A 72,089-nucleotide genomic window follows, 5' to 3' on the forward strand; every position below is an offset into this window, starting at 1 on the left:
TGCCCCCTCTGTTTCGTTTTTGTAATGAAATTAGAATGTTTAGTGACATGACATTACTGCCAGATTCAAACGTCTTTCGCGTTGGTTGGTTCCAGACGGACGAGCTCAGCGCTGTCATATATCAACACTATGCAGTGTTTTCAACCTCATAATGTTTATTTTAGATTTCAAACATTTAAATACACATAAGCACTGGTAAAACAATGGTCTACATTTACTTTGTAAAATACACAATGATGTCTGTGGAAGCAGCAATAAAAATCTATTCAAATAAGATAATAATTTGCAAATAATAAATAAATATTATTTTCAAATAATAATAATTTGCCGACGTGTGGTATTCATATCAAACAAACACAGAGGAAGTAACTATAAAGTTTACTCTATTGTTATAAAGGTTATAATGATACCTGTTTGAAAGACGGAGACGCGCACCTGTCAATCAGCTATTACAAAACAGAGCAAGCGAGGCCAGAGACGAACGTGCTCTTAAACAGAAAATACTATATGGAATAATTTGTGCATCTTTGAATAACTGTAAGAATACATTTCCTTTAAATATAATTTTGTCAAGAGATAATAATGTTTTTTCCACTTTTATTGCTTATTTAGACTGCGGTTAAAAGCGTGTTTGGCGCATTTAGCCTACCTCAGAGTTTATTTCAGTAATATTGCTGTTTTCCCGGTAATAATAATAATAATACAATTTACATGTCAATCCTGCTTCCTTGTCTGCTTATTAATTTTATTATGCTGTTATGTTAAGTTATTCTACGTGGATATTTATTGCCATACACTCAAAAAAATTATTCAAGCCCTTCTTAGAAATGACACATTAAAATTGTGTTCAATTAATTTAAAATACCTCATTAAGAGCAATAAGTATATATATATATTTAATTAGTCTAACACAAAATGAATATGTACTATAATTTATTGATTTATTTTTAATTGCGTTACCACAATTAGTTTGAGTTTGGGTTCTGGAAAAAGAATTTCCCAGCATGCTTTGCATGCAACTGCTTTTGGAGAGTAATTTCTTTAATTAAGTGTTATTTTATGCATTTTTAGGTAAAGAGAAAGACTTAATAGTGTTTAATGTCCATATATCTTATTGATTTAGAAGCGTTTGTGTTATATTTTTTCAAATTGTTGCATCGTGCAGAAGAGTGGCGCTTGTTATTACGTTTTGGATGTGACATATTTCTGTCAATGAGCACTAACTGTGTTAATGCCTGTTTGGAGATCAGTCTCTTTTCACATGCTCATCCAAAGTATCATACACTGAAAAAAATGATTCATTGGATTAAATCAATTTTTTAAGGTAAGTGGTTGCAATCAATTTATTTAAGCTACATTAAAACAAAAAAGATTAGTAACGTAAAATGAAATATAATTTTTTTGTTTAAATGTAGCTTAAATAAATTGATTGCAACCACTTACCTTAAAAAAATTGATTAAATTCAATGAATCATTTTTTTCAGTGTATGTTATTATTCTTAGCATGCTAACATGTGCTTATGCTAATTAGTATGATACAAAAACGTTTTATATAAAATAACAGAATTTAGTTATTCAGACTACACTACATTGAGTTATTCAAACTACGCTAAATTGAGTTATTCAGACTAAACTAAATTGAGTTGAGGCAACTAATTGAGTATTGCCATTTAATTTAAATTGAGTTGGACTAACTCAATTTATTTTAATTGTGTAAAGCAATTTTTTATGAGTTAGGGGTACACATTCACATTGGATGGAAATCCTGCCCACAATTTTATTGAGTTTATCCAATGAATCATTTTTTTGAGTGTATGAGACGTTCATTGCGTTATATAAATACTCTTGTCTAATATATTTAAATCATATGCGGAATAATGCGTGCATCTTTGAATAACTGTAAGAATACAGTTCCTTTGAAAATAATTTTTGTCAAAGTTTTGAGAAATAATATTGTTGTGAGGATATTTATTGCAGACGTTTAATGCCGTTCGTCTATAATATGGAAATCATATAGCCAATATATAATGTTACCCTTCTCCTAACCACCAGGCTAGAGATTTTGAACATCCTTAATCCACATTTACTAGTCTATCAAATGATATCTCATGATCTATCATCATTACGCTGTTTAAATTTTGCTAGTCAGTTTCTGGTTACCTGTGCAGTTGCATAGGCTATTGAGTGTTTTATGGAGCGCTGCATTTAAAAATCTGTCGTTCCAAAGCGAGATCTCAGTGTGTATTATTCATTGATGGTATAAAGTTAAGCCCCCTCAACAATTTCACATGCCCCTCAGTCACTTCATCCTGCAGCCGGGCCTGAGTAGCATTTAAAAAAACATTTAAAAATAGATGCATTTGTTTAAAGCAAAGCATTGATTTACTTAGCTACAGATGAAGCAGCTCTTTATGCCTTCTAAGGGGCCAGTCACACCAAAAGCATTTATGGCAGTTGCATGCGCCTTTTTTGAATGATATTCTATGGGCAGGGCGCGTTTGCGCGCTGTTCATGCGCGCCGAGCGCCTTGCGGTTTTTTGCCGCCTGCCGCGCACGCGTTTTTGATGGAGCGCTGAGAGCGGAGAAGCGCCAGACGTCATTCTTGTCTTTCCATTGTCCAATCGCATGAGGGGAGAGGCGGGCCTTACGTTGTGGTGAGGGAAGTTTACAGTTGCTTTGAAGAACCAGACTCCACTCGCTCACTCTCTCCTGCGTGTTTGTGCACCTCTCACCCTCAAATAAGGTCAGAGCAAGCGTCCTCTTTTTAAAGTTTCTGCTAATATGACAGTTAACAGCAAAAGAGCGCTCACGCTTCAATATTTGATTGACAAGACAGCTGACTCGGTGGTTGCTTAGCAATATGAAAAGCCGCGTCGCACTGCTCTTTTTTTAAAAAGACAGTGCGTCGCGCCGTGCGTTTGCAAGCGTTTAAAGCGCTTTTGGTGTGACTGGCCCCTAACGCCTTATAAATGAACGTCGGTCATCATTTATGTCCAAGAGACTCAATAATAATCTTTTACATTTTAATCCTTTAATTTTTCATATTAAAAAGCGTTTTTGTGCTACTGCACATTCATGTATGTGATAAGCAAATTATATACATATTATCAACGCGCTCCTTAGCCCACTCTAGCAAAAGACACTCGCGTTGCGCCGGTTGTATAATAGAGTCCACAGTCTCTCATGAGTTAGGGGACGAATGACCAGGGATTTCAGAATTTCTGTGTGGGCATGCATCAGCGAAAGGTGTGTGAGTCTTTTCTGGGTCATGGTGCTGCGTACCCATGTCACCAATAGACGCAAGGTGGAGAAAGTGCGCTCGGATGAGGCCACGGAGATGGGTAGGCACAGACAGTAATGAAATTAAAATCCAAAATACACGTAATAACCTACGTGTGTCACAAATAATTTCCTAAAATAAAAAAGTAATATATAAATTGTGCAAAATATTTTTACTTAAAAAAATCTCCCTCTCGCCAACAGGGGGTGCTGCAGCACCCGCAGCACCCCCACTTCCCACGGCCATGGCTCATTTGCATGTGAAAGGACACACCCAAAAAACGGCACATTTTTCCTCATGCCCACAAAGTGACAACTTTAACATGTAATAATACATTTTCTGTGGGGTATTTTGAGATAAAACTTGACATACACACTCTGGGGACACCAAATACTTATGTACATGTTTAAAAAAAATCATAATATGACCTCTTTAAGATCAATCGCTTGTGGATTCATCAACAGCATATATAAATATTAAATATTATGAAAATGCATAAGCTAATGTTACCCACAAAGAATGTTCTTAAAAAGAAACTTCTTCAGAGTTCAAACTGTCAAAATAGTCTGGTCTAAAACAGATACAAAAATCTAACCAGCTCTAGTGTTTTGTATCCATTCACAACAGACAATTGCGTTTCTGACCGTTCTTTATCTTTCCCAATTAATCTCTCATAATGCTTGATTCGATCATTGTCAGTGTCATTTGGTCGCATCTCCTCCGCCTCTTTTAAAACACTTCAGCTTCACTTCAGTGGGAGTCAGAAGAAGCGCAACCGCACTGAAGAACTCCAACAAGAATTCCTGCACAAAAGCTTCAGGATTTACCCACACAAGAACTGGAATCACACAGCTCCTCGCGAGTTATGGGATGTGCTACTAATGCCATTTGACAAGGGAACAGCGCGCGTAAAGCATGGCTTGGTTATTATGCACGTGCTTTCTGCTGTCTTGGTAAGTAGAAAAGAGTTTTTATCTGACTTTGGATGTATAGTTTGTTTCATTTTCTGCTTGTTTGTGTGTTTATTTCAGCGTATTAGTGTGTGAAAGCGGTAATAAAGTTGTGAGTTTGTTTACAGTGCTGGACAGGTGTTAGCAAATCCACCGGCTGAAAAGGGAATCTATTTGGATAACATTACGCGCATTTTGGATAGATTATTAAATGGATATGACAACAGACTGCGACCTGGATTTGGAGGTACTGTAAATCGCTCGTGTTGAATTACTTAATATATTAAATTATTAATAACGTCTTAAAGTTTGACGTTTACTGAAAAAATGACTTCTTTTGGACATCAATTGCAATTTGTAGCATTTTGTCTGGCAGAACAAGTTTAAACGGATTATATAAATACACATAGGTTTTATATATATATATTGAAAGTGCATTATTACTTTATCATTTTAGTTTGTTAAAATATATATATTTTATATTTATTATATTCTTTTTGGTAAATGAAACGCTGTAGGTCCTGTCACAGAGGTTAAAACTGACATCTTTGTCACCAGCTTTGGTCCTGTCTCTGATGTTGAAATGGTATGTGAGTAAAAACATTATTTGTATTTACATGCATATGAACACACATCCACTGTAATTGCATGGTTTGGGTGCCCACAGCCTCTAGTAAAGTCAGTCCGAGGCTTCATTATTCTGACATTTGGGCAGGATGTCATTACAGCAGCTTAGGGATTTTAATCTGGTTGACAATCCCTGACAGTCAAGGTCCCATCTGAGCTTTCTTTCCTCTGTTACACCATTCTTTCACTGTGTCCAAAGCCACCTCATCTGCCATGTGATATACTGTGACAATCTGAAAGACAGTATAGATAAGACTCTGCTAAGATTAGTGGAGAAAATGATAAAAATACTATTCCTGAGTGAATGCATAACAGCCTGTTTTAAACCAGATAACACATTTCTGATGTGTCTACTTTCAAATAATATACGTAATATTAAAATATAAATGATTTTGGGGTTTTGCTACTATCACATGTTGAATGTTGCGTGATAAGTCAGATTATACAGTTATAAAGGATATACATTGAGGTAAATATGTTTTTTTAGGAATACACAATGGATGTGTTTTTTCGGCAAACCTGGATAGACGACAGGCTGAAATTTGAGGGCCCGATTGAGATCCTACGTCTCAACAACCTAATGGTCAGCAAGATCTGGACGCCGGACACGTTTTTCCGAAATGGCAAGCGCTCTATTTCACACAACATGACCACTCCCAACAAGCTGTTTCGCATCATGCAGAACGGAACTGTCCTGTACACTATGAGGTGAGCTGCGTGCCAAACCATTTGCTCTCCAAGTCAAAAATGGATTGCATATTAAAATGGCAGTAGATTTGAAAACATTTCCATATAAAGCTACTAAAATTTTATTGTACACTTGTAAGCATATTGTGCTGGTTAGCTGCTAAAACGTAGACGAAAATCCAAAAACATTAGGTTTAAATTCCAGTGTTGGTCCTTTGCTTATTTTTCAGGTTAACCATCAATGCTGAATGTCCCATGCAACTGATAAACTTTCCAATGGATGGCCATACTTGCCCTTTGAAATTTGGCAGCTGTAAGTCTCTTCAGGCACTATGTATTCAGACACTTAAATTATCCTTAAAAATGGCAACATTTCATTGCATTAAAGGTGCAGTGTGTACATTTTAGCAGCATCTAGTGGTGGGGTTACAAATTGCAACCAACTTCTTAGTCCACTGCTCACCCCTCACTTTTGAAACGCATAGAGAAGCTGCGGTAGCCATAACCAAAAAAACATGTAATCGTCGAAAACAACTTAGTACAAAAAGTTTGTCCGTTAAGGGCATCTGTAGAACCATGGCGGCACAAAATGGCGACTTCCACGTAAAGGGACCCTCGGTGTATGTAGATAAAAACGTCTCATTCTAAGGTAGGGGTGTAACGATTAACCGTGCAAATGCGCGTTTTCTCAATGAATGAATTTGAATGAATTACGGTGAAATCCAGGCACACCCGAACGCCAGGGGGTGCTCCCGTGCAGAAACTCCCTTTGAGGCTGTTTACACTTGGCATTAACATGTGTTTTCGTCGATCGGATCACAAGTGGACGACGTTAATGCCAGGTGTAAACGGTGTTCAAAACGTTTTGAGCTCGTCCACTTTCGACCACTTTCAACCACATCCAGAGGTGGTCGAAACCACTTTCGATCGGATCGCTTTGGAGTTGCGGAACGCACATGTGGTTGAATGCGTTCGAACAGCCACACGCGACCGACCGCCTTCTCTCCGCCCATTTATCTATCTGAGGTATTAAACACAAGTTTTACGTCTTTTTTTACTTCTGGCGTGAACATTCGGTGAACAGCGCTATTTTTAGCCTTTCATTGATAAAACTAAGCGGCTGATCTCCGTAGTTGCGTTTTGAAAGCGTATGAAAGTTGCGCGATCCTATTTCATCAATTGCGCTGAAAATTCAAAGAAAGCTCTTACATACGCATGTACAAAACACTGTGCAGCATGTTTACTTGCTAAACAAGCAGTGCACTCCGACATAATATTAGTTTGCGTCCATATAAACTCATCATTACTCCCGCTCGGGTTTGAATGACAGCAGAGAGACTCGCCCACCGTCTCATAGACCACCCCCTCATAGTATTCAGCACAGAAGTGGTCGAAAGTGGACAAAAGAGACGGATTTAAATACCAGGTGTAAACGTAATGTGTCTCTCTCGTCCACTTGTGATCCGATCGATGGAAACACATCTTAATACCAAGTGTAAACAGCCCCTTTGTGCCACAGAAGAAGTAGCATTACGAATGCTAATCCAGGAATTGTCTACAGGAATATTTATATCGCTGTTATTCAAATTGTTTCAGGTATTTTCATGATAATAAAGAATATTTTAAATGATTTTGTTTAAAGCAACACTATGTAGTTTCCATGTAAAAATGACTTACAGCTCCCCCATGTGCCTGGTATCAGACACTCTTCTGCAGGCAGTGGGAGGGGCGGGGCTGTGTGCTCTACCCTCCACCGCCACTTTCAGAGTGTGCTTGTAGCAGCTAGGAGGCTGCTCAGGTTGCAGCAACAGTACAATTTGTCCAATTCAAAGTTGTTCTATCACTGAAATAATTTACATAGTGTTGCTTTAACGAGTGTTGCTTTTTAAATGCACTTTATAAATGAGTCAGACTCATAATGATTTTAGATTGATAACGACTTCCTACTGACCAGATGCCGTAGTACACGCACAAGCTGTGCATGAAACAAAGAATCGCAGCCTTGCGATTCAGAATCGTTTTTTAATGGGACACACGGTTGAATCGTTACATCCCTATTCTAAGGTAATAAACACATAATGGTTCATTATAAAAAGGTCTTTATACACCCCTGATTAAATAGTTTTGAATATTATTTTGCATTTCTGTCAAGAGATCCTTCTAAAAATTACACACTGCACCTTTAAATAAGAAAATAATAAACCAACGGGGCATTGTGTCATAAACTCAAGATTAAGATATAAATGCATTTTAAGTGTGACTCAGGTGTCAAAACACAGTATTTCTTCAGGTTTCCCTTGAAATGGATTTAATATCAACTATTGTATCCCATACTGTAGATGCATACCCTATGAGTGAGATTGTATATACATGGAAGAAAGGGCCGTTGTTTTCCGTGGAAGTACCTCAAGAGAGCTCCAGTCTGCTACAGGAAGATCTCGTTGGTCAGACAGTGTCAAGCGAGAGGCTGAAGTCAAATACAGGTATAGGGCTTTATTTTGCATTCAATTCTTACTACACAAATTCCCGAAATGTTTTTAACGCCAGTCTCATTTTTTTTTTCAGTTGAATTACAACTTTTGTGTTATCTCGGTTTGAATTTTGTGTAACATCTTTTATTCGTTTCTATAGCATCCCTACACTTTCTAGACCACCACAGGCTTGTTTGAATATGTCACAAGATCTCCTGTGTCCTTCACTTGCAGGTGAATACATTGTTATGACTGTCTTCTTCCACCTGCATTGGAAGATGTGTTTATTATTGATCCAAACATACATCACATGCTTTTTGACTGTTATTCTTTCACTAGTCTCCTTCTGGATTAACATAGAGTCAGTACCTGCCTGAACTGTATTTGGTAAGCAACTGTTTTAATTATTTTAGTGCTTTATACGGTAGCTTTCTCATAACACAATCATATAAGGGGCGGAGTGTTTGAAAATCCCGCTTTTAACCAGCATTTACCATTTTAAGAGTTATTTGATGCAGAAAGTGGCATGTGAATCACAAACTCCGATCTGTTGTGCTAGCTTTGTGTGTAACAAGATAATTGAATAACACAATCAATGTAAAAAAATGTGGCGCATAACATACTGCCCTCCAAAGGCTAAGTGCAGTATCTACGCAAACACTGAAACTGAGAAAATTGGCTTTAAAGTTTTTTACACCAGCCAGTCAAACATGTTACTGCAATTTTGGCACACACATTTCTCTGAAATGGGACAAAATTTAACCAGGAGACTTTGTCACAAGACACAACAGATCTCACAAAGCCCATTTTAACCCTTAACTCAATTTTGACCAAATGCGTAGTTACTGCACTTTCGCTTTGTAGGGCAGCATAGTCTGCATAAAAAGTGAATTTTAATGAGATCTTTTATTTTACAGTATTAAAATTGCAAACCTGCAGTCTAAAAAACTTTTTAAAAGTTTAAATTATACGCAAATCTACAGTAATGAAGAATGAGGTAGCCACATTTTCCTCTAACTGTGCATTCACACCAGACGTGGTAGTTTGTATAGTTTGTTACTCTGCTCCTGTTTAGATCAGTGGTAGAGCATTGCGTTAGCAGCGCAGAAGGTTGTAGGTTTGATCCGGAAACACACATACTGATAAAAATATACCTTGTAATGCACAGTAAGTTGCTTGGGATAAAGCCTCTGCCAAATAAATGTAAATATACTATGGTGAAACCGTTAATTCAGGAGATGAGCTGCTACTTATACATGAATATCAGCTGACATCACTCACATCTCAAACTTGTCTTCCGCCATTTTGAGTACCTGAAGTGGTCGCAAAAGAACTAGAAGCTATGCCTTCAATATGTTGTAAATATCAAAATTGCTACTTTTTACAACACTAAGAAGGCTCGACACAACATGATACTCTGCTCGAAGTATCATCTGTGTCTCTGCACGTGAACTCAAGCATTGAGAACATTGTTTGTGTACACAGAGTTTACTAAAAAAAGACGCTGAATAACTGACTTTGGTTGTTTTGGCGTCCGCTCACATCTGTGTCCATTGACAAGTCATGTGACTCAAGTCCCCCACCTCTGGAATAAGCTATGAAGCACAAACACCAAATATTTACCCAAATATCTTTAAATGTCTTGCTAGACTGACACTAAAAATGTGTCAGCATAAATATTAACCTAAGCGTGTTTTTATCTAAACAAGAGAAACCCAGATGAACTGGCTAAGCATTCATTTAGAACTGGTGAGATGATGCAGATTTCTGTGAGCTTTTTTATGAAGATCTTCATTCTGCTTCATTATCTTAATGCATGCTTCTTGGCAGTTATTGGTAAAGGTCTTAAATCACGTAAAGTGTTTTGGAGCCTGTTCTGTGGTGGTGCTTGATAAAAGCATATATACTGAGAGTCTCTTCCCTGCTTTTCTAAGTTTGTCATTGATTCTGTGGGTATCACACACACATGGCCAGAGTAAAGTTCCTTCAGGAAGAAAAATTCATGCAGAAGTTGCTCTTTCATGGCCCAGAAGATTTAATTAAGAAATTAGACAATGTTGCAGAACAATAAAATGCATTTTGTGCAATAATAATGATTTTGTGTAATTTGATGAGTTTCTATTGAACTCTTCAATAATAATGACATCTGATGATTGTATTGGCAAATCTGGGCTCTGTGTGTGGCTTTGTTGAGATTACTTCAGACATACAGTATGTGCGATTTTTGTTTCTTTTCGTTTTTCAGGAAAAATATTTGAGCTCCTTTATTTGTTATTAAATCTCATTGCTGTAAAAACATGAGACATCAAAGAGATCTTATCTGTGATTTTTCATTTTAATGAGTGGGCAGGATTGAAAATTAACTTTCAGTAGATTAATGTCTCAAGTTTAGGCTTTACTGCTTAAAGGTGCCATAGAATAAAAAATATATTTATCTAAGCATCGCCCCCTCACTGGCACTATCCCACCCCCTCAGATCACCATTAAGGTTAAATGGGATTTTAATGATAAAATGCGCTATTTAAAAATCAGTGTATTGTCTTCCTAAAATGAATAAAAAGCTAAAATTGCAGTGATTTAGTTAAAGGGCCATTTCACTGATAGGAACATTAATCTTTATGGAAAGTGGGTCATATTTGTAGTCAAAATGTAACATAAATGTAGAATTTTGTGCCTATTTGACAGAGAAAAGTCAGAATGTGACTTTAGAGCACATTTGTATGAAAAACTACAACTCCCACTATGCACCACAATGAACAGCACTGCAAGCCACTCCCATTAATCGGAACACGCTCAGATATGATATTGTGTACATAAATGCCACGTTAGTAAAACAAAGAAAATAGCCACCACCACTGTGTCTGACAGACACCAATCATGACTTACTTTTAAACGTGATGTTACATTGTGTTACACACAATAACACTCTGGTCTGGTGTGTAGCAAAGTCTTATTCAAACAGTAACGTGAGGTGTCAGATCCGCAGTACAAATGTCTTTCCAACTTAAAAAAGGGTATGCATTCTAAATGTTTATTTAGTTTTACCAATTTTCTTTTTTTCTCTTGTTTACTGTAATTACATCTGTGTAATATCAGCCTCATTGCTTTCACATAGACATATAAAACACCGCTCAGATATGCTATTGTGTACATAAATGCCACGTTAGTATAACAAAGAAAATAGAAACACTCACTGTACAGTCAGATGTCCGTTTATCCCTGCATCCTCCACACAAACGCGTCCCCTGCACAATATCTCCACAGACGCGCTGCCTCAGCTCTTGGAGCTTGTGCTCGTAAGCCGAAACACGTCTTTTAAATAAGCACGCGCCCAGAAACATTAACAAAACAAACGTTCATATCCTTATCTGATCCAGAAATCTTAAACCGAAAGCACACAACGTGAGTCTGTCCAAGCTCATATACTCCACAGCGCGTTTGCTTGTAAGCCGAAACGCGTCTGTGAAATAAACATGTCCAAACGCGCCCAAAGTTGCTCGCCTGGAAACCTTTACCAAACGAACGTCTATATCCTTATCTGATGCAGAAATGTTATAAAGAGGGCACACAGCGAGAGAACAGGCAAGCTTCTCTACGCAGCAGAGGCCGATGGTTGCTGCGTCTTCCCCGGGCTCCTCTGCTCAGCCGAAGCCCAGGCTCCGGCTTCTCCTCGGGCTTCTGATCTGCCTCAGCTCTTTGCTTGTATTGTGGCTCATAAAGGTGCAATGTACAGCGGATTAGAGCATCACGCTTGTAAAATCACCCTCTTCTATATCATTTTGATTAACTTCCACTGTTATTGTAACATGAATTCTGACTCGCTCCACAACTTCTGTTTAGCTTAGCTTAGCATAAAGATGGCGGCTGATCGTTTTTTTCCGTCTGTGTTCGTATATTTTCGTAAGTCCCACCCACTGATCTGCAATTGGTCTGAAGTGTGAGTGGGTCCCACCCATAGCCCCCACCTTGGAAAAATGAGAAATGAGTGTCTGTAGTCTTTCACACTCAACAGAGATACAGGATTTCCTTCTTTCAATGACGCAAAATGACGATTTTTACATCATTGAAAGAAGGAAGTGCCTCACTGAAATCAGTATTTCTCCCCTCTCAGGGGAAACTGAGGGAATGATGCACGACCATTCAAAAACATGACTGGGGTTCTAACGGTACAAAGCTTAATGCACATGGGTGAAGTTTCCCTTTAAGCACGGTCTGTGAGGCAAGGTCGAATTTTGATTGGTCGCTTGACTAAGCGTGCTCCCCCACCCTAATAACATTACTTAAATTTCTTGCACTACGGAAAGCAAACACGAAGAACTTTACAGAATTTCAAGTTTTTATATTGCATTAACTTATTTCACCATGGACTTTCGAAAATGGATTAAAAAGAAAGAAACTACAGCAACTGCCACTACCTCTGGGTCTGAGCTCCCAATAAGCAGTGTTGTGCTAATATTTTCTAATGTGCGTTTTTGTTGTATATAGCGAGATTGTTCAGAGCTCTGTATGCTGCTCACTATAGCTGCAGTTTTTGTGGTTGTATAACCGAGTTAAAACTTAAGGAAAGTACCAAAGCTATATGTATTTTCTAGCTGGGAGAATTATGTGATCTGTATTTCAGACGCCTCCTCATCAGCGCTCGGCTGGCACTGGCACTGCTGGTGACTTGACAGGAAATGTGTTTATTGCACTTACAATGTATATGTTTACTTATTTTAACTGTAGTTGAAACAGCATAGATTTTTCTTTTACGAGTTTAGTTTGTAATTTAGATATGTTTTGGTTGCATGATTGATGCATTTTAAATAATGTTAAAATTGTTGTAAATATATAGTTTTTTTTTTTAAAGGGGCCATGGCATGAAAATCTGACTTTTTCCATGTTTAAGTGCTATGATTGGGTCCCCAGTGCATCTATCATCCTAGAAAATGTGAAGAAGATCAACCCAGTAACTTAGTTTTGGTAAACCATTCTCTACAAGCACATGAAAAAATAGGTCGTTGAAATTTGGCTCTCCTTATGATGTCATAAGGAGCACTTATTATAATAATACCACCCCTTAATCTGCATTATCCAACCACAGCACTGCCATTTTGTGCAGAGAAAAGCACAATTGAGTTTTAATTGCAACAAACCACTATCATTGTGATTATTGTTCGTATTTCAAGCTCATTTGCATTTTAAAGGACACACCCAAAACGGCACATTTTTGCACACACCTACAAAGTGGCAATTTTAACATGCTATAATTAATTATTTATATGGTATTTTGAGCCAAAACTTCACATATGGGCTCTGGGGATATCAAAGATTTATTTGACATCTTAAAAAAGTCTTGTGCCATGTCCTCTAGTAAAAACTACTTGGTTGTTGAAACAAAAATTTCATAGTGTAGTTTTAAAGAAGCATGTACGACAATTAACAAGCTTGGATCTAATGATAGGGTTTTCTTTGACAGGTTTATAGATTAATGATAAAAAAAAAAATTCTCTGTGGAGGAAATAAATGGGAATTTTAGAAGCATGCTGCTTTGTTTCATAGGAAACAATGAGCTGCTAGCTTTTATTTTGTCCTCATCATGGTATTGTGTCGTTTTGCTTGATTAATTTGGTGAGCCTGAATGAAGCATCTGTCTTTGTGGACTCCCGCTTGTGTTTCGATGGGCCCATGAATGAGCTCATTGGGCAATAAGGAGTGTATCAATCCATAATCTACAGCTAAAGTTTTTCCCTTTATGAAAAACACATTAGCAGAAAACAATTAAAGCCCCTACCAGCTGCCATGGGCCATTTGCATAAGAGAGCGAAACGTTTTTGGAATCATGATTGATATTTTACATCCTGTATTATGTCTTGTTTGAGGCATTAGCCCGACTTTCCTTATAAAATAAGTTATACTGTATATGAGTTTAGCTTGTCAAGCTGGTCTTGACTTGACAGATCTGAGCTCATTGCTGAGATTTCTTCTGAAACCTCATACATACTGTTGCTGTCAGGCAAGTTTTTTTCATAAATCATTATTATTGGTCACCCTTTACATCTGCCTGTGGTTTTTTGGAAATATTTAACAAATGAAAAGTATTACAAAAAAGCTTGTTCATATTCTGGGCGCATCTGCTTGCCTGTAGTAAGATTTATAATGCGTGTGTTCTAGTCATATTTTCTTTTAAAATGACTGTCTTAATGCGTTTTGCATGCAGCCCTTATAGTGACAGACAAAATGTCATATATAAAAAATGTGCTATTTGAGTTAGATTTTGGATGAAATGATAATAAAATGCATAACTGGAAACTAGTTGCTTTTTGGCATAATAATAGCATGTAGTATCTGTGACGTTACCCATAGGTTTCTGAAGATCGTTTTTGAAGCTTAAAGTAGGCAGTGCCTGCCGTCGCCATCTTGGCCGCGCATCACTCACAGATATCCAAAAATGGGTAAAAAGGCGGGGTGTGGGTGAAGCTGAGGTGGCTGGTTGCTGAAACCACGCCCCCTAGCTTGATTCTAGTGACCGCAGTGGCAGTTCACCCTTCACTCAAGTGGCCACGGCCTTAATTATGCAGAACTTTAAGGCCTAATATAATTTAAACGGGTGAGTTACAAAAAAATTTACCCCCCCTCACAGTTGTCATGAAGGGCAGAATTAGCCATACAGACCAAAAACAATTTTTGTACCAGGCTGTAAACATATTATTTTCTACTGTAAAGTAGTGGGGGTCTATGGGAATTGACTCCCTTTTGGAGAGAGCCTCAAGCGGCCAGATGATGAATTGCAGTTTAAATCCATATTGGCTTCATCAGAGAGATCGAAGGTTGCCCCTCGGAAATAACGCAATATTTGTCAGCTCTGTCAAGAGTTGCTTGCTAAAGATGCTGCTATAGTTTGGAATGTAGATGTAGTCAGGGCTCTGAGAAAATCACTTTGTTACTTTCGTCCCGCGTTTTCGTTCTTTCTCACATTTTGCCCTAGCATTACGAACTAATGCCTAACCTATTAAAATGCCTGAATTTTAATCCAACTAAGTAACACACATCCCTTTTACAAATGTACACTTAAAGTTAGTTTCTAGAACTAACTATTCTCATACAATTGACCTATGGCTAAGACACGCCCCCCAAACGCGATGAGCCAATCACAGTGTGCATAGCAACCCAATACACTTGGACATTCTTTCCTTCCGCGTCCATTGAAAATTCATTGCACAGTCCTTCCAGAAAAACGCTGAGTTTTTTTGTGATTGTTGCGGGCAAAAATCCTCGATTTTGCGGCACGTTTTCTTAAAAAATGCGATGGAATAAGCGGGATATTTATGCAATTTATGCAATGGAATTGCGGGAATTTGCGAAAATTGCGGAACTTGCAAAAACTGCGGAAACTTGCAAAAGCTGCAATGATGTTCACGTCACATAATCACGTCACTTCATAACGTTCCCATGGCAATAGAGGACACGGCTGCGCTTTTGGGAAGTAAATGCAACATTTTTCAACTTTCTGCTAATATATATGTGACTTTTTGCTACGAAAATGCGGAGATTATGAAATCATGCAAGCCCCGCATATTTTGTGCGCGGAAATATGTAATTAATGCGGTGAAAGTGCGTCGTATTTGGAAAAAATGCAGCCCCGCATAAATATGCGGACTTTGGCTGATTATGCAATATATCGCGCGATCGCACAATCGCGTTTTTCTGGAGGGATTGATTGCAGTTAGTCAGTTTTCATTCGTTTTTATATGTTTTTTCTTGTCACTTTAAGTTTAACATGGTCAAACGGTGTGCATGGGGTACATGCAACTCCGACACTAGGTATCCCGAAAGGCTCTGCGACGGTGTGTATTTTTAACAATTCCCAAGCCACATCTCAACTAAGATAAGTGTCTGCTTAATCCAGATTAAGTTATGCTGTAGACCACTAGACCCACTAAACGTGGATAAATTAAACAAGGATGTCTACAACCCGAATTCCAGAAAAGTTGGGACGTTTTTTAAACTTTAATAAAATAACTAAAAGACTTTCAAATCACATGAGCCAATATTTTGTTCACAGTGGAGCATAGAGAACATAGCAAATGTTTGGACTGAGAAAATTTACAATTGTATGCACAAAATGAGCTAATTTCAAATTTGATTTCTGCTACAGGTCTCAAAATAGTTGGGACAGGGCATGTGTACCATGTTGTAGCATCTCCTTTTCTTTTCAAAACAGTTTGAAGACGTCTGGGAATTGAGGCTATGAGTTGCTGGAGTTTTGTTGTTGGAATTTGGTCCCATTCTTGCCTTATATAGATTTCCAGCTGCTGAAGAGTTTGTGGTCGTCTTTGACGTATTTTTCGTTTAATGATGCGCCAAATGTTCTCTATAGGTGAAAGATCTGGACTGCAGATCTTCTACGACGAAGCCATGCTGTTGTAATAGCGGCAGTATGTGGTTTTGCATTGTCCAGCTGAAATATACAAGGCCTTCCCTGAAATAGACGTCGTTTGGAGGGCAGCATATATTGCTCTAAAACCTTTATATACCTTTCAGCATTCACACAGCCTTTCAAAACATGCAAGCTGCCCATACTGTATGCACTTATGCACCCCCATACCATCAGAGATGCTGGCTTTTGAACTGAACGCTGATAACATGCTGGAAGGTCTCCCTCCTCTTTAGCCCGGAGGACACGGCGTCCGTGATTTCCAACAAGAATGTCAAATTTGGACTCGACTGACCATAGAACACTATTCCACTTTGAAATAGTCAATTTTAAATGAGCTCACAGGACACGACGGTGCTTCTGGACCATGTTCACATATGGCTTCCTTTTTGCATGATAGAGCTTTAGTTGGCATCTGCTGATGGCACGGCGGATTGTGTTTATCGACAGTGCTTTCTGGAAGTATTCCAGTATGTCATTGATACAATCATGCCGATGAGTGATGCAGTGTCGTCTGAGGGCCCGAAAACCACGAGCATCCAATAAAGGTCTCCGGCCTTGTCCCTTACGCACAGAGATTTCTCCAGTTTCTCTGAATCTTTTGATGATGTTATGCACTGTAGATGATGAGATTTGCAAAGCCTTTGCAATTTGACGTTGAGGAACATTGTTTTTAAAGTATTCCACAATCTTTTTACGCAGTCTTTCACAGATTGGAGAGCCTCTGCCCATCTTTACTTCTGAAAGACTCTGCTTCTCTAAGACATACCTTTTATAGCTAATCATGTTACAGACTTAATATCAATTAACTTGATGTTCTCCCAGCTGAATCTTTTTCAAAACTGCTTGCTTTTTTAGCTATTTGTTGCCCCCGTGCCAACTTTTTTGAGACCTGTAGCAGGCATTAAATTTTAAATGAGCTAATTAAGTGGATACAAGTGTAAAATTTCTCAGTTTAAACATTTGCTATGTTATCTATGTTCTATTGTGAATAAAATATTGGCTCATGTGATTTGAAATTCCTTTAGTTTTCATTGTATTCAAATTTAAAAACGTCCCAACTTTTCCGGAATTCGGGTTGTACATCTGTTCTTAGCTAAGTCAACAACGTATTTGAACATTATCTTTAACATCTCTAACCTAACATTAGCCTAACATTAGAAAATGTTAACGTTAGCTTCTATCTGCGCTGTACATCATGTTACTTAGCTTCATTAACGTATCTGTAAATAACCAAGATAAAAAATGTTATTTATTATTTGTAATAGCAATGATGTGCTGAATGATTCATGTATATACTGTAGCACCAAACTAACGGAGAGGTAACTTACTCTTGGTAAAGATAGTATAAAAGGCTTGTCCTGGAAAGGTATGCTGAAGCTTTTCATCGAACTTCTCAACAATAAAATTATTAATCTAACCCGCCAATGCATAGTTAAGGCGATGATAAATAGTCTTTCTGTCTCCAATCATCCAAATCATCAATTGCCTCCTGTGAAATGTCTCCTACTGTGACAGCTGCCATAGCGCCTATCTCAGAATGTTGATTGCTTGTCCGAGTGATTGGAGGGGGCGTGGCTTAGTCATAGGTCAATTACATTGAAAGTGACAGAAGTGAAAATGTAATCCTTCATCTAACTATCCTTTTATTATACATCAGTATATAAAAAATTTCTGCACAGGTTCTGCACAATTAAGAAATTAAAAACATAATTGTCATAATTTATTTCACCTGATACAGTTATCGTTTTGGTAAATCAGTCTTTCCAGAAAAACGCTGAGGTTTTTTGTGATTGTTGCGGGCAAAAATCCTCGATTTTGCGGCACGTTTTCTTAAAAAATGCGATGGAATATGCGGGATATTTATGCAATTTATGCGATGTAATTGCGGGAATTTGCGAAAATTGCGGAACTTGCAAAAACTGCGGAAACTTGCAAAAGCTGCAATGATGTTCACGTCACATAATCACGTCACTTCATAACGTTCCCATGGCAATAGAGAACCCGGCTGCGCTTTTGGGAAGTAAATGCAACATTTTTCAACTTTCTGCTAATATATATGTGACTTTTTGCTACGAAAATGCGAAGATTATGAAATCATGCAAGCCCCGCATATTTTGTGCGCGGAAATATGTAATTAATGCGGTGAAAGTGCGTCGTATTTGGAAAAAATGCAGCCCCGCATAAATATGCGGACTTTGGCTGATTATGCAATATATCGCGCGATCGCACAATCGCGTTTTTCTGGAGGGACTGGTAAATGAAATGTACAGTGTTTTCATTTTTTATTATTATTGTATCCATGCGGCTTAGTTGTAACACTGTGTTACAACTAACCCCACTGTGTGAAAAATGTCATTCTAGCTCGGCCCTGTGTAATTATGTAAAGTAGCTGTGTTACAATAAACCCCACATTATTTTGTGCCTCGGTTACGCTAGCAATTTTGGAAATACTTTGTTTCTGCTTAATTTGTAAGATTTCTGTGTTTTCACATACAGGCTTAAATGGGTTAATTGGGATGTTTATTTTGGTGACAAAGTCACAACTACAGTGTAAAAATGGTTTCCTCTAAGCGCTAGATCATTTGAAGTGTGTCGTTTTTGCTTGCAAACGTGGCTCGTGCAAAAGTGTGTTTTTCAGGTCTGTTGAAGGTGAAAGTGTTATTCCAGCGAGAAGACGTCGAGAAGAAAGCTTGATGGAGAAAAGAAATGAGCGATTCTGATAAAAGAATTGCTGTAGAGTGCAAAGATGAATAGACAGAGACATGCTATTGTCCATTTTCATTGTAGATGCACATCATCATTTAGTTTTATTCCACTAAGAGCTGAAATAACCTAGAGCAGTTGATTCAGAGATTCAGCAATTGACTGAGGTTAATTTAGACCAACGTTTTTGCTCTTAAAAGCATTATTTTGCCTTCAGCATTGTCTAATTTGGGTTTTTGCTTTTCTTTTCTCAATGCCAACATTTCCTCCAGGTCAGGGAACCATGAAATGTGTTCTCTTGTAAACAAAATCTGTCTATATACAGTATATGAACCTTTGATTTGAAGCTGATGTTAAACATTCAATGACATTTTAAATTAGATTGTGGAGAAAGAGCTCAAGTTCTATTTTTATGTGAAAGACATCAATTTGTTAAAAGCGCTGTGAGTTTGTAAATGAGCTATGTGAAAATGCATGATTATGATTACTTTGCTTTTAGCCATGTACAAATTGTTTTCTTTTTACGTGTCTGCTGTGCATCTTATATTAATCATAATCTTTTAACTAGCTGAGTAATTTCAGAAAAAGATGACTTATAATAATAATACAGCAATTTTACTGCATCTGAATATAGTCTTGGGTGAAAGGTCCTGTGATTCAGTGATTCATTTAGTCAGTATCATTATCAGGTTTGTAGAAAAAAATGAAATTTGTTTCTGTGTGCTCTCTCACATATTTTCCTGTCATAACTGTACTTATTTCCGTCATTGATAAGTGGCAGACGGGTGCTAATTGACAAGAAATACACAGTTTTACACAATCTTGCTGGTTACATTTCCTCAGTAATTTCAGCATTTTTTCTTTCATTGTTTCTCTTTGAAAGCTTGTGCAGTGATGTCATGCATAAACATGAAGAAAGGCTTATGGGGCAGCTACACTTTGGAACAAAATTCACTTTAAGGTGTTACATTGTGTGCGTTCATTTTTTTCTTTGTCTAACATTTTCAAGAATAGAGAGATATTGCTGGTCTAAGATCAGTTGTATAATGTGCGTTGCCATATACATGCCGGCCAACGATATCTTTGTTTGTGTTTGTTTATCAATCTGGCTAGTGGCTAAATTGATCTCTGGAATAAATACACAGTAAAAAAGTCAATTCAACATACTATTTTAAGTTTTGACCTGTGAATAGTTGACATGACTTATAAAAACAAGTTGAAATTGAACTTATATTTTTATACTACTTTAACTTAAAAAATTATGTTGATTTGACAGTGTACCTTGTTGAAAATAAAAATGCTTCGCTTCGACAATGGGAGATTGCGAGCATGGATTACTGCTCATGAGAAGAGAAGTTTGTCATGGAGATTTAATGATCTGTAGCTAACATTGTATACACTCACCTAAAGGATTATTAGGAACACCATACTAATACTGTGTTTGACCCCCTTTCGCCTTCAGAACTGCTTTAATTCTACGTGGCATTGATTCAGCAAGGTGCTGAAAGTATTCTTTAGAAATGTTGGCCCATATTGATAGGATAGCATCTTGCAGTTGATGGAGATTTGTGGGATGCACATCCAGGGCACGAATCTCCTGTTCCACCACATCCCAAAAATGCTCTATTGGGTTGAGATCTGGTGACTGTGGGGGCCATTTAAGTACAGTGAACTCATTGTCATGTTCAAGAAACCAATTTAAAAATGATTCAAGCTTTGTGACATGGTGGATTATCCTGCTGGAAGTAGCCATCAAAGGATGAGTACATGGTGGTCATAAAGAGATGGACATGGTCAGAAACAATGCTCAGGTAGGCTGTGGCATTTAAACGATGCCCAATTGACACTAAGGGGCCTAAAGTGTGCCAAGAAAACATCCCCACACCATTACACCACCAGCCTGCACAGTGGTAACAAGACATGATGGATCCATGTTCACATTCTGTTTACGCCAAATTCTGACTCTACCATCTGAATGTCTCAACAGAAATCGAGACTCATCAGATCAGGCAACATTTTTCCAGTTTTCAACTGTCCAATTTTGGTGAGCTTGTGCAAATTGTAGCCTCTTTTCCTATTTGTAGTGGAGATGAGTGGTACCCGGTGGGGTCTTGTTGCCCATCCGGCTCAAGGTTGTGCGTGTTGTGGCTTCACAAATGCTTTGCTGCACACCTCGGTTGTAACGAGTGGTTATTTCAGTCAAAGTTGCTCTTCTATCAGCTTGAATCAGTCGGCTCATTCTCCTCTGACCTCTAGCATCAACAAGGCATTTTCGCCCACAGGACTGCCGTATACTGGATGTTTTTCCCTTTTCACACCATTTTTTGTAAACCCTAGTTTGTAAACTCAGCAGATTGTGAAATACTCAGACCGGCCCGACTGGCACTAACAACCATGCCACGCTCAAAATTGCTTAAATCACCTTTCTTTCCCATTCTGACATTCAGTTTGGAGTTCAGGAGATTGTCTTGACCAGGACCACACCCCTAAATGCATTGAAGCAACTGCCATGTTGATTAGATAATTGCATTAATGAGAAATTGAACAGGTGTTCCTAATAATCCTTTAGGTAAGTGTACATTTTACACAGTAATGCTAGCTCAGTGATATAGTTGATACACTTTAGCTGTGATTTGAACTGAGGTATTTTACTTGTTATTTATTTTGCTAGTAAATAATCTACTCTGGGGCTCTGTTGTTATTGATTCTTTGCGAAGTTAAGTTTGGGCACAAAAGCCGTTTGTTTATTCCGAAAACATTTATATAATAGGACTAGCTTTGTGTCTATCCCAGGTACTGAATAAAGGACTCTAAATAGCACTAAAAGTGGTCGACTGGTTCATAGGGGAAGCGATTTAAGTGCTATATTGAGCCATATGGTGCTATGTAGTGGTGCTGTAGTTGTGCAATACACTAGCACCACTAATTCTACATACAGACAGTGCTACAGTATAGAACACTTAAAGTGGTTACCCATATGATTAAAAGCAAGCCTGCTAACAACTTTTAGTGCTATTTAGCACAATTTTTTTGAGTGTATATCGCTACTTTCTCAGTAGATACAAATGCTCTTTGGGTGAGAAAGCATATCTCATTACAATCTGCTCATGACAAGTCTGACAAGTCTATGTCGATATGAATAGCATTGCTGATTGTATCTGCGGCACCTCTGGCTCTAAAAAAGGCTTTATTAAAAAAAAAGGGAAAATGTCAAAGACCAAATGTATTGTCTTTGATTTATAGTAAAACAGCAAGTTTTGTCACAGTCAAGTGTCACAGTTTGTTAGGTTCTCCTAAGAGCAGAATACATTTTATTTAGAAGACAGTTTATTGAATTTTGATTTCTATTGCTTGAGAACATAATCACATGGTAAATAATGCGTACTGAATTTTGGAAAGGCGTTGCACACTAAGGGCCAAATTTACTAACGGCTTGCACCAGCGCAAACCATCATTTTGTCATTAAATAACAACTATGGGGATTTACTAAAGACGTGCAGTGGATATTAGCGCTGAAAAGGTGTGGTCTAGTTGTTTTTGCGACTGTCCTTATTGCATATGCATTTCTAGGAATTTCCCTTTTAGACGCAACAATTTTGGGAAGAGATAATTGAAATTATTCACCCAACGCGACTTACTAATGTTTGTGCGTGTGTTATGACTGGTATTTGCGCTGTATTTAACGGCAAAAAAGGCATGTCTTAAATTACTTTGCACTTGAAATGGCTGCAATTATTGCTAAAATAAAGGGGGATCAGAGAGAGCAGAGAACGCGTGATACAATGCATGTAACAGTTTACTTGGAATGCCAGAGGAGAATATTATTCAAAAATATTGTTTGCCAAGCCATGTTATTTTTAATTTGCTGAAGTAAATAAAATAGGAGTCACTAGGAGACGTCACACAATACCAGGTGTTTCAAAACTTTTTTTTTCACAAGTTTCACAAGTTTATTTTCACAATATCACAATTACACATGTTGCATTGTACACTACATTTCAATGCAGCAGATATAAATAAATACTATAGTGAAAAAAATGACTCCCAAGAAGCAGCAGCTTATAAATAGGGGTCCATCCCACCTACCAGAAAGTAATTAACAGTTTCTATACCTTGCATCATGATTTACATTGATCCATGTACCAAAAGGAGAAGTTTAATCCTCAGCCGCAGATCCTTCAGGTCTGTATCTCTCCAGTAGTTGTTGCTTTAATTTCTTTTTAAATTAAAAAAATTATTCAGATTGTTTTAAATTAGTATTCAGACATTCCATAATTTAGGACCACTATAACATACACTAAACCTAGCACTTGTTAAGTTCTTCCATTTACCTTTTATTAGTAGTTTATGTCTAGTGTGGTATGTATATAATGGAATGAGTTCACACAATCTAGTATTTAACCTGTTGACCACCTTGTACATTGTACATGCATTATGATAAAAGTTACATTAAGGAAGCATTAATAGACCATATCCATGGAAGAGAGCATTTGTATGAGCATTGTATGTGGACCATGAAATAGCTCTTATGGCTTTCTTTTGTTATATCATAAGTTTCTCAGTATGAGTAGGGTAAGTATTTTTCCAAATAAAACTACAGTAACTCAAGTGAGGCTCAAACAGAGTCCTATACAGTGACAAGAGCGCATCTGATTGGAGCACATGTCTCACTTTAAAGAACAAACCCACAGCTCATTAATATGTTCCTTAAAGTTTATGAATTGATCAATATGGATTTCAAGAAATTTTATTGCGTCAACTCTTTGTATTGCTCTACCATCTATATTTAAATTAATGTCACAATCCCTAAACTTATGACTACTTGAACGAAAAACAATATAAAAGGTTTTACTAATGTTTAGCGATAATTTATTACATTTAAACCAGGTCTCTACTTCTGCTAATCTATCATTTAGGAATTTTTCCAAATTATTCATGTTTGTATGAGATACAAACAGATTTGTGTCGTCAGCAAAGAGTCTTTTTTGAACATCACAGGAGCAAAATACAAAATCATTAATGGAAACGATAAACAAAAGAGGCCCCAAAATAGATCCCTGGGGAACCCCAAATACTATATTTTCTAATCCAGAATCTATACCATTTAAGTTCACATATTGCCGTCTTCCACAAATATAGTCCCTGAACCACTGGAGAGCCACACCCCTGACCCCATAGTGCGACAAATTATCAAGTAAAATTTGAAAGTCAATCGTATCAAAAGCTTTTGAAAGATCAAGAAAAACCCCAATACCAGCTTTCAAAAGCATCATTAATTTTCTCTATCAGATCTAAAATATAGCCATACTTGTGCTGCAGTTCTTCCTAAAGCCATATTGTGACGATTCTAATATATTATGTTTATTTAGGTAATCTACCAATCGCGAGTAAACCACCGTTTCTAATACCTTCGAAAATGTTGGTAGAATTGATATGGGTCTATAATTTTGAAAATCACTTTTGTCCCCAGATTTGTATACTGGTATTATCTTTGCCACCTTAGTTTGATTAGGAACTACACCACACTGTAGTGAAAAATTTATTATATGGGCAAAGGGCTCAGCTATTTCTTTTACTATGGCTTTAACTTCTTGAAAACCTTCATTTTTTTGTCCCCCTGTTCTTTTCAGTCTACTATTTGCGAGCTAAGATTACACCCCCCGTATTTTCCGCTGCAGTGTCCATGGTTATGAACTCAAGATCAGCTCTGCTTATTTGTGACTCTGAACTCATTTGCACTGCTCTTAGTTTGCGTTGGTCATTATAGAAATCAGCTGTTGCGCCTGTGTTATTTAATTTGCCTTTTTTTAGTAAATAACCTGCATATATTACCACTCCCATCAGCCCTTTTTTTGGAATTGCGCTCTCATGCTATTTTGCCCCGTTTACTAAATCTGGCCCCAAATGAGGTACTGCTGAATGGTGTAATGCTTGAGAAATGTGTAATTCCACTCAGCAAAACAGTTAAGGTTTTTCTTTCCAAAAGTGGCAGGCATTACTTAACTGTCCAAGTCTTTTTTCCCACTGCTAGAAGATTCAGTACACCTGGTTTGACCTTAATAACAGGTGATTTTCACTACGTGTACTTCTCTGAGTGCAGCAGTCTAGACCTCGCCTTCAATGACGGTAATTTTTCCCATACCCCAGTTATGTTACCTAATGGACCATTTATGTAGCATTTATGCTTTAGACTCAGGATTTTATCCAGAATTACTTATGTATACATTTGATATGTACATGGGTTGTAAATGTCCTGTACATTATTTGGAACATATCTGAGAGCCGATATTGTGTTTTTTATTTTTTATTTTAAGTTTGCAGATCTTATTAAAGTGCTCTTTTTTGATGTTTATCTCTTATAAAATATTTTTTATATTAGCCATGGTCTGATATTCTGTTTTAGTTCATTTGAAACCAGATGTACGGTGTTCATTTTAGGACATCCTCAGACCTCAGCGTCAGAACTCAGGCATCAGATGAAACGGCATCGTGCCTCAGACTTAAAAGTATCAGTTCTCAGAAAAACATGGTCTCGCACATCAGACATCGGGCAAAACGGCCTCGGACTAAAAGTCATAAGGTAAAACGGCATCAGGTCTCGCACATCAGACATCGGGCAAAACGGCCTCGGACTATAAGTCATAAGGTGAAACGGCATCAGGTCTCGCACATCAGACATCGGACAAAACGGCATCGGACTAAAAGTCATCAGGTGAAACGGCATCAGGTTTCGCACAACAAGGCATCGGACAAAACGGCATCGGACTAAAAGTCATCAGGTGAAACGGCATCAGGTTTCGCACAACAAGGCATCGGACAAAACGGCATCAGATGATCTTTTTTTGTGGCATCAGATGATTTTACACGTGGCCCCGCCCCTTCACATGACATCACTATCGCAAACTTACCAGAGATCAATAAAGACTTATTAGGGCACTTTGGTTTGTTTAACTGTATTAATTGTAGCCTCGACATATATTGTTGTTGTTCTTTTTCTCACTCGCCTCTGTATAACAATGATTAATTTTAACACGATTTTACACATGATCACGCTTTTTCGCGTGACGTCACTAAAAAGCTACTGATATCTTTTTTACTGTCTTTATTAATCCCTACAGTTTCTTAACTATATAACGTGTTTCATGACGATTCATCATCACATACGTAAATGATGCTGTTTCTCTCTCTCTCTCTCTCTCTCTCTCTCTCTCTCTCTCTCTCTCTCTCTCTCTCTCTCTCTCTCTCTCTAAATTAATGTTTTAAGCTGGCTAAAACATTATTTAAACTACATTGCCGTTTGTATATAGCTAATTGTTTTTGTTTAACTACTGTAGCTATGGTTTTCTGTTATAAAGCGTGCTTATAATTTAAGCACATTATAATAATGTATGATATATTATGTATGATTTAAGCAAGTATAAGTTTGACCGAATTCTGTATACTATAGCCTAATAAAAAAACGTTTATGAAAGATGGAGACAGGTAAATATGAAATAAGCCCTTGATAATATTATTATTATTATAAATTATTCTTTTTGCTTAAGCCCAGGGCCCCGGACTGGGAGTGTTTTCTGATAAAGTGACCACAAGTGCCTTTCAAGTAATGAACAATGACGAAACGGTGCGTTTTTATCTTTTTAAGTTAAAATAAAAGGCAACGTGTATAAACATTAATTAAATGATTCTTAATACTTAAAAGCCACGGTGTACAGAACAGCACACAAAGAAAATACACAAAACATTTTTGATAACTAAACCTAAAAAATAACAAATGTGATCCTGTCTGGGCAAGTTCAGTGATCTTAATTCATTTTGAGATTTAGCGAGCAATCAAAAATTTACAGACTTAAATCAAGTTCACTATGGACATAATTAATGACGCATACTAAATGCAGTTTTATAAATTCCTGCCAAGAATTTCATTAAAATCATCGGAATAGTGACGCTTATCGCAGCTCAGTGCATTAATACATTGCTATTAAGGATAAAATTCATACACCTTATGGGTCGTATATATACAGAATTACTGTGTCACGTTAATGTCCCAATATGTTTTTTTAATTCTGGGCAGGAATAAATAAAACGGAATATGTATATGACTTATTATATAGTGATTTTGATCTTAATAGCACTGTATTTAATGCATAAGCATGCATTAAGTGTCATGTTAATGTCCCTAAGGTCCCAGATAGCAAAAATAGCAATGTGTCGGCGGACCACTGGCGGTGCTCTGGCGGCAGTAAGCGTCATAAGGGCGTAATCGCAAACAGGTCTGACGGCGGACCGCCGCGGCAGCCGCTTTTGCATAAATTAAGCAGTCGGTCCGCCGGCTGCATGCTGGCGGCATCTCGCAACAAATGAGAGTGACGTATTCCGCGGCAAAAGTTTAATCCCCGCCAGCGGGACGCACCTATAGCCGACAGCTTGGGGCTGGCGGCATAAAGAAACCATGCGGATATTTTTTGCTATCTGGGGTTGTGTTAAGTTTTTTTTATTCTGCACAGGATTTAAACACAGGATGAAAACCATAGCTGCAGTAGTTAAACGAAAACAATTAGATATACAAACGGCATAATGTAGTTTTAATAATGTTTTAGCCAGCTTAAAACATTAATTTTGAGAGAGAACGAGAGAGAGAGAGAGAGAGAGAGAGAGAGAGAGAGAGAGAGAGAGAGAGAAAGTTAAGCAGCATCAATTACGTATGTGATGATGAATCGTCATGAAACACGTTATATAGTTAAGAATAATAAAGACAGTAAAAAAGATAACAGTAGCTTTATAGTGACGTCATGTGTAAAATCGTGTTTAAATAAATCATTGTTATACAGAGGCGAGTGAAAAAAGAACAACAACAATATATGTCGAGGCTACAATTAAATACACAGTTGAACAAACCAAAGTGCCCTCATAAGTCTTTATTGATCTCTGGTAAGTTTGCGATAGTGATGTCATGTGAAGGGGCGGGGCCACGTGTAAAATCATCTGATGCCACAAAAAAATCATCTGATGCCGTTTTGTCCGATGCCTTGTTGTGCGAAACCTGATGCCGTTTCACCTGATGACTTTTAGTCCGAGGCCGTTTTGCCCGATGTCTGATGTGCGAGACCATGTTTTTCTGAGAACTGATGCTTTTAAGTCTGAGGCACGATGCCGTTTCATCTGATGCCTGAGTTCTGACGCTGAGGTCTGAGGATGTCCTAAAATGAACACCGTACAGATGGCAGCTATATATGGACAGCATGGTTTCAATTACAAAATTCAGTTGCCAAAATTGCATATTGACAGTTAATATACATCACATAGAAAGAGCGCTTACTGTAGTTTTAAACTGAGTCCAAGGAGTCTTGAGATTTCTTATTTATTTCATGTATATTACATCCTTTCTGTTTATTTATTGGTCACAGGGCACAGTGGTGCCACTGGATAGCGGCTTTATTGGAGTAATTAAAGTGGATAATTTTATTTTATAATGTAGCAACTTTGATGCCTTATACACTTTTAAAAACTTCCAAAATTTCAAAACCAAAATCACCAGTGTTGGGAATGTTACATTAAAAAAGTAATTGCACGTTACTTGTAATGCGTTAACCCAACACTGATTATAGTTACTAGCAGTGTTGCATTACGTAATATTGCTTTTCTGAAGTAACGAGTAAAGTAACACATTACTTAATAAATGGACACATTAATATATATTTTTTTTAAGTAATGTGAGTTACGTTTCAGTTTAATTAACTCCATTTAAAAAATAATGAATTAAACTGAATGTAGTATTATGCACTCTACCGTATGCATGCGTGCCTGAGCGGGATCCGTTAGCGGAAGAGTCAGAAATGATGGCAGGCCAGAGCTTGATATTTTTGCAAAGGAAATTTCTGAACGCAGAACTTCTCAGTCGTAAAAACACCTGCAAGGCCTGAAAGAGATCAAGCCTCTGCCAAGAAAAAGTAACGCAAAAGTAACTTAAAAGTAACCTGAGTATACTTTCCATGAAAAGTAACTAAGTAACGGAATTATGAAAAAATATTTTTTAAAGGCTGGCGGGGAATGAGTTTACCAAAGCAAGTGGCATTTATTTTTAAGATAGCACAAAAAAGGTTTTAAAGTACAGTATATTGTTCAGAATTTCAACATAACTAATTATAAAACTAATTAAACTAATTATCATAAATTCAGAGAGGATATTAAAGATTTACAGTAGTCTGGAGCTCAGTGACGTCATAGCTAACTATGACCACACACAAAGCACTCCCAACCTAAAACATTTTCCCCATTGGAAAGATAGAAGCAAGAAAAATGTTGAAATGTGTTAAGTCTCCTAGTGTTTATCATTTGCAAAACTGTTTTCAATATTGTTTTCAGCTACAACATATCACAGTGCATTGAAAAATTATGATGAATCTATGTTAATAAAGTATCTTGCCCTGAGGATAGATATGATGAAACGTATCTAAAAATAATTGCAATAGATTTTCTTGTGAAGAAGTTGTTGTAAAGCTAGTGAAAACATGCAGTGGTCTAGCAATAAGGATAGCTGGTGCAGTGTTGTGTAGATATAATGTTGACATAAGAGTTTAACAGTAATATCTTTATGCTACATACTATATTAGTTTTACTGTAATATGGTAATAACATCAAAAGGTGTGTTGTATACTATTTTAAAAAATGTGGTAGTAACTATAATGTGACACACTTTATAAAGTATGTTTTATCAATAGAAATCTATTGAAATGTACACTTTTAAAAATAAAGGTGCTTCACGATGCAATAAAAGAACCATAATCAAGTTCAAGATACCTTGTTTCTTTTTCTTGCTTTTCAACACTATTCTGTCTATATTCATGATGAGAACCAAAATGTTGTAGTGTCCACAGTTTCCTGCACATCACACTCTCTCACACACTTAAGGGCATCTTCATTTAGCATCTTCATGCAGTTTACCTCACCCACATGTCCTTGGACTGTGGACTATGTGCATGACACACCAACACTGTCCTAAGGGTAAACTTGCAAGCTACATATAAAGCATTCTGGTCCAACTGGGATTTGAACTAGGATCCTTCTTGCTGTGAGATAAAAGTGTTATCCACTCAACCACCGCCAATATACACATGGCACTAGACTGTGACCATATTTTCTGCAAGTGCGACTAATATTTCTTGGTGGTCACACTGGTTGCCACTGTAAAACTAATTAGTCTGTTTTTTAAATAATCATAAATGTTCTATTATTCAAGCGATTACGTCTATCGCCCATCCTGTCATTCTCCATTGACTCCTCCCCTCTCCCACCATTCCATTATTTTATCATGACAGGTACCCCTAGCAGCTGTAAAGCATGGGTGTGTGAGGCGAGAGACCATACAGAGTGTCAAAGCACAAGGTTTTTATGAAACGAAGCATAGCCCCTTTGTTGTTTATCCCATGCGAGTATGTGCTGAGCTCTGAGTTAATGACCTGTTTAAAAGAGGCAACGTGCACTAGTGGACCATGTTTCTTTATACTCCACTCTAAAATAACTATAAACTGCCCCATATACCCTCATCTTCCTATCAGCACTTTAAAATGTGATAGTTCACCTAAAACTCATGGCGCTGTCAAACTACATTGCAACTGAAACTATTCTATATATTCTATACAACTTCTATACTGTCAATTACCATTTATAATCAATTTTTATATAATTATTTTAACCCTAATCAAATTAATAGTAATACCATTTTATTAAATTAAACAAATTGCATCAGACCCAGAGGCGGAGTGCAACCAAAAAATCTACCGGGAATTTTCGTAGACCACAGACCCTCGGTGGTCAAAAAAATAAAATAATAATAATAATAATAACCATAACCATGGTATTTGTAGTAAAACTAGAGTAATACAAATCGTAATCAATCTGCAAAAAAAAAATATATATATAATAATAGTATAATAATATAATAATAATAAAAGATTTTAAAGATTGTAAGAACATTTCCTTTTAATTTAATTTTGTCATATAAAGTTTTAAGAGATAATAATGTTTTTTCCACTTTTATTGCTTATTTAGACTTGTTAGTGTGGTTAACAGTGTGTTTGGTGCCTTTATCTCAGAGTTTATTTCAGTAATATTGCTGTTTTTCCGGTAATAATAATACAATTTACATGTCAATCCTGCTTCCTTCTCTGTTTATTCATTTCATTATGCTCTTATGTTAAGTTATGTGAGGATATGTATTGCCATATGAAACGTTCATTGCCGTTATATAGGCTACTCTCGTCTAATATTCAAATCATATGCAAAATAATGTGTGCATCTTTGAATAACTGTAAGAATACAGTTCCTTTGATTTTGTCAAGGTTTTGAGAAATAATAATGTTGTGAGGATATTTATTGCCATATGAGACGTTTATTGTGCTTTTGTGAAAGCACAATGGGTGCTTGACGGGTCCGACCGCGTACGTAGCCTACTACAATAAACAGGCGTTCGGCGGCTTTTTACATCAAGGCCGACAGGCTATGCCATTTGGGGAGGGCCCGCTCACTGATCCCCCTATATTTTTTATATGGTTGGACCTGCCGAACAGGTTTAGCACTCAACTGTGTTGAGCAGAGAGGCTGCACATTTTGACCAGCGGGAAGCGGCCGCACATCAGGACGCTAGACGGTGGGGGTTCCTATATAGCTTGCAATGTATAACTATTATCCGACCGGGTCTCGCGGCCTCAAAACACTACCGGCCCACCGGGAAAAGTCCAGACTCTTAGGGGGCTGTTTATACCGATGCGTTTTGGTCAATCGGATCACAAGTGGACAATGCTAAAGACAGGTGTAAACGGGGTGTAAAACGTTTTGAGCTTGTCCACTTTTGACCACATTCAGAGGTAGTCGAAAACACTTTCGTTTGGATTGCTTTTGTGGTGTAAACGTGCATGTGGTCAAATGTGTTCAAACAGGAATGTGTCTCTCTTGTCCACTTGTGATCCGAGCGACGAAAACACATCTTAATACCAGATGTAAACAGCCTCTTAGTGTTTTGACTTTAGGACAACAAGCCATGCAAAAAATATTTGATACTGTTATTTTCCAACCATTCACAGGCACCATATTTGATTTGTAATAACTGAGGTGGGAAAGGTCATGGGTTCAATCTCCATTTAATGCACATACAGTACTGATACAATTTGGATAAAAGTGTTTTGTTAACATTTTGTTATGTTCCTCACATAAAACTATTATATGAATAGCACAAGAGTTGTATGGACGGGTAATTGGGGTGAATTCGTCAAAACCAGTTTTTGTGTTCTACGGAAAACAATAACAGTATGAAACAGAATTTCTGTGTGAACTGTTTATTTAATATGTTGAAAATGAGGCTGCATTTATCACGACCTGAAAATTGTATTGAAAGTAAGCAGATCTATTTTTCTGACTGTATTTTTTGTATTTTCAACAGGTATCACTACAGTGCTAACCATGACCACGCTGAGCATCAGCGCTCGACACTCTCTTCCCAAAGTCTCCTACGCCACAGCCATGGACTGGTTTATCGCTGTCTGCTTTGCCTTTGTATTCTCTGCCCTTATCGAATTTGCCGCTGTCAACTATTTTTCAACCTTGCAGGCCAGTAAGGAACTTCGGTGGGCAAACACAACCCATGCTGCGGCTACAGCAGCGGCCAGTGGTGATAGAGAAGTCATTTTGGTAATTCTTGTCTTTGTGTTTCCTTGGTCATTTATTTCAGCCTTTCTCTCTCTCTTTAATAGCTCGCTTTCGTTTCAGCTGATAACAAGCAGAGTAGACAAAATGAGACAGCCAGTGGTCTCCCCAGCCATTTTGCTGCTGCAGATTATGTAATCAGTTTGATGTAACAAAACATCCAGCAGAAAGCATGGCAGGCTCTATCCTCTCTGTCTAGCCTGATTGCTGTAGGGGAAAATGCACTCCCATAGTACTCCTGTCCTGTCCCAAGAGAGTTAATGAATGTGTTATATCAAAAGGGATTGCAATAGGGAGTGAGACAGTGGCTCAGCATTTGTTTGGTGCTTCCAGTTTCATCTGTCAGTGTTTTAATCAGTTTTGGGCATGGTAACACTTATGTCTGGCTTTAATGAGTTTAAGAAAAGCTTTGTTATGGCATGCATGTCTCTTTAACGGTAAAGTGTGCATTTTCTCCTACACTTGTTTTACCAAAAATACTTATTGGTTTCCAAAAGGTTTTTCAAACACCCCTTACTGTATATATGCCATTGGTTAGATAGCTTTTTGGTACAACTGTACTTGATATTTAAACATTAATTTCACATATTAACATGTTTCTCCAGACATTAACCTTTATATAGGAATTATATGCAAAAAGCTCAAACCATACAAAACAGCCACAAAAATAAACTGTAAACCACTGTAAAATATTCAAGCCAAATGCCTTAAAGTGCTAGAGTTAAATAGCACAAATGTTTTAATAGTCTCTTTGAAGCTGCAATACGTAACTTTTGCATCTCTGTCGTCATCTCTGTTTGAATACTAAAATTGTAGTTATTTGCAGAGTCATTTTCTGTAGGTGGGTTGTGCTTCGCTTTGCTACACTGCGTGAATAAGGGTGCATCTCATTTCTCTGTCTTACCCCTACCCCTCGGTTTTGCGCGTTCATGTGAGGCGAAGTGAGATCTCAATTCTCAGTTTGATCAAGGACTAGGGCCAAGGCGTAGGGATACATAGCCCTTGAAACGAAGTGTGATAAGGACCACACTTGAAAGAGAGGGGTAAACTTTAATGTAGGAATTTCTCAGGAGAATCGCATCAAGATTTTTTATGGCTGAACGTCGAACTTCAAGAACGTCGAACTTCAAGAAGTCGCACAAATGAAATTAACGTTATTTTCATCAGTTTAATTAATATTATATTATGACACTCATGTTTTATGATACTTTAAATAAAATGTTCAAGCGGTTTTAATTGTAATGTTTTTGTTTTGAATCGCTAGTTAAGCTGCTAGCTAGCAGCTAAGTTATGCGCTATTTGTTGAGCTCAGCTCAGGCAATCGATACCTGAGACGACGGGATCTTATTTGTTTATATCAACGCTCGTCTGTTGACGTAGCAGCCAGTTAGCGGCAAGGGAAGGTGACGCAAATGGTAATCGAGTGGTGTCTTATTTTTTAGAGAAACGATCTGTCTTACCCCTTTGTCTTCGTCTTCCCCTTGCCCCTCGAAAACAAGTGAAGGGGAAGGGGTAAGACAGAGAAATGAGATTGGCTCTAAATCTGATGCCTGTGATCACCGCATGACAGTGGATCTGTCATTATACATCATCAAGGCAGTTAGAAGTACATCCTTAAAGTTATATATCAGAAAAAACGGGCATCTAAATGGGCGTATCCGATTTCACTTTTGCTAATTTAACGACGGGAAAAATGGTTTGTGCGCCGAGCGTAGGGTCGAAAAGGGTTGTTTCTATTCTTGTAACGTGCAATAAACCAATGAGAGTCTTATCTCTCATCCCCTTTAAAAGCCAGTTGCGCTGGCGCTATGTCTAATCCCTATTTAGATGACTTTGTAAACTGAAAAACTAAGCGGAGGAAGAAGACTCCCAGTTTAAGATTAATGTTAAATAATTGTGTTGTTTTCATTTTTATTGAAATTGTTATTTTTTGGATCAAACCTTCAAAAGACGTCTTTTTAGTCATGGAAGTAAAAATAGCAGGCTTTTAATAGCTGTAAATGTATTAATATCCTACATCATCATTGTAATCTCATAAAATAATTTCCAAATATGCAAGAAAAGGTTTGTACTCCAAAAATACAAACAAGAATAAAGCATTTGCGGCATGTTTTTTTTAAAGTACTACTTATAAAAGGTTCTCATCTCACCATATCCACAGGTACAGAGTCATCATATACAATAAATCCGTGGGAAAGCATTTAAAAACATTAAATAACAAAAACAATATTGCACCATTGACTTTAGAGCAGGTTTTTGTTGGTCAATGGCGTAGTCTATTTTAGTTGCCTCAAAATAGCCATGCGCCAACAATGCACCTGAACACACCTTGTTTTCAGACCAGAACACCCATGGGCACAACATTGGGCGCAAATGCATTTGCTATTTAAACAACGTGGCGCTAAACGTGAAAATGATAATTGCGGTGGGTTGAAACTAGCAAAAGACACTTGCTTCACGCATTGTGTCTAGATGACACGTTTAAAAAATGTTACGTTTCTTGCTAGTTCTCGAATCTGTTATTCGCTGAGAGGCTTTTCTGGCCATGCGATAATCCCCTAGTATCATCATGCAAACGGTTTGTATCATTCTGCCACTGGGAATTTTAGAACTAGGATATAAGGCTGCATTTACACTGCAAATGTTCATGCCCAATTCTGATTTGTTGCCTGTATTTTAAAAGCGACCCATATACGATATCAACATTTAAACTAAACACTTGGCAAAACAATTCACGGATCAAAAATGCAGCAAAGTTTACATAAGAGTAAAACAAGTAAATCCCACAGGCAACAACATGCAGAGAACCAGGAGACAGGATGGAGTGGAGCCGGCACGGTAGGAGGCTAGGGCAGAGCAGGAAGCTGGCAGGGCAAGGAAACCAGATGTTGGGAACCAGGGTGTAACTGGAGATGACGGCGGTGGCACTCAGGACCTTAACAAGACACAGGAGAGAGAGAGGCCATCTTGGCCAAGGTTGAGGGTCTGGAGAGCTCTAGCTCAGCCATCTTGGCCAGAAAAGAAGGATCAGGGGCCTCAGTGGAAAATAGTTCTAAAGTGGCAGCCATCTTGGGAACTGCTTCTAGAGTGGCAGCCATCTTGGGAACTGGTTTGGGTGCGAAGGCCTTCACAAACACCGGCTCGCCTGGTGGTACACACAGAGTCCGGGAACCGGCTTGGCTCCACAACCTGCGGAGCCTTGTGCTTACTGCCCCCCCCCCAAAAAAAATGTTTAGGGGAGACGTCCTCCTGCACCTTGCCAATGGTGAAGGGGGAACCACTCAGCACCAGAGCCCAATATACAAAATTAATAAAAACTCCCTTAAGGATCATGACTGGCAAGCTGGGTTTTAAGTGGGTCATTAAAGTTTGTGCAATAGAAAACAATTAGTGACTTATCTGGAAAGTATGTTTGGTGAGCAATGTCCAAGAAGTCCTTTGTATGATCCTATAGGGAGTAGGGACCCTGGCAAAGCATGAGGACTCCTGGTGACACCAGGTGGCCAAAACACAGACAAAATAAATACTGTATACATTGTTTACTTACAAGATTATATGGCTTTATTTATGTAACAACACATGAAACTTCAGCATTACTCAACTAGCCGTTGTCCTCCATTGCGCTAAGAAGAGTCATGTGATTGTAAGTCTCCACCTGAGTTGACTTCATTTGCCAACTTTGCTTTTCCATGACATATTAGACATCTTGAGATGGAAATATCTGATCTTTCTGCATACATTGCGGATGTGAATGGTTGTAGCCGATTCATAGAATTTTTCCTGGGTCATATCCGATCTGTGCCACTTGAGAGAGAATTGAGTTAAGTGACTTTAAACATGCAATGTAAATGCGGCCTTATTTAATCACTTGAGCTGACAGTCACAAATTGGGACTGTAATAGCTGCCACCAGAGTGAATGTTCACCCAGCGGCTAAAGGGTTACCTGTCATCCTGGGCTTCAAATCCAAAGTGGAAGGAAGTATTTTCACACAAAAGAGGCTTTTGACAGCCCAAATTATAAATCAACATTGTAAGCTTAGCGTTTTATAATCAGGGTAAAGTAAGGAATCAGTTTTGACCACAAATTTTTATGTACTTATTAAGCAATTGATTTATTCTTAACTAACCAGTGTGTAAAACTTCACTACCCAATCTAATGAGTTGCTATAGCAATGCTAGTCTTTCAATGGAATTTTGCTCATGCATCTAATAAATCTATGTTGCTTGAACTGCTCTGATTAAACTTATTAGTTGGGCACATGTAAACTTGATATCTTAAGTACTCAACAAAATGAGCTGAGAATAAACCACAAGAGCCAGAAACAAGATACGAAGCAGTTTGTAAATGTCCAATTTCCTTGAGTTAGGTGGCACCTGTATGCAAAAATATCTGTGGTATTTCAACAGTGTGAGCCAGGTGCTTCCTGGGTGATTTTAAACAGCAGTGAGGACGACACAGTGATCTGAAGCTGACACTCGCTGCTTGGAAACCTGCTAAATCATGGAACCGAGTCAAAAGGATCGTTCCATGCCAAAAGTTTCCCTGGAGTCAGCGATCAGAGAGAAAATAATCCCAAAATAGACCTGGTCATTTAAAGTGAAGACTTGTTTCAGCTATTTAAATGGTGTAATCAACATTTGTGTTAGTATGGAATACTAACAATTTAATATGGTATATACCTGCATTGCAATCACAGAGAAATTAATGACTTTTTACTAAGAAAACTCAATATAAAATGACCAATGTCATAGCTTTTATTCCTAAAGCACACAATTTAAGTCATTTTAGTCAAATTGTCATACAATTTAAACTAGTTTTGGCTTATTTTAGCTAGTTGCATTAATGTACATTTATGTAGGCCAGAGAATGAATACGTTAATAACATGTTAAAACAAATTAAGTTTAACCCACAAATTTTATTAACGTGCGATTAACGCAAGCAACGCGCAATTTCTGTTTGACCCTTGATAATTGAGACAGAGCCTTAGACAGTAAATGTGACCTGTGCTGTCTAAATGAGTTTGAGGTATTCATAAAAATTAGAACATTAAGCCCTCGTCTACCGGTCCCAATGCTCTAAAGTCATTGAACATTTAAAATTATCTTTATTTGTACATTTTATGAGAGGTGTACCGTCCTAAATGCTTAAAGGGATAGTTCACCCAGAAATGAAAACAATGTCACCAATGACTCACCCCCATGTCGCTCCAAACTCGCAAGACTTCCATTTATCGTCGGAACACAGTTTAAGATGTTTTATATTTAGTCCAAGAGCTTTCTGACCCTTCATTGAAAATCTACGTACAATATACTGTACATGTCCAGAAAGGTTATAAAACATCATCAAATTAGACTTTGACTAAAGTCACGTGACTGCAGTGACGCAGATGACATGTTATCCTCAAACATGTTTGCGGGTTTTTTCTTTAAACTTACAGCATGTGTTTCCCTCAGACTGTTAACGAAGCCCGGGTGCACAAAAAAAAAACAGCTGGGGCGCACCAGATAACGCGTCAGCCGCGTCGTACGTCATCCGCATCGCTGCAGTCACGTGACTTTGGTCTCGCGCATGTGCTTCACAACAGACGCGGAAGAGAAGACAATGCTAATAAAGTCGTAATTTTCAGTATTTTTGGACCAAAATGTATTTTGATGCTTCAACACATTCCAACTGTCCCACTGCTGTCACATGGACTACTTTTGATGATGTTTTTATTACCATTCTGGACATGGACAGTATATCGTACATAGATTTTCAATGAAGGGTCAACAAACTAAATATAAAACATCTTAAACTGTGTTCCGAAGATGAACGGAGGTCTTGCGACTTTGAACGACATGAGGCTGAGTCATTAATGACATTATTTTCATTTTGGGGTGAACTATCCCTTTAATCTAATACACAAAGTATGGTTGTCCATTCACTTGTGTTTTCGGTTTTAAAACATGCAGGAGTTAGAAAATAGAGTGCAGGACTTGCTTGATGTTAAAAGAGTTATTAAGAGCGACAAGACTCAAAAAAACGATCTTCCGTTAGCTGACTGACACACCTCAAGCATGCATACAGATGTGCAAGTGCGCGTTCCCAGTGTATAGACATCTACACAGAATTACAATTATAAAAATATCAGTTTTGACAAGAATTCACGCAGATATAATCTGTTATGACTTAAGTGAGTGTTTGATTAACTGTTGAGGAAAAATGATGTGTAAAATTATATTAGATCCTTGTATTACAGTAGATCTTAAAGCTGTCTGTCTCAATGTCAATCAAACAATAAAAGAAAGAAAAAAAGATTAACACATATTGATATTGTTTTTGACTTTGTGTGTGCCAAATCTATTATTTTAACCAGTGATTTTAAGGTATGGAAGCTGCACTTTTGTGGTTTTTTGGATTTTTTTAAACAATTAACTTTGCTGACTCTGTCAACGTCAAACAGGTGTAGTTCTGTAATGTTTTGTCAGATTCCAACAAATCATGCATTGTTTTGAAGGTTTTTTAATAGAGAATGTGAAAAAAAAATTTTTCAAAATGTGCTCATTCCGACTGAATTTGCCAGCACGGGTCACAAATGATGCAGCAGCAAACCAAAATGGAAAAAGGAAAGGAAAATTCATATATAAATCAATGGCTGATGGTTCTGTCGAAAATGTTAACAGGCTGGTGTAAACATACATTGGCATAAAGCATCTATATTTGTCCACACCCATGTTGATTCGAGTATTAAAAACGTAAAAAGTGTTAAATTAAGGTAAATATAGAACAGACAAAAATATGTGATTAATTTGCATTTAATCGTGAGTTAACTCATGACAATCATGCGATTAATCTAGATTAAATATTTTAATTGATTGGCAGCACTAGTATTTATATAATCGTTTACATACATTAATCACATACTGCTAACATACTACATAAAATAACACATAATTTACTAAATAGATTTTAACATGGGAACCTTCATTTTAATAAATTTTTTATTAGCCTATTAATGCATTTTGTTGCCTAATTTCACCCCATCCCCCCATATATATTCAAAATTCTTTTTCAAATTCTGACAATTTTAAGAATATTTGGAGGACCCCTGGTAATGCCACCAAGGACCTCCAAGGGGACCCGGACCCCCTGTTGAAGACCCATTTATAGCAAAATTACTCTCACCTGCCATCACCAACCAAACTTTGATAAATGGCAGGCTTGTTTTCATGTCATAGTTACATCTTTCTGTCTCTCTGTGTTCACTCAGCATCCTATGGACCCCGGAGGTGTGTTGAAGAAAAGACTGAACTCCTTATCTCAAAGAGATGCTACTGAGAGGTTTTCCAGGTTGCCTCAGCTTGATTTCCGTCAGCAAGGATCTGCTGTCCCTGCCAACAACATTCTGACAGGAACTAGCATAATTGACAAATACTCACGTATCCTCTTTCCTCTGTCTTTTGGGGCCTTCAACTTGGTCTACTGGATTGTCTATCTCACCAAAGACACTATGGAGTCCAGGTAGGAATCCAACTCGTTGTTTGTTAGAACTTGCTTTCTATTGTTTTGTGTAACTATATAAAGTCCTCTGAAGTTGTGTTTTTATCTTCTAGTGTTAATTGCTTTATCAACCACAAATGCTTTGCCACACAACATGAGTCTTTGTCACACACAGCATGAACGACCATGTAAATGAAGTTTTAACTCGATTTACAAATGGTTCAGGCAAATATACACAGTAGAAACAGAAAAACAGCCACTTTTCTTCTCTTACTAAAGGCTCCAATAGGAAAAAAATTATTTTGCCTTCTACATTACGTAACATGTCAAAGAAGTAAAAGCTTGATTAGGTCTCAGAGCAGGACAGTGTATAATCAAGCTATGGTGGAGGGGGGTGGCGGGTTTGCACAAGCCTTCAAAATTCAGGATCATTTTTTCTGTATGATGGTTGCTCATAACACACTATTGCCTGCTTGACTATTTATGACAGTTGTGGTAATCCTTCACAAAATCCTTAAAGATTATGAATTAGAAGTGTCAATGACTGGATATAATAAAAAACTTTAATGACTTATTTTATTTTCGTTAAAAATATTAACAATGACTTAACAATGACTGTGTTAAACGGAAGAAAAAAAATTATTTTATGATAGGATCTATATATTTAATTGGTACTTATTTCTGACCAAAGCTATGAATCATTTTGAGTTTTATTGGGCACATTCCTTTCCCGCTTTCCTGTACTCTCCCTACCCATAATATTCCTCATTAAAATTCACATTTATAACCTAATAGAAGTTACAGTAATAATAGGAGGAATAATAAGAGTCCTGTTTCTATACAAGATGAGAAAAAGAAAGTATTTTCAAGCACAAGTTCTGTACGTTTTTGGTTCATAACCATATGTTGTTTTCTTTTGAGTAAAACACAATCTGAGATTTTCCATAAAATAAAAATAAATCTATATTGCCTCAAGCTCAAAAGACAAAGATATACAGTATTGAAATCATTATTCAATGAAAATATGGACTGAAAAAAAATCAATTTTCAAATCCATGCAATATTATTTGCTCTGCTGTTGGTGCTACACATTCTGCACACACACACATTCCACCCTAGTTTTGACAAAACAATGTGCTCAAACATTTGTCAAAGATAAATACATTTGGAAGAGTAATAATTACTGGTCAGGGCAATAAATGCTTAAAAGATGCTCTGAATTGTTCAGCCTAAAGCCCGATTTGTAGTTGTGTGTAAGCTCTACGCCGTATGTTATCCGTAGCCTGTGCCTAGCTCTGCGTAGCCTGACGTGCATCTCGCAAAATTTTTAACAGCTCGTCAGATCTACGCGGACCACAAGCGCTGTGATTGGTCCTCCCGTCAGGAAAAAATACTGCATCATAGGTATTTCCGTTTGCGACGGTGAAAACAAAGATGAGCCAAGTTGAGGAGTGATTTAACTCAAACTGCATCAAAAGTAGCTGTTTATTTACTTCCATCATTGCTGATCTTCTCAAATCATACACAACAAGTTGCTGTTTCTTCTTCGTTTGTGGGTTAACTTGCCAAAGCTTCTTCTTCATTGATGCTTGCGCTGCTACTGTGGTTACACTCGTGGATACTGCCTACCAGCGGTCTGCGCGTGTGTTTGCACGTCGATGCGGACGACGACGCAAAAGTATAAATGAAAACCGACGAAAAACCTTCCCGTCGCAGCTACATCGTGGGACCTACGCACAACTGTAATGAGCCCTTAAGATTCATGGTGTTTCATACAAATTATGCCATTTCATGTTTTGAAATGCACCTGTAGAAGGACAGGTATTTATAGCCATAAATTGACACAAGTTGTTGGCTATTCGTAAGGGATATTTGACGACAGGCTGTTGAATTATTAGAAAATAATGAACACCCAATGTGGTAATGCGACGGGAAGTGCCGTTACACCGCAGGTGTGCATTATTTTCAAAGGACCGGAGTCAATTATTCCTCTTATACCACGATTACCACAGACATTGCTCTGAAGGTTATTTTTAATACATTTGACAGTTCAGGTGTGCATTTATTGAAAATAATGCATACCTGTGAAACCTTTCTCAACCAGTCACAATAAATCATTGAAGGTATAAATCGTGATAATGCCTCTGGAATTAGTTTTAAAAATATATTTGTGTTTGAACACAGATGTTCTGTTTAAAGTGTTTGTTTTACATTAACACCCTGCTAGTTACTGTAACTATGGCTCATACATTTAATTGGCACAACATGTCCCTTCTGCATAATTGGGTGAGAAAGGATATAACACAATCGCTGTTGTTATTTACCATCACACTGTTGATATTTTACTTTGTTGAAGCACTCAAATGTTATGGGATCTTTAATGTTGTTGACATGAAACCAGTTCAAATTTGCTATAACATATAATCTTAAATTAATTTTATGTAAACTGCCAACAAATCAGGAATTGGAGTGTTTTCCAATCATTTAAATCCTAAAACTAGTCTAGGTGACGTTATCGTGATATATTTTTTTTGCTGACAATTGAAAAATATTTCATTATTTTCATGTAAAATGACCTGCAATGTTCTAAATGTAAAACACTTATATGAAATTCACATTTTCATTCAAAAATTTTAACCTGGATAATATCTGTCCTTATGCTACTCTTCAATTTTCAATTCAAGAAGAAAAATAGAATGAAGGAATAAAAGCTGAATAGTTCTGCCACGGGACAAAAGAAACATATGAGATATGTCCCCCTTTCTGTCTCTCTCTCTCTCTCTCACACACACACACACACACACACACACACACACACACACACACACACACACACACACACACACACACACACACACGCGCATGCCAACACAGCCAATGTGCATCCCTAATGTCTGGACATGAATGGAGCTATTCATTACTGTAAAAATCACCATCGGGTCAGTAGTACCTACTATCATTTCTTTGTCAGACACACACCATCAGACTGTGTGTGCACGCGTGTGTGTACATTCACAGAAACTACCTGCGGGGGATAGCTCTTCACTTTATTGCCCACTGGAGTGCGTGATAGGAGACGAAACATTTCTCTCATAAATCAAAGGCATTAAATGTCAGCACAGCCTCAATTCCCTAATTTTCCCATCTTCACGCAGGCCATTGCCATAACTTTCATGTAATGATCATTCACTTACTACCTCTCTAAAATATGTCAGGAAATGTCTCCTAGGCAGCCATCTAAATATATAGTCTTATGGATTTATATTTATCTATCTATCTATCTGGTGAGACACAATGTAAAGTTACTTTTTGGTGTTTTTTCTTTCTTTTTTGGATGAAAGATCAAAAAGATAAACAATACAGATTAATTTCCATATAATTTTTGCTTATATTTACTTATGCTGCATTTACACCAACCGCGTTTCAGGCGTCAAGTCATATCTACCCCGGCTAGTTTGCCACTCGAACAGTTGCATTCGCGCGTTTAGAGCAAAGTAGACGCGCGGAAAAAGCAAGCATTTGATACGTGTCAGAGGCAAAATCCTCTTCTTGTGGGAGGGGTAAGTGCTATGCGGTTGTCTGTTTGCAAGATGACTGATGTTGATTGTGCATTTATCGAGAGGTTTACCGGTTTGTATTTGGTAACCTTACTATAGGGGGGAAATAAATGGCGTGGGTCGATAAACGTCACGTGACTCAAAAGTGAAATGTGTATTACAACTTACCAGGTTGCCCGATGTCCTAACTAACACTCTTCCAAGCGAGGTCCTGAATGGGTGACTCCGGACGGGGCGGCAAGCAAGCAGCAAGCGGGCTCCTGATTGGTTGACGTGGCGCAAAATTCCGCCAAAGTTAAAATTTTTCAACTCGGGCGTCAGCCGGCAATTCGCGTCAAACGCAAAATGCACAAACAGCACCATTCGCGCGTACGGCACCAGGCGCTTATTTTGCACGAACTAGACGCGCGAATGAGGCGGAATCGCGTCTTCCGCACCACGCCAAACACCTCATCTGTGCCACGAGACCTCCAGACGCGCGTCAACACGTCTTCACATTGACTTAACATTAAAATCACTCGCGCTTCACGCCTCTACCGCTGCCGGTGTAAACGCAGCATAAGGGTGCCAATAATTAAATCCGTGGGGTTGCATTAAAAAAAAAACATTTCAAAATAAATGCTAAACAATCAGCTTACTTACCAGGCTACAGGTAAAGCAGCTCTTTTGGAATCTGTCCTCATTTATGTCCAAGAGACTCAAGAGTAATCGCTCCGGATCGTCGCATCAGGCAAAAATGCATTTTGAAGAGGAAAAAACAAATAAGTCAAACTGGACTATACGTCGCGTTTATTTAGAAAATGATTTCACAAAATCCAAGCCCAAAAACAGACATTTTATCTGGAAAGGCAAGTTATTCAACTAAACAATGGCACACAGAACAGCAGGCTGAATAGGTGTAGATATTAACGTAACATTACCACTTATTCACCGAACACAATAACATATCGAACATACCTGGGAGGCTGAATAGGCTAAATTAACACGACGAGCCAAATCAAGTTCACCAAGCTCCTGAAGTCATTCCACATCACTGAATACATGGAATTACATAAATACAGGAACAGCACAGCGTGGACTCTCGCGGCTGTAGACGGTAACGGTTTCTCTTGGTTTATATCAAATCATTTTGACGTATAAGTCGCACCTGACTAGAAGTCGCAAAATCAGCCAAACACTGAAAAAGTGTTAATTTTCATATAAAAAATTTGAAACGTTGCTGACAATGCACTTAGACACTCATTTTAAGACCGGCATGCCCACGGGGGCAAATGCATTTGCTATTTAGTAATAACTGCGTCGGGCTGAAACTAGCAAAAAAAAAACACTATTGCGCCAAGTATATAAAAGCCCCCAATTGTTAATGATGTCACGCAGCTAATCGCGCCACTTTATTTCCCCCGTCTGTTTCAATATCATATGTGTGATTTGATTGTTAGGAATTGTATGCCTTATGCATTATAATTGTTACAGTGTGCTGTGTGTAGTAGAATGAAGGTGCTGAATCAAATTACTTTGAACATATTAAATTTAAAAAAGACTGTGATTGAAAATGAAAGGAAGAAAGTGGCTGTGGTTCTGTAGTAATGTGCTTTGTTACGTAATCATTTGGCTCTCAAGTCTGTTAAAGCACAGGCCTGAGATCCTTTATCCAAATACAGGATAGAGTCTTGTTCGAAAGTAATACATATGCTTTTATGAACAACTTTTTCATGAAGCTTTTCCTTTTCATAGAAATCTAGTGTCTGAAAGCTAAGCAATTCATCAGCTTTCTCAGTACCTTTCATCATAGGCCATCTAAGACAACATCCTCTCCCTCTTGGACAATCTGGATCGATACAGAAACTAAATTATATTCTACCTATAAGAAAGAAAGCCCCGTTGATGCGTCTACATCTAAAAGCTGGCTTCCTTACTGACCGGTAAACTACAAATAAGGCCTACGTCCATGACCTGTCAACACAAATAAGCCTGTACCTAATGTTATTCTCATCGTAAATGAGAAATCCTCTCAGGCATAAACTGGATAGACTGCTGGTGCTTTGAAGTCTGGACAGTGTGATACAAAATCGATGTTGGGAGAATAAAAGTTGACAGTCAGTTTGCTAATAGTCATCAGCATTGTCATTTTCAAAGCACATCGAGCCTGACTTTGAAAAATGGAGGGGAGGAAGAAAGGTTTAAACCTGTTTATAAACTGATTATTGGTGGATTTTGTTTTATATCCGTGAAATGTTGACAGGAATGGCTGTTTATTAGTGTTGCTTTCATGAATTTTGTTCGAACCTGCTGTATTCGATTAGATATTTAATGTATTTTTTATCTTTTAGGGAAGTGTGAGCCATGTGGAGAGAAACTCCAAAGACAATGTTAATGAACTCTTGCTTGGACGGATGTAGCAGTGGACTTCAATGTGTTTGTGATTGTGCCAAAGGGACACCACCCCTTTTCTTAACCCTCCTTCTGATCTGGCCCTGAGAGTATGTGTTGACCTTTCTGTGGGATGATACTCTCTGACTACAGAAGGACTCTGCTCTTCCCTATGGATATTCAAGGTGCACTGACACTTGTGTAAAAAACATCCAGCACAACAAAGCCTCTACAGACGAACACAGATACATTATAAAAGAGCTGGCAGTTCATTTCAGGACACAATAAAAGCAGCACAACCCAACACAACATTCAAAAGAAACATCTAACAATATATTGAAAACAAAACCATTTGGTCACACTTCTTGGATTGTTTTCAGACATTCCTTAACTGTACAATATGTACATTAAACTGCAACAAACTAAAAGAAAAGTCTTTGTTGGATAAAGAAAGTGTTCAGTGATGGTTGGATCTTTTGGTTGTAAACCACTCGCTCAGGGGTGCGTTTCCAGAAAGCATCGTTAGCCAACTACTGTCGTAAGTTTCGTTGTTACTGACAAACTTCAGCGATTTGGTGTTTCCTGAAACCATAGTTCAAATGAACAAACTTGTGTGGTTTGAACGACAAGTTAGAAGCATTGTTCCTTGTTATTATAATATGTAGACTTACGTTGATCATGCTTTTGAACAAAATAAGCAAAAAACATGTAGTACAGTCTATATCCATCATTCTAACTATCGTCGCTGTCCGATGAAAACCACGTATGTCCATTTTGCCGATTTTGAGATTTTTCGACGAATTAAATGTCATGGTTAATTTCCGTATACAGTATGCTTCACATATTTAAATGGCCAATGAAAAGTTGTGAAATCATGTCGTCTGATTTTCACGGATATCCATTTGGTGTCAAAGCTGTCAATCACGCCGCGTATCTCCCGCCCTGTGGAAGCCTCTCGCCGGTCTCGTGAAGTTTCATCGAAGCTCAGCACTGGATAGCCGAATAAACATAGCCTGGTGAGACAATGACTTTCCTTCATCGAGCTAAACGTTTCCCCCCTGACGCCAGACGTACGTGTAGGAGTGACAAAATTACGGTAGGACTGTGCAAACAAAGTGTCTGTTTAGCATTACCATGTCAGTGAATTGATTCATTGTCCCTTCATAGTTTGCAAGACACATTTAATTAATTTATACGCGGACTGCCCGGGCGCGCGCGAGACAGACGGACCGCGTCATCTTGCCCACACACACGCGTCTCCGTGCGGCTTCCCAGCTATACTCAAGCACAGACACATATGCAGTACAAGTGATCTCTCATACAAATGGTTATTTTAATTTACCAGACCGTCAGGGCAGAAATCATTTACAAGCCATTCACAAATTAAGGATAGAAAAGTGGCGAAATGTCTGTAAGCACGTGTGGACATGCACAATGCGTTAAAAATTTTTTTTAACTGATAATATTAATTGTTCAAGTTGTTGAATGTTGAAATTGAAGAAATGTGGAAGGAAATAATATTCACTTTACATGTTCCTTAAGTAATTTGCACGTGTTTTGTATTAAAGATAAATAAATCATGCATGTTATTTAACTCGTTGTACAATAAACCACAAAATCGCGGGAATTTGTTGATTACCGACCGCGGTAAAAAAAATCCAAACCGGCCCAGCCCTAATTCTAATTATTGATCGGAAGAACGCGTATCGACCACCGTTACTGTAAAATATGCACGTATGTCCATTTAAACTCAATTTTGGTCAAATGTGGATTATATCATTACACTGGCAAGATTATGGTTACATGTAAAGATGACAACGCTACATTCAACTGCTTTTGATATACTGTGTTTTTTTCCACTTCTTGAAAAGTAACCGTTTTGGACATACATGAGTTTCATCGGGCAGCGACGATATATTAAAATTTTATTTTATGTCTTTAGGTTTGTAAACAGAATTAAAGTGCTGCATTTGAAACTGCGCATGTGCGCAGCCCTACGAGCTTTAAGACCCTGGGGAATCCCTGGGAGGAGTGACGCATGAGGGAACTTGCACATGAATTAAATATCTTGAAAATAAACAACAGATAACTAAATCACAATAACAAAATCAGTCTTCTGATGCAATATATTTTATTTACAGCAATAATCTGAAATTAATTTGATTTGCACAGATTAATTAGTACTTCACCTCCCACGTGACATCATCAACTATGTTGTTTAACCAACATGGTTCAAACGACGAATGTGCGACAAAGTTACTATGCTTTCGGGAAACAGTCGTGACAAGGTAGTTTGTTTCTCCAACTATGCATCGTACTATGGTGGTTCAGCAGGGAGTTACGTCGTTGTTCGGGAAACTCACCCCTGGTTTGAAAGAGTGGATTTTTATACTAAAACATGGCACTGTAGATTGCATCTAGTCATGTAAGTCAGTCGTTTTATTGCAGAACAATGAATTTACATTGAAATTGTTTGGTGCACACATGCAAATACAAGCGTGACTGTGTGTCATGTAACCTGTCCATGTTGACTTCTGTTTAATTGGAATTTGATGCCAACAATGGGAGGAACGGTGGGGGTGTTTCCTCCTATTGAGCCAATTTAATTTGATATTCTATGTACAATTATTTATTTTATTTTACTTTCTATGTTATTCAATTAATTAGCATTGCTTTTTCCTGCTGTCAGCTAATGTAAATGTGCAGACATTATGTAGACATTAATTTTGATTAAAGGTTGGTTTAGACCATTACAAATTTCCCTAGTGTGTAGAATACATGCAGGGTGTTAATGAGGTTTATTATGGATCTTTCTGATCTAGCTATAATATCTATTTTAATAGGCTGTGCTGTCTGGCATACTTGTAAGGTGTCAGTCTATGACATTTGTCTTGTTTATAGAATACTTTTATTTATTTTTCTTATACCCGTGGTTTCCGAGATCAGGCTTAAGGCTAGCCATAAATTAAAACACATATTTGAGCTGTCTCAACTGAAAATAACTTGCACTGACTTAAAATATACCAATGCCATGGATTTTTCTCAAGATACACTCTTATGGTGCATTCACACCAGGCGCGGTAGAGGCGGCAAAAACGCGTTATTCGCGCGTAGTTGAAGGCTTGAACATTTGAGTTTACTCGCTTTGTTCGCGTGTGAAAGCCGCGCGTGAAATTCTAGTCATTCGAAACATTCACGCGGAAACTCACATCATGGGAGGGGCTTCTGCGACTCTGCTGAGACTCCGCTCGCTTCCTGTAATCATGTCACTACTACAGCAAGGTCCTGATTGGTAAACGCGGCGCGTTAATCGAAGTTCAAATTTTTCAACTCACGCATATTCTGCTGCAACGGTCAATTAGCTTCTTTGCATTGACTTAACATGTACAGTAAATCACTCGCACTTGCCGCCTCTACCGCTTCTGGTGTGAACCCTGCATTAGAACGGATATGTTAAAAATAACACACCAGTATTAGTTTAGGGACAAACACTACATGCGTTGTCCGGGAATCCACACATCTCTGCGTTATTATTGAAACAACAAATTTTGTGTTACTTTTAACACAACTTGTGTTTCATTTTAACACAAAATCAACACAAAATGACACATACTGTGGTTACATTTTTTTGTGGTTGAACACATCCTTTCTTACACACCAATAGCATCTTTTTATAAGGCATGTTTATAAAAATAAATGTTTATAAAATGCTAAAACACCTTAACTCTTTCCCCGCCATTGACAAGTTATCTCGTCAATTAAAGGAAAACATTTGCATAAAAAAACATGTTCCTGGTGAGTTTTTATGTCAATCTGTAGTACCATGATTATCCACTACATACCCAATTTAAATTTTTTTTTAACTAATTTTACACTCTGAATCTGATCTCTAACAAAATTCCTTCACAAAAATGCTATTATTTCATATATATATATACCCATATTTAAGAGTTATTAGCAGAGAAAACAATATAGATAGTTTGACTTTTTTTGTTTATTGTTTGTATTAAAGCAAATGGTCTGTTCTTTCATTTGATATATTTGTATGTTTATATATTTTTAGAAGAACATTTTCTGGAAGGCATTTTGTGAACCTTTATGAAAATCACAAAAAAATGGCTGGCGGGGAATGAGGTAATTTATCTAAGGCCTAGTCCTGGCTTTAACTAAGCTTTTTTTGTAAAACCAGGCCTACATTTTACAATTTAATAAGCTAATGCAACTGTAACTTGGTGCTGAGTACGTATCTTCTTTGCAAAACTTTGGACGTGCGTCAGTTGTTGACACAAACTGATAATTGGTAATTAGACTGACGTGAATGTTTGCGAGTGTATTTGCCATTGCATTAAAAGTGTGTGTCATCTTTTAAGCTAAGCTCTTAATCACACACACAGTGTCTTTGCAAACACTAAAAGCAAAGATGTAATGTTTTACTACAGTAACATGGTTAACTAAACTAACCATGATTTTTTTGGTTGTTCACTGTAGTTAAAGCATGGATCATTTTCGTAAGGGAGAACTGCATGGGAACATCTCTGAGTACATTAGCATGTCTTAGTGTTCTCTATTCACACTTCAATGAAACGCACATAATCACGCTCTCACTCCATCATATGACCTTTCCAAGAGTCCGTGAACAGTGTTTACCATATGTTTGAAGAATTGTCCCTGTTTCACAAGATGCTATTGTAAATGAAGATGATTTATTTGTTGGCGCATTATAAAAAGTGCATTTAAATTCATCACCATCCAAGCCTCCTTTGGCAGAAAAGAGCATTTGAGATGGGTTTCCTGGCAACAGTGCACCTGCTCTGAAATGAGCTCATTTATTTATGTTGGTGTTTGAATGTTTATGCCATTTTGATTTTTTCATTAATAGGCTTAAAAGATGTTCAGACTTGATCTTATTATGAGGTATATTGACTGCCCTTTTTGCATTTTAATATCAACACTTAGTACCAGCTAGTAATTAACATCTTACTTAATTGGATTCAGATAGATCAAATAATCCAATCAATCTCGAAAAGATTATGCAATTTTAAATTAAGACATGATGGTAAATGCTCATTTCAAGAGACAAAAAGTCAAATGCATGCTGTTTAATGTAAATCTAAAATTTATATTCCTGTACAGAAGCATGTTGGTTAATTTTTTATTCGTTAAATAGACAGCATGGTCTTTTATACTGTCATCCTCCCTGTCTGTCCTCCTGTTCTGTTCCCCATTTATTCTCCGTTTGCTCCCTCTGGACTCCATTTCCCATCATCGTCCACATTCCTTCTCCTGTTTCATGTCTCCCATCATCCTCACCTGCCAGTGATCAACATCATCATCTCCATCTTTTAATCTCTCCTGTTTTATATAGTCATATATTTAGTCATATTTTGTGTGTGTTTCCATGCACTGTCAGAAAAAAGGTACAAAAGGGTAATAAACTGTACCTGTTATGTTGCTGTGGTTGTACCACAGGTTCATTTTTGTACCTTTATGGGTATACAACAGATTGAAATGTTGTATATTTTGGGGTACAATATTATACCCAGATGTCCTATTGTGCACCTTAAGGAAAAAATTTTTACCAGTTCAATTTTAGGGGTACGGTTAACTTTATCTTTAAAGTTACACATTAGATCCTTAAGGTACAGTAATGTACAAAAAAATGTAACTTTGTATTATGTTTAGTATAAAGGTACAAAAAAAGGAACCTTGGGGTGCCACCCCAGCGACAGAAAGAGTACAGTACCGTACCTTTATTTTTCTGACAGTGTGCCTGTCTGCCACTTCTTTGTACTACTGTAATAAAAGTTTATCGTCTTAATTATTTATGTCGTAAGTCTCTATAAACTGCATTTATACATGACGTGCCGAAAATAAATAACTTTAACATTTTGGCATTGAATAAAAATCTCGGGGGCCACCCGCCCACCGGGCATTTGCCCGTTTGTACAGATTATCAGTCCGAGCCTGTGTACGCTAATAATTTGTCATTATACAGCATGTTAATTGTTAATTAACATGATACAGTTTCATTTTTTTTCTATTAAATGCTAAAATAGCAAATGAATTCAGACTGGACAATATTTTCTATTTTATTTCTATTTGTTTCATTCAATAATTTCAGAGACCTAATTGCAATGATACTTTTTTCAAAGATGAATGTTTAAATATTTTTAATTTCCAGCGATCATTCAACCATTGTGACCTTCATAAGAAATTAATTATTTCATGCTAACATGGAGTATATACAAAATGGTTTAGGCATTTATCTCTGTCGAAAAGTCAAAAAGCATAATATTATGCTAATTAAAACCAATGCACATGCATTCATCCAGTCATAGACCCATACAAAACCCTCACTAGAGTTACAAACCTTGTCTGTATAAGGATAAATGGAAAATGTGTGTCATGCATTCAATTCCCTTCCGCCCCCCGGATGCCCATATGCTCGGGTTGCCCTCTCCAGTCAAAGAGAGTAGAGTGCCACCTATTGGTACACAGCTTGTAACCTGCCTGCCCTGTGCACTCCCTCTTCCCTTCTACACCAGCTTGTCCAGTGTAATGGAAATGAGGTTGCATGTCTGTGTGACTGCGGACATGTTTAATATAATCCCGTCACAATGAGCAGATTACGATGGTTAAAATTAAAAACATATTTTTAGTCTTGAACACACACATAGGATATAAATGATGCCAAAATAAGGTCATCCCAATGCAGAGTGTCATATTCAATGTGTTTCACAGTCTGCTGTGACATAGTAAAAGTAGAGAGGGGAAAAGCAATAGGGGGAGAAAATCACTCGTGGAGAATCACGGCAGCCTCTTGGGCCTCAAATGCCAAGCTGTCATTCATTACACTCCGGCCCAGTCTAGATCCACAGCGGACCACTACTAAACACGTCCTCATATTCAGACTTTTGACTGTTCAATTACTGAACATGTTGTGAGCAAGTGTGTGTATGTGTGGACACAGGAAGAAATAGACAACCGTACAGTGAGATGTTAACTAGACAATTATTGTGGGAATATTTCACAGTAAAGCAATTTTCATTTGCACTTCCATTATAAACTCGCACATTGATTTGAGGATGGTATGCAGAATTAATGTCACACTCATTACATTTGATTAAACCAAAATGTACTGCATTCGTCACTAACATGTCCCGTGAATGCTCATGAAGAGTCCATAATCCTACAAGGCCTGCCAAAAAGATTTTTCCTCATCTCATCATTATGTACTCTCTAAAAGGAGTCTTGATGTTTTACAATTTCGCATGTACATTGAATATTTTTATTTTGATGTTAAATGGAAAACAATAATTTTTTATGTACTATTTTTGTAGAGTTAAATCAAAGTCATTAACATATTTTTGACATAACTTTTGTATCCCACACATTTTCAAGGTCACTTCAGCTACTGCGCAAGTGTCTCATGCGTCTCTGTACAGAGCCGCTCCCCCGGCGAACCATCAGTCTTTATCGATTAATGTTTGGTTCATTTAACTTCCGCTGCCAGAGCAGCCATATTGAGCGTTGCATTTTATTGTAAATAGCAGTGCCCTGTCTTATTATTGTTGTATATATTGTTATATCTTGTTTTCTGATTTGTACATGCATTTATAATAAAGTCATCCGTACGCATCTTTAGGGATAAATAAAAAAGCTATCTACCCACCTCTATGGCCCTAACTCCATTTAGTAAGGCAATTCTCATTTGTTTAATTCTAGAAGGATGTTCTAATTAAACCCTCTCGAGTTTCGGCTAAAAATACTACTAAGAAAATACTACACTGACAATTGACCTTGTTTGATTTGTGCTCTTAATTTAGCTTTAACTGTATGCCATAAACAGAGAGGAATTCTCAATAGAGGATTGTGAGGGATACCCTGTATCTACATCTTTTGAATTCCTGGCTAGTCTTTGTCCCAATCCCAAAAACTTCATAAAAGCTCAGCAATAATAGAGTATCATTCCTAATGAGCTCTGAGTGTGAATGAAAGAGAACGGTCTATAGAGACTTGACCTAGGGTTGACATCTATGTGATCAGGGGACTAACAGCAGTTAGCACAGCCTGTTTGTGGGATGCTACTGTAAATACACAGCTGGAGAGATTTATATGCCTGCATGCTATTAATAACCTACTTTTTATGATTGAAAACAGAATTGAATTTTATGTCAGCATTGGGGCATTTCTCAAGATTTCAGCCACTTATTTCATAAATTGTACCCATACTTACAAACACAGCTCAATAGGGCTATAAGTACGCCTCCGGTTCTACTGCTAATAGGCTGAACTGGGCCCAGGGTTACAGCAGGTAAATGGCTTTAGCCTATGAATTTGTTGTTTGGTGGTAATCATTACAGGAGTCAAAGTCATCATAACCCTCTATCCTCTAAGGACAACAGAAGTTGGTCTTTACCCCTAGACATGGTTGTATTGGCAGGAGACCACTTAATTCTATAGCATTATAATGTGCAGGGTCTGAAAGTGCCATTTCAGCCTCAAAAACTAAGCTTATTATTTGAAAGCATACTGCTCGGTGGGTAGCACTGTTGCCTCACAATAAAGAAGTCTGGGGTTTGAGCCCCAACATGGCTCAGGAGATCTTTTTGTGTAGAGGTTGCATGTTCTCCGAGTACTATGTTGGTTCGGTGAGTTGGAGATGCCAAATTGCCCTTCCCCAACTTGTGTATATATTAAAGGGTTATTTTACTCAAGCATGAATTTTTTTATTATTTGCTCACCCTCATGTCATTCCACACCCAAAAGACGTTGCCTGTTTCTTAATCTCAAGGAAGGATGCTCGGAAGCCAGAATTTCGAGGATGCTACGTCATCGAAATCTGTCGAAGGACTGTTCCAATGTCGAGGATCCTCGGAATTGCAATCAAGGACTGAGTCCTTCGTTCGATGCATATGTGTATCCTTCGCACTCTCAAATCACCCACAATCCTATGTGCGCAGCGCCGAAAGCACACCTTTGTACTGATGTAATGACGCAATGACGTGCACTTGCTAGTTTGTTCAATTAACGTGTTTTTTAAATTCTAAAGATGTGCATCGCCTAGCCTCTGAAGGAAAGACCAGTCTTGCCAAGGAAGTATCTTTGACATTGAGAAACAGCCTTTGACTTTTACAGGTTGATTGGGGCGTGACTGGAGTACACAACGCTTTTAATTTAAGTGTGTCATGTCATTCGGCGGCCACCGCTGCTTGAGGCAATTGCCAGAACTACGCTCTAGTTTTGAGAACTTTGTTTGAGCAAAGTGTGCATATGTCAAAAACATAGATTTTTTTCGTTTTAGTTGGAAATGTGTTTATGTTAATTTTGTGGGAGAGACCGATAAACTTTTAAAACTCTGACTGGAGCATTTTAACTGGTTTTTATTTTGTTCGGCTTGAAAAAGATAGTTCTTGCGAGTTAAATTTGTGGATTTATTTAATCCCCAGTTAGGTCATAGCAATGCTTTGCATAGTTTTCTTTGTTTTAGTTTGTGATTTTTGTGCATCTTCTGGGTTGAGTTCATTGCCCTGGCGGCAGTTCCGTGCTATTTGTTCGATTCTGCGCCAGCAGTATTTGGGTGCTTCAAAGGGCTTGACTCTTGGGAGGACACATTTTGTCCGTAAGAATTACCTGGGCTCGATTGTAATTAGAGTTTACGATATGGTAGGCTGTATGATCTATTGGAATTGTTGTTAATATTCGGGACACAAATTAATATTTTTTTGATGAAATCCAAGAGCTTTCTGTCCCCCTAATTAAGAGCAACACAACTCCATGTTTAAGGCCCACAAAGGCATGAAGACACCATTAAAACAGTTTATGTGACCACAATGGTTCAATCTTAATTTCATGAAGCAACAAGAATAAAACTAAACAAAAAAATTACTTCATTCCACATTTTCTTCTCCTATATGTGAGTCTTTGACGTGTGCTGTGAATGTTTACCTCCTGAGTCAGCACCAGAAGTGCATGGTTAAGTCAGGCATGTTGAGCACACATAGAAATAATTAATGCCTAGAATGGTCATTGAGCGCTTTGTTCCGTTGCTGCCATTTGTTATTGTGAATTATAACACAAGAAACCACACCAGTCCATTAACCCTAATAAGTCCCTTGGGGTCAATCTTACCCCAAGCCACTTTTATTTAGTTAAAAAACAAGGTTCCCTTCATCTCAGTGGAATAAGATTTTGTGACTTTTCCAGATTATCTGTCAAGATTCATATTAAAAAAAAATGGGCTTGATTCGGTCGTTTTAAAGAGGTGTAAAAAATCACCAAAAGAGGCCCTTTGATGGTAAAAATGACCCCAATTGAAATGAATGGGAAATGAAAAAAAAACGTCTCGGTTACGTATGTAACCCTCGTTCCCTGAAGGAAGGGAACGGAGACGTCACGTCGTGACCGACGAATTGGGAACCGCTTCGCGGGTGACCTATCTACTTCGAGAACTATCAAAAACGCCAATGAACTTGGCATGCAGGTATTTGCATAATGCCGGCGCCGCCCCGCCAGGTGCGTATATAAGGCGCAGGTGCATAATACCAAATCAGCTATATTATTGCTGAGAAGCCGAGCAACAGTGCCCGGCCTGAACAGCAACGGAACAGCAAACTGTGGCGACGGGACGTGACGTCTCCGTTCCCTTCCTTCAGGGAACGAGGGTTACATACGTAACCGAGACGTTCCCTTTCAGTCGGTCACTACGACGTCACGTCGTGACCGACGAATTGGGAATCCCTACCAAAACGCCACTGCAGCTGAACCCTTCCAGTGCCTGCAAAAAGCCCTCCGCCCTCCACATAGGGGGCGGAATCTAAGGCGAAATGCAGAAGGCCGGTCACTACCTGTTCCTTAACCCACGATAGTGAAGCAGCGAACTGGGAGAAGCGTCTAAACTGAGCGGAGCTAGAACACTGCGGAAGCCATCCCCTAAGAAGGTTAATGGATGACATAAAAATATATGAAACAACCGACAGGTTGCTCAAATAAAGTCTCTGAACAATACATGGTATGTTGAGAGATGCAGAGCAGGCTCTGCTAAGGAAAAACGTGGAGGATTAGAACCCCACGGACTATACACACAAATGAACCCCACGTAGGGGACAAATGTGGACGCCTAGCCTACACAGGTTTACAGAGAATACATCAGTGATAGGTTGACAGCGGATGCTCCGCAACACCAGCTATCAGGGCGGTGGAGGAGAGGCAAAAACAGTTTTTTAGACGTTTTTGCCCCGATGGCCTTCCATAATGGTGCAAATGTGCAGCACCAAAATAGAGGCTCCAAGCCGACACACGAGCCGACCCTCGGCATTCTTAACTAGATAGTAGAAAGAACCCGAGTGGAAACCGGTTCGACACGAACACTATAGAATCTTGTGAACGTATTAGGTGTCGCCCAGCCTGCAGCTCTACAAATATCTGTTAGCGAGGAACCGCGAGCCAGTGCCCAAGATGATGCCACACTGCGTGTAGAGTGGGCACGTAAATTAAATGGACAAGGCACATTCTGCTTTTGATATGCAAGGGATATAGTATCCACAATCCAATGGGACATCCTCTGCTTGGTGACAGCTTTTCCTTTCTGCTGACCACCGTAACAAACAAAGAGCTGGTCTGAGGTCCTGAAACTTTGCGTCCTGTCTATATACACACGTAGTGCACGAACAGGGCGTAACAAAGCCATGGCTGGTTCTGCCTCCTCCAAAGGCAGTGCTTGGAGATTCACCACTTGATCTCTAAAAGGAGTGGTGGGAACTTTGGGCACAAAGCCGGGCCGGGGTCTCAGTGTTACGCTGGATGCAGCCGGCCCGAACTGAAGGCACGATTCATCGACCGAAAATGCATGAATATCCCCTATCCTCTTAACAGAAGCCAAAGCAAGGAGAGTTAATGTTTTCATTGTAAGAAATTTAACACTCACACTATGCAGAGGCTCAAATGGGGCTTCCTGGAGTGATTTCAGCACCAAGGACAGGTCCCAAGGAGGAATAGAGGGGGGACGCGAAGGATTCAGTCTTCGAGCGCCTCTGAGAAATCTAATGACTAGGTCGTGCTGACCCACTGTTCTACCGTTTACGGGTGAATGGTGAGCTGATATCGCAGCGATATCGACTTTAATAGTGGATGGTGACAGCCTATTCTCCAAACGACGCTGGAGATATAAAAGCACAACACTAATCGGGCATTCTCGGGGGTTTTCACTTCGGGAAGAACACCAGTCGACAAACAGGTTCCATTTAAGCGCGTAAGCCTGTCTCGTAGACGGCGCTCGCGCAGCAGCAATAGTGTTAGATACCTCTTGCGGTAAATCACTCATATCCTCCGTGCCCCGTCCAGAGACCACACATGGAGGTTCCACAGGTCGGGGCGCGGGTGCCATAATGTGCCCTCTTGTTGAGAAAGAAGGTCCTTCCTCAGGGGAATCTTCCACGGAGGGGCTGTCGCGAGGAGAGAGAGTTCTGGAAACCAACTCCTGGTTGTCCAATACGGTGCCACCAACAGCACGCTCTCCTCGTCCTCCCGGATTTTGCATAAGGTTTGCGCAATGAGGCTCACCGGAGGGAACGCGTATTTGCGCATGTTTCGCGGCCAGCTGTGTGCCAATGCATCCACGCCGAGCGAGTCGTCGGCTAGTGAATAGAACAGGCGACAATGGGTCGTCTCTGGGGAAGCAAACAGATCTATCTGCGCTTTGCCGAAACGTCTCCAAATTTGCTGAACCGCAATGGGGTGGAGTCGCCATTCGCCGGGACGCGCAGCCCGAGAGAGCGCATCCGCCTCTACATTGAGCGTGCCCGGGATGTAAATGGCACGAAGAGACCTCAAATTCTTCTGACTCCAAGTGAGGAGGTGACGGGCGAGATGCGACAGGTGACGCGAGCGTAAACCGCCTTGACGATTGATGTACGCCACGGTCGCAGTGTTGTCTGTACGAACTAATACATCTTTGCCCCGTAACTCGTTGCTGAAACGGACGAGCGCAAGATATACAGCCCACATTTCCCGGCAGTTTATGTGCCAATGCAGCTGGGGTGTCGTCCAGACCCCCGAAGCCGCAAGCCCATCGTACGTGGCCCCCCACCCCGTGTCTGACGCATCTGTGCATCCTATCGCATGCCTGGAGACCTGTCTCAGAGGCACACCGGCTCGGAGAAACGCACGGTCTGACCACGGAGTGAAAGTGCGACGACACGCAGGTGTAATGGTAACACGGTGAATGCCGCGCAGCCACGCTCTCCTCGGGACTCGATCGTGAAGCCAATGCTGAAGCGGTCGCATATGAAGCAGTCCGAGCGGAGTTACAGCTGCGGCTGCTGCCATATGCCCCAAAAGCCTCTGAAATTGTTTCAGCGGGACCGCGCTCTTGCTCTTGAATGTATTCAGGCAAGTCAGAATCGACTGTACACGCGCTTCTGTTAGACGAGCTGTCAAATCAATCGAGTCCAGTTCCATACCGAGAAAAGAGATTCTCTGCACGGGGCAAAGCTTGCTCTTTTCCCAGTTGACCCGAAGACCCAAACGAGCGAGGTGTTTTAAAGTTAAATCTCTGTGATCGCACAGCGTCTGACGTGTTTGAGCTATTATTAGCCAATCGTCCAGATACGCGAGAATGCGCACACCTCTCTCTCTCAGGGGTTTCAAAGCCCCCTCCACTACTTTGGTGAATACACGGGGCGACAGAGAGAGCCCGAATGGGAGGACTTTGTACTGGTATGCTCGCCCCTCGAACGCAAAGCGGAGAAACGGCCTGTGTCGGGGGAGAATCGATACGTGAAAGTACGCGTCCTTCAGGTCGATAGATGCGAACCAATCGTTTGGACGAATGCATGGACATATGCGTTTGGGCGTCAGCATTTTGAACGGCATTCTGTGAAGTGCACGGTTCAGCGAACGCAGGTCCAAGATCGGTCGCAAGCCGCCGCTTTTCTTGGGTACAATAAGGTAAGGGCTGTAAAACCCCGACCTCATCTCGGCTGGAGGGACCGGCTGGATCGCGTCTTTCGCCAATAAGACAGCGATCTCCGCACGGAGGACGTGCGCATCGGCAGCTCTTACCGTAGTGAAACGAACGCCGGAGAATTTGGGGGGACGCCGGGCAAATTGGATCGCATAGCCGAGACGAATCGTGCGTAAAAGCCAACGCGACGGGCTGGGAAGCTGTTCCCACGCCCCCAGAGACCGTGCGAGAGGGACTAAAGGCACGATCGGTGTACCCGCGGCAGGCGCAACGGAGGTGATCGCCGGTGTGTGCGTAACGGCCGCACCAACAGCAGTGTTGTGTGTGATAACACTCACCTGAGTCCGTTGCTGGGTGGTTGAGTAAGGGAGGCTCTGCTGAAGACACCTCACACCACTCGATGCACCCTCTGGCGAAGGAGGAGGGAGACGATGGGTTATGAGCCCGTAGCTGTCTCCTACCGGCTGAGAGCGCGGTGGGGTTATGAGCCCGTGCGTCGCTCTCGTTCTCCTCTGATGAGTCGGAGAACGAGGGGGGGTTATGAGCCCTCTCGTATCTCCGAAGCTCATCTGAAGACCTAGAGATGGAAGTGGAATTCGCTCTTTTTGTGGATTTGTGGGTGCCGACTGAAAAGTCGGCGGAACAGAAAAATGAAACAAAAGATTCCCCAACCGGCCCTCCTCCGGTGGGGGGAGTGGTGCCTTCACCATCTCCCGAAGAGCGATCCCCTCCATCTCTAGGTCGCCCGTCTCAGGGCCGCTTTGATCTTCTTTTACCACCCTTTGCAGCGGGCTGAGCGGGCGGGGCGGGCTGCTGACGACCGGTTCCTCGCTTCTTAGAAGAGCCCCGGGGAGGAACGGAGGCGGCCGCCGCAGGACGCCCTCGGCGAGGAGCAGGCTGAGGCGCCGACGTGGATGGGGCAGGCGCAGGACGCTTCCGACGTGGCATGATCTGAGCGATGGCCTCAGTCTGCTTCTTGGCCGCGGAGAATTGCTGGGCAAACTCCTCGACCGTCTCGCCGAACAGGCCGGTCTGGGAAACCGGAGCATTCAGGAGCCGGGTTTTATCAGCGTCCTTCATGTCCGCCAGACACAGCCAGAGATGGCGTTCCTGGACTACCAGGGTAGACATCGCACGCCCGACGGCGCGTGCGGTGACCTTGGTCGCACGAAGCGCCAGATCAGTAGCCGCACGTAGTTCAGAGAACTCCGCCGAGTCGTGACCTCCCGCGTGCAGATCCCTCAGAGCCTTAGCCTGATGAACCTGCAGCAATGCCATGGCATGCAGGGCAGAGGCTGCCTCCCCACAAGCCTTGTAAGCAGCACCGGACAGCGCCGAAGACTGCTTACAGGCCCGTGAGGGGAGAGTAGGCTGGTCCCGCCAGGAGGAAGCGACACCGGCCGGACACAACTGCATCGCGACCGGGCGCTCCACTGACGGGATACCAGTGTACCCCTTGGCATCTCCACCCTCGAGAGAGGTGAGAGGTGAAGGCTGATACGGCCGGTTCCGGGCGGAAAACGGGGTTTTCCACGACCGCGTCAGCTCTTCATGCACCTCGGGGAAGAAAGGCACCGTGGGCGAGGACTGAGAAGCCCTGGCACCCCCGAAGAACCAATCATCGAGGCGGGACGGTTCAGGTGGGGGAGGTTTAGTCCACTCCAAGCCGACCGCCTCCGCCGCCCGAGCGAGCATGGCTGCCATCTCAGGGTCGAACGCAGAAGCCGCAACCTGGCCCGAAGGCGGGAGCGGATCCGGATCGACGTCCGAGGCTGACAACCCCCCCTCCGACGTTACGGTGGATATCGCGTCAGGTGGAGGCTCGACAGAGCGCGAGGACACCGTAGAACACGGGCCGCTCGTCTCCATCGGGACCTCCGCTGGCAACGGATCAGGGCGCTGGGAGCTACTGGACGAACCAGCAGACCGACCCAGCACCGTTATACGGAGGTCATCCTTCGCCAATCTGGTAGCTGCGCCCTTAGCAGCACCAGACTGGGAAGGCGGGGGCCGTTGCCGGAGGAACGACACCCGTCTCCGCAAATCCGCTATAGTCATGCCCTCGCAGACGGGGCATGAACTATCACGCAACGCTGCCTCTGCGTGCTGGAGCCCCAGACACGAGAGACAACGCTTGTGGCCATCCTGGGGGGCGATAAACACACCGCATCCAGAAACGGAGCACGGACGGAAATCCATCTTTAAAAAGACGACCCCGACCGTGACACGAATGAGTGGCTGTCTTTAAAAAGACACAAAGCTCAAACGTGCTGCTCTTTTAGGGAAATCACTCTTTTGTGCGAGCTGGTGAAACACACAGGGAGAGGCAAACGCACTCACTCGAACTCAAGTCCTAAATTAAAGAGACAGAGAGAGAGAGAGAAAGGGTGGAAAAAACACTGCAAGCCTCCACTGAGGTGTCTTTGCCCAACCAACTTCAGCAAGCTGAGATATTTTCTTCCCACACAGAACAGGATCTACGAAGATCAGTAACAGCTTCTCGAGAGCAGATGTCTGCCGGCTTCGAAGCAATAAAGCTGATTTGGTATTATGCACCTGCGCCTTATATACGCACCTGGCGGGGCGGCGCCGGCATTATGCAAATACCTGCATGCCAAGTTCATTGGCGTTTTTGATAGTTCTCGAAGTAGATAGGTCACCCGCGAAGCGGTTCCCAATTCGTCGGTCACGACGTGACGTCGTAGTGACCGACTGAAAGGGAACATTTTTTTCTTGTTATTCATCAAATAAAATCAATGCATCCAGAATAAATCTGAAAATTCTGACACCGAAAGGTAGGCCTGGTACTAGAGCACAAATGCAATATAGACAAGACATGCTCAATCACACACAAACACACACACACACACACACACACACACACACACACACACACACACACACACACACACACACACAAAGACGCGGTAAAACTTACACACACAACACAGACACACACAAAAGGACAAAGTCACAAACACAAACACACACACACACACACACACACACACAGAGAGAAAGACAAATTCACACAAAGACACACACACACACATACACACACACACACACACACACACACACACACACTCAGTCAAATTTCTGTGGCATTTTGTAAAAACAGACATTTCAAAATTCATCAAAAACTACAAAAAATTCTACTATTTCAACTATTATTTATTTTTAATGACCTTTCTAATGTTTATATCAACATAAATTTAAAAAATGTATCACTAAAGTGGTGATGTTGAGCAGTTGGCCACATTCAGTGAAATCTAAACACCAAATGGTCGAATTCAACACATAACATCTAGATCAATATCTAAAAACAATTTTAATCAAATTTAGATAATAATTTATGTGAATTTTTCATTAAAAAATTATATTTTACAGGCACGCTAATGGTGTAGTTGAGGAATTGAGTGGTAAACAGGTACAAAAGTACTTCATATCTCCCAAAACACAGCATTAATGTATAGATGAGAAGTAAACAAACAAAAAATTATATATTATTTTTATCATTAAAAATGTATATATTTTTTGTAATCACTCTTTTAATCTCTGGGGTCATTTTTACCCCCAAGGAACTATAACATATACAGTAAAATAGGAGCTTATGAGGGTTAAATAAGTATGGGACGCTCATGCCCAGACCAATGTGTTGGTGCCTGTGATTTCACTCATATGCCTCATTGTCAGCGTCACATGCATTTGTTGTGATGCTCGTATGAAGTTGGCGACTGACATGGAAGAGAAGAAAATGTTGAATTTGTTTTCTTTGTTTGTTTGTTTTTGTGCACAAAAAGTATTTTCATCGCTTCATGAAATGAAGATTGAACCACTTACGTGGACTATTTTATTACAATGTCTTTACTGCTTTGAACGTGGGAGTTTTGTTGCTGTCAATTAAAATATCTTTGATGAAATCCGAGACCTTTTTGACCAAGCCAAAATATCTTAAATTGAACAAATGTCTTAAATGTGTGGAACGACATGAGGGTAATTAAAAACAAATATTTTATTCTGGGGTGCACTGTCCCTTTAATTAGTTCTCACTATAAATATAGCCATAGATGCTGGAATAGCATTAAAAAATAATAAATACGTAAATATGAATAGAACAGAAATGTTCCACAAGAAATGCCTTGTTACACCAAACCAAATTTAGCATTTTAAAAATTAAAATTTTATTTCAATGAAATAAATTCTGTAGTTATTGTCTTGTGATACAGTGCTGATATCTAAAGTAAGCATTAATGTTAAAACTTCACCATTTGATGGGCTTGAAGCACGTTTCAGATTTTGGCCAAACATCACAATGCACACCAGGTGCCAAATGCATAAACAAAAAAAAAATGTACACATGCTATGTTTGTGTTCTTGTGGATTGTCATAAAAGAATTGACACATTTGTTGGTGAATCATTTAAACATCAAGAGAATGCTTCACACTTTACTACACCAATTGTTTAGTAAGATAACGCTGATCACATTATTAAACACATATATCAACGCAACCATACATCTTTCATTCTGTCTTTTATGCAAATGTGTGCATATTTAAGGTGGTTGATCGCCGTATGTACTGGACCGAAGCTATATTAACATGCAGTAGATGAGAATACCCTTGGGTTATTTGTTCATTTGTGACACAAGGACATATTTAGCACAACCATGTGAGCGTATGTGCAATTCGTCTTTGTTGCGAAGGAAATGAAATGCTACATGAAAATAAGGTTAACTTCACATTACCATGGAAACACACTGGAGCTGTTTCCATCTGCTCAAGTTAACTTCTGTAAAAGTTCTAAAGCCTCTCACAGCTGTTAAACATGTTAACTGAACCTCTGCCAGTATAGCCATGGAAACCACTGTCAAGTTAAGATACAAAGTTACACACTGTTGTTATGCGTAAGTGTACACTTTAAATTCTGCTGGGTTATTTTTAACCCAATGCTGGGTACATTTTTTTAACACATGCTGGTTCATTAAATAAACCTATGCTGGGTTTTTTTGATTCATGTTTGAGTTAGCATATAGTTAACCCAGCATAGGTTTATTTACCCATCTTTCCATTATTTACCCAGCATTGGGTTAAAAATAACCTAGAATTTAGAGTGTAGATCCTGTCTCATATTTTTTAGTTGTGAAGAAATAAGAAAATTATTCATTTAAATTAATTATGATTTAAACCATGTTTTAAAATTTAAAATAAATCTTTGGTGTCCCCAGAGTACATATGTGAAGTTTTAGCTCAAAATACCCCACAGATAATTTATTATAGCATGTTAAAATTTCCACTTTGTAGGTGTGAGCAAAAATGTGCCGTTCTGGGTGTGTCTTTTAAAATGCAAATGAGCTGATCTCTGCACTAAATGGCAGTGCCGTGGTTGAATAGTGCAGATTAAGGGGCTGTATTATCCCCTTCTGACATCACAGGGGGCCAAATTTCCATGACCTATTTTTTCACATGCTTGCAGAGAATGGTTTACCAAAACTAAGTTACTGGGTTGATCTTTTTCACGTTTTCTAGATTGAAAAAAGCACTGGGGACCCAATTATAGCACTTAAAGACACACTATGCAGTTATTTTACCTTAATATAACATTTACGGTAAAGGTATTAGATTTTTTTGTGATATTATCACAAATTTCCATGTTTTTCGTGATCGAATTCCTGTTTTCGTGTGATTATCACTTATTGGTTACTCAACTGCTTTTTTTCTATTTTAAACCATTGTCACTTCGGTTTAGGGTTAGATTTGGTGCTTGCATTAGAATGTCATCACTTTATACATTGGTTTATACTATTATTTCTGATTTATTTTTATATGTCGCCTGGCATTATAGGATTAGAATTGGGTTTGGGTAGGGATGTCTTTTTATGTAAATCTAACCCTAAACCAAAGCGACAATGGAAAGAAAATAGGACAAAACAGTTGAGTAACCAATCCGTGATCACACAAAAACAGAAATTCGTTATATGATCACGAAAAACGCGGAAATTCGTGATAATATCACAAAAAAGAATAAAAAAAAATATATAACTATATATGACTATATAACAAAATTTCGTGAGTGAGGTGTTATGGTTGTATTGAGGTAAGCTGCTCAAACAATTGTAGCGCATGTCTTCAAATGCACCAGATATTATTGTTATTTTATTATTATTATTAATTATATTTATATTTATTATTAATAATATGCCTATAATAGTCAGAATTTGGCAACTGTGGGTGCAAAATGGTGTAGTACTGTATTCACAGTCCTAAATCTGGTTGATGTAGTGCAGCTCCTCTCCAATATCACCTCTTCAGTATGAACAAGTCTTTGTTAAAGCCACTAAACTCTTGACCTTCATCAATTTTCCGGATACTTACCATAGTGGCAGTGGCTTGAGTGTGATTACAGTCCTTGAGCAAGAGGGTGGCAATTAATTTGTCCTTAAAGCATCTTTTCTTCTTGTTTCAGATCCTTTATAAAGAAAGGCATAAAAGCTTCTGAAGCCAGACAGTGAATGGGAATTGAAATGTGCTATTGAGCAATCATACTAGTTAGATGTAAGCATATAGCTTTTAATATATTGCATTATCTCATGACTCTTTTATACAGTCAAAACAAATTTGTTGGTAAACCTTCAAATTGGTACACAAATGCTTCTGTCCACAGCTTGGGTCGGACCGAGTCAAGCACTAATCTCTGATTTGTCAGTAGGCTAATACTTAATGTACACTAGGGGGCATTTCAACCTTTGCCATTTAAGGTTGGAAGATGTAGAATAAGAATGACAGGCATTAAAAGGAAAATCACTTTTTTATGACTTTCTCTAGGCTTTCTAAGAAGCAAAATATATCCTATAATCCACTTGGGTAACATGGGCTGCAGAGCATTCATTTTAAAGCAACCCTTTAAAGGGAAACTTTAATACCCTTTACTGCTGATGAATTGCCACAAATCCAGTCATGTTTGTAGACGCAGCATGCCCTCATGAACAAAACTTTGACAATACTTAATGTTTTTAAACAGTGGTGCCGCAAAACCAACGTGTGGATAGTTTTAAGGAAAATCAAGCTATAAATGGTTTACTTAAAGGATAATCCCGGTATTTAACACTTTGAGTCTCATTTCTGGTTTGTTTTGTATGAGCTACAGTGATGGACACAGAAATTTTGACAATGGGTCGTGTCTTGAGTTTTTGACTCGTTTAGAAGCATCTCTTGACTGCTTCAGAATGGAAGTCAATGGCCATGCACAAACATGTCATTAAAACAACACTTAACGTTCATTTTCAAAACTGTGCTACTCACCGAGTGGTTCGTGGTGTTTTTTGATGATTAAAAACAAGTTGTGTAGCGAAATACAGTTTCTGTCGTGTTTTATTTGGCATTTTGTAAAATTCCATTGACTTCTCTTGGAAGACTCATTGCTCGCTGATATATCACTCCGCAGCCGGGAAACGGAAAAGGGACTGTTTACATGTGGTTGTAGTTTTTTCGCTCGGTTTCTCTCAGAATAAATTTTTTCCCATATTTGTAGGGCTGGACCAGAATATACGAATATTCGTTCCGTGGGTTGACATTTGATTTTCAGTTTTGAGATTCGAATATATATATAAATATTTTACAGCGTTAATGCAGAGCTTTTGCCAAGCAGGAAGTGCGCTTCACGCTCCCGCTCTATAGGTGGCGCAGACAGACCAACATCCATAGCCAACAGCCACCAAACGGCACCAGTGGAAGAGATCGCCTTGAACGTAAAGCGTGCTTCCTGCTTTGGCATTTGCGCTAATAGTGTTGTAAATAACGTTCAGTTTCTTGCAAAAACTGATTGATTTGCTTCACAAGATGTCAATATGTCACACGGAGTTATGGGGGATTACTGTTGTATTGGATATATATGCTTTAGCTCTTAAAGTGTGCGGATCGGTTGACTTGCATGACGGAGCACTGGGGTTTCTGCAAAATATCTTCTTTATTGTTCTGCTGATGAAAAAAACATATTGGATGGTGTAAGTGTTATAAATAAACTTGATTTTGAAAGTATGCTACCGTTTTATTACAGTTTGTTGGACTACGTTCATTCATGCTTCAGACTCAAATATAGAGCGGAAGTATAAACGCGGTTGTGAGGTATCTGAAAAAAATAGTTCCACTATAGCAAATAAAGGATTGAAATCATACATTGCGCCAATATATTTGTTTTTGGTCATCAACGAGCGCCGCGGGCCGCTCGGTGAGTGGTACAGTTTTGGAGGTGAACGTTGAGTGTTGTTTTGATGACATGTTTGTGCATGGTCATTGACTTCCATTCTGGAGCAGTCGGGAGACGCTTCTAGATGAGTCGAAAAGTCAAGACTCGACCCATTGTCGGGGTTTCTGTGTCCATCACTGTGGTTCATCCAAAACAAACCAGAAATGAGACCCAAAGTGTTAAATACAGGAATTATCCTTTAATATATTTTAAAACACACACTTCAGCTGTAAGGAGAAAGAGGGTAGGAAAAGGTTAAAAAAATGAGACTCACATAAAGCAAGAAAGAGGCACGAGGGCATGGGGCAATAAGAAAAAGCATGGTGCCATTAAGCCAGCTGGTCACAGCGGTCAGAGTAAGGTCAGTTGGCCTGATGATGATTGATAAAAGTATGGTGGCAAGCAGTCGGATAGCCAGGTGGGAGGCCACTCTGCCTCTATCATAAGAAGTTATTTATAGCATGTGTTTACCCCACCCAAACAAACAATTTGTAGGAAAAAAAATGTTAAACTGATTAAGGGTGCTGGGTTTAATCAAATGAGGCAACAGCTTCAACCAGTCATTATGTTATTCCTACAAAAACCTCCCAAGGCGGCAACCTAACTTACTTTAATGAAATACTCAGACATTTTAATCCAAAGCAACTGCAATTTCCAAGTCCAAGTGAATTCAATCTATATCCTTTTTTAACAATCTTTCTGGGGCACACCTCACTAGATTTTATATAATTTTTAATAAAAAATACCTTCTCGTATTCATGTTAAATTATAATTATTTTTTCTTCTTGTAAGAGACTGAACTGGCAGCGGCCAAAACTAATACAAAATAGCCTTGAGACCGAACTAAAATAGCCCTCAAATTGTCGGTCTCCAGCTCAAGCTTGGCTTTCCAGTGTAATGGCGTGTCTAGAGGCACTAACAGAGCCGGCTGGTGGATGATGAGACAGGCCCATGCTGAGATGAGCCACTCCCGTGTGACAGCCTGCTGTAGTCCCTGTCATCATCTGAACCAACAGAAAGCGACAGTCATACGGTTAGGGACAGTGTATCCTGTGCTCAGTGTTCAGCACCACGGACAGCTACAAACCAGCCTTATATCTGCAATAGAGACTGAGAAGCACAGTATGGTAACATGGGATAATGTGGTTCTATCACAGTTAAATGCACTGTGGCAAATAAAATTGGGGTAAAAGTATATGAATGCTTTGGTCATACTTAAAGCGGTCATTAACATTTTTGTACTGTTCTCTGTGGTGCACTAATGGCATTATAAAGGTTTTTACCTAAAACAGCTTTTTTCTACCTTGTTTTTTAGCCTCTATTATAAAACACTTATTGTATTGTAGGATCTGTTTTGTGTGCCACATGGAAGATTTGGCTACTGGTGCAAAATAAAGACAAATCTCTCTCTCTCTCTGTGTTTGCTGATTGATAAGGTTGAGCCAACCCCATTCTAACCTATTCAAAATCAATAATCTAATCAATTCAAATATTGACATGCTTTCGTTGTTTCTCGATTTTTCTGTGCTTTCTTTGTTTCTATTCTACATCAAGCTGCTTTGTAACAATGAACAATTGTAAATTAAATTGAAGTATCCGCCCACTGCTATGTAAGCAACAGTGTTGGTCAAGTTACTTGGAAATAGTAATTAGTTAATGATTACTTCTCCAAGAAAGAAATCCAGTTACTTTACTGATTACTTATTTTCAAAAGTAATTAGTTACTTTACTAGTTACTTTACTAAGTTACTTTTCAAAAACATGATGCACGACCTGAATATGCTATAAACATTTCTATTCTATTCGTTCTGCATATTCCATCATCTAAAATTAAATCAAATAAACAATCTCTTTTTTTCACCTCTCGACACACACTAATTCGTGGGCGTGATGACGTCGGGTTTTTTATGCTGCTAACAATATCTATATAGCTGAATGTCTACAAACATTAATAATATTAATATTACTATACATCGTTTAAAAGGTCTACGTGTTAAGCATCAGTGTATGGTCTCTGTTTTGAGATACAGATGCTCAAGCATCATAAATGTAGTATTTTGTGACTGAAGTCCAGATGACAACATGCAAAATATAAAGGGGACTTCTTACCTTTGTGTTAATATAACGATCGCAAGTCGAATCCAGTTTGTTTCAAATGTGGGAATAATGCATAAAAACCATCTAATAGAATACATTCAACGACCATTTTCATCCACAAATGTGAATAATCCATGAAATATAGATATATAGTCTGTTGTTTACATCAGATTTCGTATGAACGTCTTGTAATATGAGGACTATTTATGGAGCCGCAGCGGTCATGTCAGCTGGGGCTTCAGGGTTTTTTTTTTCAGAAAGTTTCACATTCCTGTGCCGGCTTGCTAGGTGTTTGCTCAGGTTTGAGGTGTAATTTTTCGCTGTAGATAAAAGTTTTATTCCCACGCATAGTGTACAGCGGACGCTGATGTTTTTGTCACTTTTAACTGAGTTAAACTCAAAGTAATTTCGGTACTTCCAAGCATTAAACGCTGCATAGTCTTGTTCTCTTCCGCGCTCCATGTTGTCTCTTCATATTCAACACTACACTGACTGACGGCGTGGCGCTCATACGTCATTGTCACTCAACTTGACGGTCACGACACGAGACAGTCTCAAACTCAAGGTTGAATACATCGTTGCCTTGGTTGCGTATGTGTTGGGCGTGTCGAAAAAAAGAAGGTCCAGATTCTATTGGGGTGGGGGCGTGTTTGTTTCGGTGATTTCAAATGTCAACATTAGCTTTCAGAGATCGTGCACCCTGCCTTTAAATGTGGTATACAACAAATCCATGTCCATTTACTTTTACACCTTTCAAAGCAAAATATTACTAAACATAGAACATTATAAACATCATAAACTTCTGAACTTGTGTCTGGCTGTATGTCCAGTCTTGTATTTTGTAATCTTGTATTTTGCATTCCCTATTTTAAGGGCATGTCCAGTTACCCTACCCTAACTGTTCTATCCTATGTCTTGTTACCCCTATTTATTTATAGCTACTTGGTTGGAAGGCAAGTTTAGAAGGAGTATATGTATATCACAAAGAGGCTGTAAGCCTGTTATTTCGATGTCTATATATGATTCTGTTCTTAAAAATGCTTAAAATATCTCCAGTAATGCAGTTTATATCACCTGTCTCTGCCTCGTCTCCAAATGAATTCTGTGTTGCCGTCTGACTGATGACATTCGCAGGTTCATGCAGGCGAATCGTACCTGTTGACGCTTGCATCAGCCATGTGATTATCTGCGATGTCTCTACACTTCAGAAACCAGGAAGCCCAGCAGTCGGTTCTCCCAGAATAGTGGAAGGTTTGAAAGCATAAAACGCACAGGCGTTGATTATGTCACCTTTTCCAGCATTTCATTTACAGGTGTGAAGAATCTGAAATCCATCCCTCTTGCCTATTTCAGGCGTGGGTTGACAGTTTCTGTCAACTGGTAAGGCCAATGCCGGTGACACAATCTCAACTCTTTATTTTCACAAAATGTTGGTTTTCTTATAAGCACGTGAAACAATGAATAAATTGCCTTATTTTTGATAGTTATCAAAGAATAAATAGTAAACAATGAACAGTCTTATTTGTCCTATAAACTATTT

The 72,089-nt window shown here is 39.1% G+C and overlaps 1 protein-coding gene across 1 annotated transcript; it reads left to right on the forward strand.

The window, feature by feature from the left end:
- The first annotated feature begins 3,943 nt into the window (after positions 1-3,943).
- Positions 3,944-48,052, forward strand: gabra6b (gamma-aminobutyric acid type A receptor subunit alpha6b). Its single transcript, XM_055180626.2, is given in 10 exon segments — positions 3,944-4,233; positions 4,359-4,477; positions 4,749-4,816; positions 5,345-5,565; positions 5,775-5,857; positions 7,884-8,027; positions 8,250-8,402; positions 32,573-32,820; positions 40,088-40,338; positions 46,205-48,052. Coding segments are annotated over 10 exon segments (1,335 nt in total). The 5' UTR covers positions 3,944-4,195; the 3' UTR covers positions 46,215-48,052.
- Positions 48,053-72,089: the final 24,037 nt, after the last annotated feature.

This window comes from Misgurnus anguillicaudatus, chromosome 9 (assembly GCF_027580225.2).
Source record: "Misgurnus anguillicaudatus chromosome 9, ASM2758022v2, whole genome shotgun sequence".
Lineage (NCBI taxonomy): Eukaryota > Metazoa > Chordata > Actinopteri > Cypriniformes > Cobitidae > Misgurnus > Misgurnus anguillicaudatus.